This window comes from Aphelocoma coerulescens, chromosome 3 (genome assembly GCF_041296385.1).
Source record: "Aphelocoma coerulescens isolate FSJ_1873_10779 chromosome 3, UR_Acoe_1.0, whole genome shotgun sequence".
Lineage (NCBI taxonomy): Eukaryota > Metazoa > Chordata > Aves > Passeriformes > Corvidae > Aphelocoma > Aphelocoma coerulescens.
This window is the reverse complement of record NC_091016.1, coordinates 39,600,912-39,661,534: the sequence shown is the minus strand read 5'-3', so window position 1 is coordinate 39,661,534 and position 60,623 is coordinate 39,600,912. Positions and strand designations below refer to the sequence as shown.

The window sequence follows — 60,623 nt, the reverse complement described above, 5'->3', positions numbered from 1 at the left end:
AGGGACGGTGACTCCACCAGCTTCCTGCCATATTCCAATGTCTAAACACCCTTTCTTTGGAGAAATTCCTCCTACCATCCAACCTAAAGCCCCTGGCACAGCTTGAGGTTATACCCTCTTGTCCTGTCGCTGGGTGCCTGGGAGAAGAGGCCAATCCCCACCTGGCTCCAGCCTCCTTTGAGGGAGGTGTAGACAGTGACAAGGTCGGCCCTGAGCCTCCTCTTCTCCAGACTAAAGACCCCAGCTCCCTCAGCCACTCCTCATATGACTTGCGCTCCAGACCCTGCACCAGCTCCATTGCCCTTCTCCAGACATGCTTCAGCACCCCTTTTGGAGTGAGGGGCCCAGAACTGGACACAGGACTCGATGTGAGGCCGACAAGTGCAGAGGGACAATGACAGCCCTAGTCCTGATGGCCATGGTATTCTTGATTCCAACTAGAAGCCCTCAAAGCTGAGCCCTGACATCCCCCCATCCCTGCCCTGGCTCAGGGCAGCCTGCTCTGAGCTGCCAGCCCTGCCCTGGGCACAGACACAGCTGCTCCCTGGGGCCGATGCTGCTCGAGGGGTTCAGGGCAGGATAGCACCTACTTCAGCCCCAGTCCCAAATCCCCTATCCCAGCCCCAGGCATGGCTGCAGGGCCAGCTGGAGCTATCGCCACATAGCCACCCAGTAACGTTTTACAAACATCTTTTTAAAACAAATAGTTTTATTTTAAAATAACAAAACAAACAAAAAAGTGCAGATCACATGTTTCTGCCCTTCCCTTTGCTCCCAGCTACAGCCCTGGCTGCACCATCCCACACCACCCTGCAGCCTCTGTCATTCCTTCTTTGGGCAGCCTGGAAATGTCTCCTGTCCCTTGTAAAGGTGTCCTTGAAATAGCCCCATGGGTTTGCAGCAGGGTTGAGGCCCTGCCAGAAGGTGAGTGGCAAAGATTCAGAAGAAATAGAGCAATCCAGCCCAGGACTGCTGAGGAAACCAGGCAAGGTCCAGAGAGGCCTGGGGGTCCCTTATGCTGCTTTCCTGGCAGCATTCCCTTACAAGAACGGAGGAAGAAGACAAAAGCTCACTCCAGAGCATCCTGGTCAACTGCACCATCCAGTATTTGTCCCAAACAATAGCAGCTGCTCTGAGGCAACAAGTGGGGAATTTCCCTGGCTGAGATGGGGTAAGGCAGCTCTGTGCATCCATTCCCACAGCACCTTTGGCTGATTTCCTCATGCATCACATGTGCTCCTCTGGCTGGAGAAGTGGCAGGGAAGGGTGGTGAGCTGAACAACAGAAGGGATGGGAAGATAATGCTGCCACCTCCTCCCCTTTCAGCCTGGGAGAATCTAAAACCCAGGGAAGATCCATGCCCTAAGTTTTTTAACCCCCTTCCAAGCCAGGAGATGGGGCAGGATCTTTCTGTCCTCTGTGAAAGAGGAAGCCACAGCACAATAAAGCAGCAAGGTGTCAGGCACAACGGCAGAAGCAGGGATCCACAACCACGTCTTCAGCATCTCCTATGCTCTTTTGTCAGCCCTGAAGCCAGATGCTCGGCAAGACAGTATGGGAATAGGGCACCAGGCTGGGATCCCCCAGCCTTGGCCCTGAGCAGTAGAAAGGCTCTGCAAGTGAGGAAATCCCTGTGCTCCCACTCACCTTCTGCGGTGTGAAGGACCCAAGGGAGCGGGCAGACTGGGGAAACCCCTGTAGCCCTCACGTCCCCAAGCCCCCGCGGTGATGCGCAGCCTCCTGATGCTGTGGGTGGGTTAGATCACATGAGACCTCTGGTGCCCACAGCAACAACAAACATTTATTAGAGTGTTGACTCTCCTCACCCCACACTTAATTCTGATGGGGTGCCAGAGGATGCTCTGTCCGGCCTACAGTGTGAAAATGAGTCCTCTCCTGCTCCTTCCCTGTGTATGCTGGAGATCCCCACAAGTCAGACCCATGGCAGGGAGGGGAAATTCAGTCCTGCTGCAGTGCACAGATACGAAAAGAAAAGCCTCCCCTGTGTAGTGCTCATAATGCCACCTTCTTCCATCTGGGAAGGCAGCCTGAGGCAAACAAAACTTTTCCAAAGAGGGGAGGGGCAGTGGGGTAAGTCTCCCAAAGTGTCTCTGCTCCCACTGAACTGCAGGCAGGCGAGATCCTAGTGGGCAGCAGGGCAGCAGCACAGAGGAAGGAGGCAGCCTGACAGGCCAAAGGAGTCCACCTGCTCATTCAGAGCACACAACAGGCTTCCCTGAGATCTTCAGGTCATCGAAGGGCAGCAAGGCGAGGAGCTGCAAAGACCAAGGGTATGGACATGTAAGCATCCAGGGTTGATCCTTACTCCACCGAGCTGGGGTAAGGGCCCGAACCTTCCCCCCACCCAGTCCTGCAGCCTCCCACCTCCCCAGGGAAGTGGCAAGAAACCCTGTCTGGGCTTTTCCTAGGGCTTGAGGCAAAAGGCAGTTACCCCACACCTCACACAGCCAATGCCTACAACCTATAGGGAAGGATAGGAACAGCTAGAAACTCTTCTGGGGAGGTCCCCTCTAAGCATCCAACTCCTGCACCCCCTGACACGCTTGCAGAGCCACAGGCCTCCCCCCACAGAGACTCACATCGTCGTTGCCATCAGCCAGGTCCTGAGCTGTCTCATTCTCCATGTTCCTCAGCAGGGTGTCAGCCCCAGAGTGTGAGAGGATGGCGGCGATGGCAGCATCCTTGCGGCCCACGGCCAGGTGGAGTGGAGTGCACCCGTTGTACATCTGGGCATCCACGTACGCCCCATTGCGCAGCAGGAACTGGACAGCCCTGCGGTTGTGGCATTCCACAGCCAGGTGCAATGGGGTCTTCCCGCTCGTGCCCTCCTGCAATCCAGAGGTCACAAGGGTGTTGGTGGGGGGGTCCTCTCAGCTGGGCCCTGCAGCACCCACCCACACCCCTTCAACTGGGTGCAGAGGGCAGCCCCCACCCTGACTGCTGTCACAGCACCCAACAACCTCTCAAGGACCTTTACTCTTTGCTCCCTCAAAATTCAGTGCCCCCAAGCCTCACAGCAGTGTCTTCCCCAGGGCTGAAGGGAGTGCCCAAGGGAGAGACCCACCATCCCAGCCTTTATAAAACATCACACCATGCCCAGTCTTACCCGAACATCGATGTTGGCACCACTCTCCAGAAGCAGAGACATCATTGGGATGTTCCCTTTCAAGGTACTGATGTGCAGACAGGCCAAGCCTGTGATGGGGAGGCAGAAGAGAGAGCCACAGTCAGCTCAGACCACCCTGGGGCACACCAATCCCAGCCCCATTCCCCTTCTGTGTGCTCCTGGATCCCTCCATACACATCTCATGATCTCTGCCCTAATCTGGCCACCAGCTCGGCCACTGGGCTGCCCCCAGGTCTCACCTTGCCAGTTCTGGAGCTGCAGGTCCTGGTGGTGCCCATGGGGCTGAGTCGTGCCATCCGCTGTGGCTGTGCCCTCCAGCAGCTGCTGGGCACACTGCAGGTGCTGCTGCTCACAGGCCAAGTGCAGCGGGGTGTTGCCATTGCGGTCCTGCAGCCCAGGGTTCACTCCCTTCTGGATCAGTGCCTGGATCACGCTGGGCTGCTCCAGGTACACAGCGAGGTGGAGCGGGGTCTGGAGAGAAATTAGGAAAGGGGAGAATGTCCCATGGGAGACCAGGTGTGATGAGCCCCATCAGTGTCCAGGAGCTAGCCTGGCAGCATGGGCTGACTGCCACACAGGAGACCCCCATCCCTGTCCTGAGGTTACATGTGGCTGACACTGGTGGGGTCACATGGCTTGCTGTTCCCCTGCACCTCAGCTCAGGGATCACCCATGGAGACAGATCTCATTCTCCCAAGTTATCTACCCTGCCACACTCCAGCCATGCCTCTTTCATGGCTGTCTGCAATGTCCTGGGGCCTTGCAAAGGAACCCTTCACCCCATGGTGCTGGGAGCTATCACACTTCTCTGTCAGGCTATCTCCACCTCCCTTCTTCCCCTCCCTGCAAAGAGGCTGCTCACATGGGACCTTCACAACGCCCTGGGGGAAGCAGGTGTGGGGTCCTGGGGAAAGGGCAGATGGATTTGCCATCTATCCAGGAAACAGCTGCAGCATTTCTATTCCTCCCATCTTCTGCCTATCACAACAGCATACCTGGAAAAGATCATTTTGGATCTCCAGCACCTCCCTGGGTAGCTGAGCAATGCAGCAGAGTGCTACAGCTGGGACACAGTGGATAATGGCCAGATGAACCAACCTGCAGAGGGGATAATGGTGACAGGAAAGAAAAAAAAGAAAAGTAAGTCCTGAGTGCCATGCTCAGGAGCAGAGATCCTTTCCTGCTGCATGAAGGAATAATCTCCCTGCCTCCTCCAGTCTCCTCCCCTCCAGCTTGGAGCTCCTCCATCCTGCCCTCTCCCTGGGGAAGCTCAGCAGAAGGCCAAGGCAGGAACATGATCTGAGGCTCCACAGGGCAGTCCTTTACTCTGATCCCCATGGGGAACAGACCCTCCTGTCCCTGCTAAGCAACACAGGGTCCTCCCTGAGACCTCACAGCACATGTAGGGTTTCAATCTGCCACTGTCCAAAGCCAGACCTCCAACTGGTGTAGGTCCAAAGAGCCTGGGATGTGTTTTCCAGAGTCCAAGCACTGGGTTTGGTGGCTGCGGAGGGAGGTCTGGGCTCTGGCAGCTGCCTGGGGAATTCCAGTTCCCTGCTGCCAGCTGCACACTGTACTTCTGCTTTCCCCTCCACGAAGGCAGAGTCAAAGCTGCGCAGGAGCCCAGGGCTGGTCCAAGATCACCTGCATGGCACAGTCCCTATGCCAGCTGATCTGCCAGTCCACTTTGATTTCCTCTTCTCTCCCCCACATCCTTCCCTTTTAGCACTGTCACGGCAGGGCTGCACGCAGCCCATCAGCACAGAGGGACACCAGAGATGCAGCTGTCAGAGCTTGGTGGCCAGCAGGGAGCTCTGGTCCTCAGGACTGTGGTCCTCACAGCCATGGGGTGGCCAGGCACCCCAGAGCTCCCCAGCCCAAGGACAGGTTTTATTTCCAGACAGCCCCAGCACAGTCAGAAGAGGAGCGAGACCACAACAGAGGCAGAGCCAAGAGGGAATTTACAGTTCCCCCTGCCAACCTCTTGTCTCCCAGGCCCCTTGCACTGAAGGGCTATCCTCCCACCATAGGGCAGCACCCTCAGGCCAAACCTGGCCACTGTGGTCAGCAGCAAGGAGCAGGCAGCAGCTCCCACTCTGCACAGCATGGCAGGCATGAGCTGAGCCTCCTGCTCCCTCCTCACCACTGCACTGGGGACCTTGGGTCGCCTCTCTCTCTAGAAGGAATCAGCTCCAAAATGAAGGCTGGGCTCTGTCACCCATACTCTTTGATGGAGACTGACAGGGCCAAGATATGCAGGGTGAGAGCTGTGCCAGCCCTGACAAGACACTCTCCAGACAGCTTTGGGATGCCACCTGTGATGTGGGGGATAGAGAGCATCCCTCCACAGGCAGGAGGGGCAACACCTGGCCCTAAAGCTTTGCAGACAAGAAGTGGGGCTGGGACTGCCTTTTTGCCAGTTGCACATGAGTGTGCTGAGAAGCTCAGAGGCCAGTCCCCAAAAATGTCCTTTCTGGACCTCCTCCCAAGTGCTGTTTGAAGATCAAGCCAGCATCTGGGACCCCAGGCATCTTCAGTTGAAACCTGATTTTGAAGGCGAAACAAGGCCAGCTCCTCTCCACCCTGCTGCCGAGGTACAGGCTGTGCCCAACAGGAGACGCTTTGTCCCCAGGGAAGCCCCAGTCAGGGGAATTCCCCACTGGAAGGGGAGGCCACCCACATTTGCACAGCCACGGGGTGCCCCCTCACTGCCAGCACTCCCAGGGCAGGGGAGGGGGCTGCAAGCAGGGGCCATGCAGCCCCATGGGCAGAGTCTGGCCACCCTCAGTGGACCATGGGGCAAAGGCACAGCCAAGGTGCCCAGCCCAGGAACAAGGCAAACAGCTGCAAGAATACCCCTCCCCTCATCAGGCCTTTGCTGACCCTAGCCTGGGTATGATCTGAGCAGGGATATTCCCTGCTGGATTTTGCATCAGGCCCCAGTCCCTGTGGCAGCACCTCTGCTGCGGTGTACTTTGCACACTTGCAGGGACAGCCCCTGTTTCTCCAAACCTGCTCCCAGGCACCACGTGCGGGAAGAGGCTGCAGGATCTGCCTTTTTCAGGTACAGCAGAGTTAAGACTGCTCATATAGGGGACTTTCCACAGCAATTCAGCTTGAACTTTAAACCGCCGGTGCTTTCGCTTTCCAGAGCCACACTGGGCTCCCAGGGGAGAGAGCAGGGCTCAGGGTTGTGTTCCACGGCAGACAGCCCTCGTGCCCCAGGAATCCCCCGGGCCCCTCCGTCACTACCCACACCACACTGCACTGTCATGTGGGGACGAGTGGGGCAGTCACCCCGTGGAGGTGGAAACCCCCGAGCAGCCCTCTGCCACTGCCAGCACCTCACTTTCCTGGCTGGGCTGCCTTTGCAGCTCAACAAGACAGTGGAGCCGCTCGGGGCTGAGCTAATTTGAGCATCCATGCTGCAGAGGCAACGAGGGTAGCCATCATCCCCCTGGCCAGAGTTCAGGCTTTCACCTTGCAGCTGGGATGTGCCTGCTTTGAAGCATTGCTTCCCCCCCTTCCTTCTCCACCCGGTGCAGCCTCCTCCTGGGCTTTCATTTCTGCATTCGTTCCCGCCTTTCCTCATTGCCAACCCTCAACTTCCTGAAATGGCTGCAGGAACCTGAGCTACTTGGGGGAATCATGACAAGGCCAGCGGGCTGGGAGGAGCCCACCATGAGCACACGTGCACTGAGGCATTCTGTGCCACGGGCAGTGCTGCCAACCGGGAACTGGGATTCTCTCCTAGCCCAGGAAACCTCTTACACCCAGGAGACATAAGGCGCAGGCATCGTGCCAGTCTCCACTTTTTTCCACCGAGGCTATGAGCACACCTCTCTCTGTGCCACGGCAGCCACGTGGCCCAGCTGCTGATGGGCTGCTACATGCTGGCACATGATGTGCCAGAGCCAGGGCATGGCGATGGAGAGACACCTGCTCGCTGCCAGGCACTGCTCCTCGCCCAGCCACAGCAGTGTGCCCTTGCCAGAACAAGCCCTGCACCCTGCCATCAGATCCTTGCCCATCCCGGGCTCTCTGCACATCTCTCCTCTGCTTTCCTCTACTTGCCTGCTCCCTCCCTCCTCAGGCTCTTGCCTGCAATGCTCCTGGCTGCAGCCACAGGGGTGGGTGTTCAGCAGGAACTGTCAGAAAGGGCAACAGGGAATTTTGGAGAGGGCAAGGGATGGAGGAGCTGTGGACAGAGGAAACATGGCAGGAGTACAGACTGCCGGGTTCATTCTCAGCTTTTCCACTTGCTCACCAGCTCTGTCCTGGCATAAGGGGACTCAATGCTCTGAATCACAAAGGCACAGGACACCCCTGGCACAAAGTGATCTACCCATCATCACAGAGATAACAACCCTGGAGCAGAGAGGTTGGAACTATCCCTGGGGATGTCCCTGGGACTGAACATGCCATGCCCAAAGTGGTCCTAGCTTAAGCACAGGAGAGCATCCATTTCCACAGTGACACCCAGCTTTGACACACAAGCAGAACTGATGAAGCCCCACCAGTTCTCTGGCTATCCTTTTCCACCTCTGTAGAAAAGCAGCTGACCATGCAGATCCCCCCATCTGTAGAGGAAGACACCTTGTCCTCAAAGCAGCCTCTCCCTTCACCATCTCACCTCAGAAGCACCTAAATCAGGGGATCCAGCATGCAGTTGAATTTGCTCTGACAAGTTTTTCTCCCTCTTTAGACAAGGTCCCTGTCTGCAGCAGGAACAGCTCATTCCCAGCTCCTTGTTTTGGCTGAGTGGAACTGTAGGAAATCATGCAAACAATTCACACAAGAGAAACTTGTTCATGGGAGGAAATGGCCCCAGCAGCAATAGAAAGGAGAGCAAAGGAAGAGGAGAACAGGGGAATTCCACGCTTACCCTGCTCTCCTCTTCCAGCCCTGTAACCTGTGCTGCTAACCGCTTCCTCAGCCATCAGCATGAACCTCTGCCAGCGGGCTCAGCAAGCACAGCTCAGTCCTGCCCTGCAGCCCTGCCTGGCTCCCTTCCTTCCTCCCCACATACCAACACAATGCTGCCCTGCTCCATAAAGCTGTTCCAGCCGCCCTCTGGCAGCTCCAAGGGAGCAGTGGATCCCAGCTGCCTCATCCCATGTTCTGTGTTCCTGCCCTGCAGGTTTCTTCGCCCCTTCCCTGGGAAGGGCACAGCTTGAATTTGAGTGGAGGGGGGGTTGGGATGGGACTGGAGGGACATTGCAGCTAGAGGGATGCAAAGTCCTTTCAGCCATGCTGGGTTCAGCAGTCCTGATCTCCAGTCTGGGCAGCAGCTGCTTCCCAGCCTGCTGCTCCTGGGGCCCAAGTGAGGGGTGAGAACCGACAGGTGAGCAGAGGAGACAGTCCCACCTTTCCTGGGGTGCTCTGCAGAGGGTCTGGTCTGAGTGCTTGAGGATGAGGAGTGCTGGAGGCTGACTGGCAGGAAAGGCACTGCAGGAGGGCTGTGGGTGCCTCGTTTTTCAGTGAGGTGGGGACAAGAAGGTGCCCTGACCCTGGTCTCACACCCTCTAGACTGCACCCACACATTTGAGAATTTTGCTCCATTTCTGAGCAGATGATGGGCCTGGGACTGCAGAAGCACTAAACATCAGATGCACGTGGGCTGTTCCCTGCAAAACAAGGGGCCTGTCCTCTACTACCATCTATGCACAGATGGGCCAAGCCAGAAAACAGGTCAGCCCACCCTAGTAGGGGCCAGTCATCGTCAGAGAAGCATGATGAACAATTTCAATACAAGCAGCGAACATCCCAAGAAGTCCATTGACTGTAGTAAATCCATTTCAAACAGAACAAACTCATACCTCACTCCTTGGGAGGCAAATGCATTCTACAGTTTCTGCACACAAAGAGATATCTTGAGGTCAAAAGAGCCTCTAACAACAGGGAAGTGCCTGGACTTTGCCAGAGCCTGTACAACACATCCTAGCAATCATTTACAACCCCACAGGTATTCTCACTGTCCCAGGATTTTCTTTTAATGAGGCACAAGCCATGGGTCTAAGATACCTCAGGGGCTCCCTTCAGCCGCGTATCTGCCCCAGTCAGAGGGGCTTCCCAACGCTGTGACACAGAGAGCATCCCACGCAGCTCATTGAGAGGCATGCAGTAACCACTCTGACAGCTCAGATCCCACAGCCTCTTCCTACACAGGCATGTCTGACTCCTCATTTATTCTCATTATACTAAAAAAACCCAAACCCAAGCCAATAAAAAACGAAAATTTCTGTGTTAAATTAGCTGGGCCCAACCCTTTCCCAGCAGAAGTTGAGCCTGCCTGCAGAGTGCAAGAACCTGAAGCCCTCCCCACCTTAGCTGATCTGTTACAGCCAAGCTTCTGCATCCCAGGACATGGAAATTTCCACCCATTTTTTCCCTTCCTCTGTGCAGAAGTTCCCTGTGTTTCTCCCCTGGCCCGAGGCAAACCTAGGCAGGCGGAAAGTTTGAAGAAACTTCCTCCAGGCCAGGCTGAAGTCATCCAAACAAGGAAAAAAACCTCTCGCATGCACGATCTCAGAAGGCTGCCAGGACTTACCACTTTACACCAAGGCTGTATGTACGTGACCCCTGCAGCAGCCAGCAATTCCTGGGGCATCCCAAAGCAACTTGTGCAGAGCTGCCTGGCCTTGCTTGGAGGGACACCAAGCTCTCTCCTCTTTACCAAACTCCTGAGCACACACAGAGGACAAGCTGAGAGTTCAGGGACAGGGAGCTGGACATGGGAAAATCTCTTCTTCCTCCTGGCAGACCCATGTTAGGACTCACTTTCTCTAATGCCCCACAACTGGCAGCATGCTAGGGAATAACCTGGGATGGACTTGAATCCTGGCAATCAAGCAAGGAGGTTTCTGAAGACCCTTTGGTAAAACCAGGAGCATCCCCACTTCCCATTAACTATGGGCATCCCACTGCTGGGCAGCTGGCAACAGCCCAGCCCAGCAAAGCAGGGGGACTCCCAGACTGACCAGCAACAAGGTGTGCTCTCTGCATTAGACTTCTTTAATCCTTCTCCTAAAACTGAGTCTCCCCAGTACTCTGCTTCTTCCTTCTTTCCCTTTCTTTTATCTTCGCTGTCACACTCTGAGCACTCCCCTGGGCACACAGGGCACAGGGGTTCAGCAACACCCCTGTACAGCAGGGACAGCAGTGAGAAAACAGCCACACTGGAACAGACAGCCTGAATGGGGACAACCTCTATTCCCCTGCTCAGGGAAGATCTCCAGGCCAGGACTACATGACTTGGGAGGGTTATGACTGGCACACGCCAGTGAATGGTTATAAGTGGCTCTTGGCCCCTTCAAGATGAGCCTTCATGCTCAGCAACAACCCATGAGGGCAAGGGAGGCCCCTTCACTGCCATCATGTGGAGCAGAGTTCAGAACATCAGCCCCCATGGGGCCCTGATTTTACTCGATTAACTGTCCCCAAGCACTTGTTAAGGCATTTCAGCCCACAAGTCACTGGCACGTGATTTCTTATCAGCAGACGGGCACTACTTGTCTCTGGTGGAAGGAGGAAGTCAGGCTTCCTCTGCTCCCCTCCCTCCCTGAAACACACACCCAACCAAAACCACACAGTCCCATTTTCCATCTGAAGGAGGCCTAGGTCTCCCTCCTGTGATTAAGCTGGGGTCCCCTGACCTTTACTGCTGCAGAGCTGCTGCACTGCTTTGCATACGGGGCCCCATGCAGAAGACAGTCACTCTTCAGTAGAGGCATAGCCCCCAGCCTCTCCATCACTGCGGCATCAGGGACCAATGGTAGAAAGCGGTGTGTGGCCCAAGGACCAGCACGAGCAGAAAGGAAAACATGTTTTTAAGTTTAAGATAGATGATACAGTCCTAGAGAGAGGAAACTCTGCCTTAACTTCACACACTAATGAATCAACTCTGCCTCTCCAGAGATGGCAGAGGCTGACATCAGCCCAAGGAAATGGGAAGGTTTTCTCTTGTGCTGGAACAAACAGGTGATCCCTTCACACCCCATTTCACCTTGAAGGAGCTGGTCCCACACCCATCCTTTTTCCAGGATGCTGGAATTGTGCATCTGCCAGATGAGGCTGGGAGGGATGGGGTTTCCTCAGTGAATCCTAACCAAGATTGAGATGGTCTGGAGCACAACAATAAATCTGCCTGTAGTCTGCTCAGAGGTAGCCAGGCCTACAGCTGGAAAGCCCCTCTCTTTACTTCCACGCAGAGCAGTCCCATCAGGACCCAAGTCAGCAGAAAAGGAGCTTGTTTACATGGAAGAGACAGATATTTGGAGTTTTGGGTCACATAGAAAAGACAGCTGCTTGGAGGAGACCATTTGAGCTTGAGTGCACAGGGTTTGTTCTCTACCTGCCCACACAACAAGCAGGGTACAGATCACTGCTGGAGGTGCAGCCACCAACTTCCGCTTGCCACTCCACTCCTCATGCTTGACATCTTCTGCCCTCACAGCTGAGCCACTCTCTCAGGGACTAATGTGCCAGTGCCCGATTACTGCAGCTCTGACTTCCCTGAGGCAGAGGGGCTGCCAGTGGCACTAGGGAGCCATGGAGAGGGTGACATTTGGGCAAATAATTCTTGGAAGACAGCACCCACGCATTTCCACTGGCCATCACGCCCCCATCTTCCCTGCTAGCCAACTTCCTTCCTGCCAAAGTGAGACTCCTTCTAACTTGGAGCACAGGGAGAGACAGTTTTAGCCCCATTGCTTCATCCTGCCTGCTTTGACGCACCTCTCCTGTGGAGGCAGGCAGGGAGGTATCCAAGGAGGATCCTGCTGGCACTCCAGCCGTCCAAGCACCTCTCCCTCCACCTCCTGTTCTTACCCCACGAGTACCAGGCTGACAGACACAGGCACACCTTGAGATGGCACAGGTGGGTGAGCCTGAGGGAGCTATGGACAGTGAAGATTTTTGTCAGATGTAGAGCCAAGGCTTTTGCCGGCTCCCTTTGTGCAAGCCCAGTGCTCCTCTCAGCTCAGTAGCAGCCAGGGCATCTGGGCAAACAGGAACTACTTGGTCAAAACCTCTGCACTTTTTGTACGTTCAAAATTACAATTACAGGAAAGTGTAGTTGCCCAAGTCTTCTGCCCAATATAATGATAGCATGATTTTAACTCTCTGCCTGGAGCTGTTTTGTGGCACACATTCAAAAAAGGCACACAAGGAAATGTGCTGCTGACAGAGATGAAAAGAAGAAAAGAAGATGGGTTTGTCTGGCTGATGAAAGGGATGTAGCCTGTGGCCCTGTGATCCCATCTCTCTTGGGACCTTCTGTCACTGGATGAGCAATTGCACCATACACTTTAGCATTACTATCAGCCCTGACTCGTTTTCACATACAAAACCAGTGGCAGTTCAATGAGTCGCTGGGTGCTCACAGTCCCCATTTGCATCAACCTGAGTGGTGGATGTTCAGCACTTCTAAATATAAATGCCACCTACCTCTGCCGCAGGGTCAGGAGGAGAGACAAGAATAGCGGAGGCACAAATCCACAGCCTCACCACTCTAACCACAAGAATAGTTTCTTTTCCCAGCAGTGGGAGTAGATCCCAGGAAAGCTGTCGCCTGCGTGGACACGGCAAACCCAGAGCTGTACAACCAGCAGACCTATCACTCCCTCCCTCCCTCTTTACAGATTTCCTCTTCTGAACTGCACTGTGAGTGAGGGAAAACAGAAGAGCAAAGGCAACTGTTTGGGGAGCTCTCTGAGAGCCTCTCCTGCCTACAGTAACCAAGGCACCACTGATTAATGTTTTCCTAGCTAATGAGATGTTTGCGTAAGGTCTCTCCAAGCAAGTCTGACAGGCAAAGGGCTTCAACCACCAAACAAGACAGCCTCAAGCACTAAAAGCATCTCCAAGCAGCTGCATCTATGGGGCTCACTAATAAAGCAGTAAGCAAGGAGTCCTGGGCACACCATGACAGACAAGCCAGCAGGGAAATGTTACTTCCACAGCTCTGATTAAAAGATGCCTGGCTCCCTCCATGTACACCTTGGCTCTAGCATTACAGGCTGGGAAAAGTGGTGAAGCGCCTCCATTCTGAGGAGCGGCAGAATCAGCCTGTAGATAGGACAGGACTAGAAAGCCTGTCTGGGGAGTGTGGGAGGCTGGGTTTAGTCTAACTTTGCTTGCCATGAGCCTTCCAGCCAATCCTCAGAACAGATCCCACAGTCAGCATTAATGAACTAATTAGCAGATGCACAGACTCCTTCCTAACAGGGAAGTAAACACACAGGCTGTCTCCCAGCTCATCTTCAGCTTCAATCCAGATGTGTTCTGCCAGGCAAGGACAGAGCCTTCTTGCTGTTCCCGCTACTGAAGACATTTGCTTGCTCATGTCAGTGCCTCTTAGTTTCTCTTCCTCTTGCACCATTACTCAGTATTAAACTCCAGCCTGGGTTTGGGGCAAAGCTTTGCCCTCAGCTGTGAGAACGCTTCGCTCATGCTCTGCGTGTACACTCATGATGAAAACCTTCCATCGAGGGAATGTACAACAGGAAAAAACGCTGTGATTAGCTGAAGGTAATTACCAGAAGCCAAACCAAATAACTCTGGCATGATGCCTCTACCCTTGAGAGGGCATTTCGGATGTGGGAAGCCCCCCCCCTCATTAAGAGAAACACTTGTCTCCGTCACAGAACCTCAGGAGGGCAGCCCCACATCGGGGTGTGCGTCACAACTGTGCCAAACACTGCGGCTCTGCAGGCAAGTTGGCAAAGCAAGGCGATTCCCACCTGAGAACAAATAGTTCTTGGGTTGCTCGGTTGAGCAGCATCTAACACAGCCATTGCAAGGCCTTGCCCTGAATAGCCAATCTTGTTTCAGGACTTGCTTATGTGCCATCTCACACAGCCAAGCCTCCCCCCATTGTGGAGGAAACATTGCATTCTCTGAGGAAGAGACAGTGGGGGGGGGGGGGGGGGGAAGAGGGGGGCTTGATTTGCTCCCCCCTTTCTTCTAGTTGCTAGCAGCCCCCATGGCAAGCAGAAGCTGGCTTCCTATGGTGTGGGTCCATTCTGTGCCATATAGCCTGGGGTGCATCTCTTCCTGCTCACTCTGCTGGACCTGGCTCAGATACCCCTCAGCCGGGCGAGGAGGGTCATCCACCCAAAGCTACACCAGGATGCCAAGCATCCACGCACACCAAGGCAAGGCGGGAGGCTCTTAGGACAGGGGCCCGGGGACTCCTTCACAGCCCAGCTGAACGGATGCTCCTCGGGAGAGGGCTGGGGACCACTACAGCCTGGCTTATCTCTAGGCACCGGCTCCCGGCCGCTGGCCGGCTGCACGGGGAGCAGCCCGGGGCTGGGGGGCCGCGCTCGCAGCTCCCCGGGGGTCACTCACGTGTCTCCGTCCTCCGAAATGTAGGTGAGGGCCTGCAGCTGCTGCGGGCTGAGTCCCTCGGGCCGAGGCGGCGGCTCCTCGGGGCGGCCCCCCGGAGCCCCCGGCAGCGCCTCAGGCAGGGCGCCGGAGCCGTAGCTGGAATCCAGGCGCTCCTCGGCGGCGGCGGCCTCGGCGAGGGTCTCCTCGAGGGCCTCGGGGCGGCCCTCGGGCGCGGCGGGGGTCTCCCTGCCGCCCGGCAGCGAGCGCAGCGACTCGATGCCCGAGTCGCACTGCCCGTCCTCGCCCTCCCAGCCCGCCGCTTCCTTGCGGCACTCGCCGCCCGCCGCCCGCGACATGGCTCAGCGCCCGCCGTCCGCCGGCCCCGGCCCGGGTCCCGCTCCCGGCCCCGCTGCCGGGGGGCTCATGGCCGGAAAGCCGCAGCGCGGCGGCCGGTGCAGTCTTAAGGCGCCGCGGCTCCTCCTCCGGCCCCTGCCCGCACTGACTCAGCCGCGGCCGGCCCGCCTGCCCGGGATTCCCCCGCCACCGCCCCGCCCCGGCACTACCAGGGGCTGCCTCTCCCCGCCCTCTTTGTCTGGGGGAGCGCAGAAGCACCGAGAGGGAGGGAGATTACGGTGGCCACGGCAGCGTAGGCGGGGACCGGCAGCCGGCGTGCGCAGGGGAGGGAAGCGGCCGCGCTGCACTTCCCTACGCCGGGCAGCGCACGGCGGCGTGTCCCGAGCCTGCCTCCTCCCCTGTCCTGTTGGTTTGGGTTCTTTAAATAGCACGCAGGTTTGCCAGGGGAGGGAGGGACCTTGTCAAACCAGGCGGTGTGTGGGTGAGGATGCTGTTGCGTGCGCAGGTGCTGACTGAAGCCACAGGCTCTGTGGGAAACGATATGGTGGATGTCACTTGTGGCAGAGGTGCAAACAAGACGTCTGCTTTTCCCATGTGCACACATCAAACTGTTCCACCCGCTGAGACACCTTCTCATCTGTTCTGCCTTTACAAGAAAAGCCAGGAGGTAGTTGCCTGTACAAGCCTCTTGGTCCAGCCGCTTCCCACCACCTTTCTGTGTTGCAAATAGAAATCCTTTCAAAGCCTAGAGTGGCTGCCAGGGCTCACACAAGAGCAGCCAAGACATAGAGATCAAAGCTGAAAATAGAAGGTCAAATGAAGGCCCAGTTCACTGCCTGTGAATGATTGACCAGACTGCATTTCAGTGCTCTCCTCCCAATGCCAAAACTCCAGTGGTGTTTGTTCCTCATGGATCTGCATAGATGTCATGTAATTACTTGCCAGTGTCCCAAGCAATGGGCTTTCCTTAAAAGACAACCTAGATAGCTCTGAACACACCTGACACTTTAAAATCAGTTTCACTTTTTGCTTGAGGTGACTTTCTGTCTCTGCAGGGTCCCCATTCTTCCAGTTCATCTGAGCAGGAGGGGAACAATCTCCTGCAAGGAAGCTTACCTGGGAAGAGCTTGGTGATGGATACTGGATGGGCTCGCAGAAACCACATGCAGAGCAACAAATATATCCTTATCCCACACTGCAGCTGTCACTTTGGGTTTGTAGGAAGAAAGCTTTTGGGGTGTGAGGGCAGCAGCAGGGAGGCAGGTAAGTCTCTTTTGGCATCAATGACTTCCAGTCACAGGTTTTCCTCCCATGCTCAGGATCTGTTTCAGTGTCTCCAGTTGTGTCTCTGGCACCATGCAGCTGCAAGATTACAATTACTAAGGGAAAGGAGCGTCTCCCACATCTGTCAGCTCTGTCCAGTGCAGTCTGGGGATCTGGGCCATGTATCCATGTCACTCCCTCTCACATCCTGGTGGTGGCTGCATCCCAGCTCCACCTGTAGCTGTTGTTCCTGATCCCCACACAGAATTTTTATTCTTTCAGCTTTCCATACTCAACTGCTACTAGGTTACTTCCTAAATGCCTTTTTCTGTTTTCTCTGGTGACATACTAGCTGCAGCTCCATCACGGAATGGTTCCTTGTACACTTTCCTATGGATAAAATGGTCAAATCAGCACAAATCTATGTGGTGATACACAAAGATTTCATTTTTCTGTGAAGGAGTTGCAGCTTACCTTTTCATCAAGCAACAGTCACACCTTGATTTTATTGTGATGTACTCTTCCAGGTGGAGAATAGGTGTGGATCCTGATTCCAGGACTAGCACATGTCCAGGAGCAGTTCAGCCAAAGCACAGAACCTGGAGTAGTAAGCCCTGGACCAGCTCTGCAAAGAGGCAATTCAAGATCTACCACCGGGGACTTTACAGTCCGGTCCATTGCAAGCTGTCTACACCTCTGGCTATCAAGTAGCCCCTGGAAGTGGCCTTCCTCTGCTGCTGATGTGAAATTAGCTGGAGCTTGTGATCTTGCAGCTTCTTTAAGGTGAGCCTTGAACACTTTTGAGCTGGCTAGTGCTCTCCCAGGGCTGTGCTGCCGTGGTCGGCTGCAGCTGAGCAGGGGAGACCAGGCACTCACCGTTAACATCAGCTATGCCCCCAGGCATCCATGGCTAGCCACTCTCTGCTCTGACCTTTCAACTACACCCACTAACACCCAGCTCAGGCACCATCTCATGCCATCCCTCTTCCGACTGGCTGTGCTTCTATTAACCTTTCAGACAATTTCATTGGAAAGTCTGAAAGAGGAACTTGGCCGCTTTGCCCCATTATTTGCCTTCTATTACTCATTCTGCAAGGCTTGGGCTCCCTTTCATGCTGTCTTCCTAATAGAAAACTTTTCTGCCTGGCTGCACAAGTTTTGGACTTCCATTATTTTCAGAGGCTTTAAATACAGAGAGATATACACATGCATAAATATCTATATATAATATATTGAAGGAGTGGTAGAGGGATTAAAAATAATTAAATGTAATATAAGACAAGTCTTGATGTTCTGATTTGGTTTTGAGGGTTTTAAAAACGAAGCTCTGATTCTGGGCTCTCTCCAGTCTCCTTTAATATGTGTCACTTAAAATGGTTAAAACTGCAGGGAAAATCCAAAGAGAAAGGGATCTATTCCCACTAGAGGTCAGTGTCAACACACGCTGCTCAAGGCACCAGCGCTCTCCCTCCACACTGTGATGCCAGGAGCATCAGGACAGAGCTTGGACATGGGAAGGAGTCCCTAGGCTACCGGGACCCCCGGGTGTTGTCCCTGATAATGTCCTGTCCCCAAGCACAGCCCTCTGATTTACTAAACGAAACGAAGGCCTGGCCTGGCACCAGCATCTTCTCTGTTCTTTGAGCTGTTAACTGGGTAAAATAAGTGAAGTGCAGCTAAGAGATATGGAGAAAGGGAGATTATACTCAGTCTGTGTCTGGTCTGAGGAAAAATAATGGCCTTTCAATTACCAGCTGTGGTTCTGTAATTTTTAAGCAACATGGGTTACCTGACATTGTGATAAGCAGTTATTGCCGCAATAATTCACAGCAGGCAACGTGACTGGTGCTACCTTCCCCCCATGCAGACTGTCCACTGCACAGCTTTGGTCCCACATGAGCAGTGAGCTGCCCCATTCCCTGGGGATGCAGCCCTTTTCCCTCATCCCCAGAATCAGAAATGCTGAGTCCATAAGAAAGGTGCTAGGTCCCCATTTGAGGAAGCTCTCTCTGCATTCTCCCCACCAGAGACATTGCTGGGCACCCCAAGCAACAACTTGGACTTCTGTCTGGGGCTCCAGCTCCAGCTCAGAGAGCTCAGCCCTGTGAGGTGGGCATTCAAAGGAAGCAGAAGCCCTGGAAGAGCGATGAAAGTTGCAGGAAAGACAACAGACTCTCTGCTCTGATTGTGGTTCCATATATCTGACAGCAAATCCATTCTGTAGTGCACCAAACTGGGTCACTTCACTTTCTGCCCCAATAGAGGAAAGGAGAAACATGACTTTTCAAGATTCAGTTCCCAGAAGCAAGGCCAAGCTTTCCAACAGAGCAATGCAAAGCAGGTCCTCCTCAGGTACCCATTCTCTGGGGTAGTCAGCCCAGAAAGCACTGGCTGCTGTCTCCTGGTAAGTCTGGCTGAAGTCACAGGGTCACTTTGAATCTCTCCAGGGATGCTGCTCTGGGCATCTGCTTGCTTTTTCAATAAGGGATTATTTCCAGCCAGAATTTTTCTCCTTGCAGTCTGTGTTGGATGCCTCTCATCCTTCCATTGTACACTCCTGTTATGTATGGGAGCCATCATGCCAGTGTGGTGACACAACCCAGAGCAGATCAGGTTTGTCTGCATGTGGTAGGTGGTCGGCAAGTTGCCCAGCTAACGCCCTTCCTGAGAAGATTCCCACTGTTGCTCAGAGTCCCACAGTGAACAGGGAAGTTTCTACCTCCTCTGTTGTTCACTGTGTGTATGTGTGTGTATGATGTGTAGGAAGTTGGGCAAAAGGATTAGTTAATCCCTTGAATGGGGATCACACCTAACTCACTCTGCTCTCAGCCACAGCATTCTCTTCCATAAACAGAAAGTGTTTGGTACAAAGATGCACTAAAAATCCTCGAACTTATAAAGTGAATGAACAAACCCCCCAGATATTTTAAAAAACTTCATTCTAAATTATATCCCTCTTGTGTAATTCCTGTCAGCCTGGTGGCTGCAGCAGCAATGTTCTGTGCTTGCATCTGGGCAACTGCATGACTGAGAGGCCTTGCTATGTATTTATGTGTGTGTGTGCTCAGAGCTCTCCCTAAGGAGATGGCAGATGTGGTTATGAATGGGGAGGGGGTGGCAGATGGTCTTGGAGAACTGATAATAAACCCATGCTTAAATAGATGGTGAAACTGTGCCCTAGGTGAGAAATCTTGTCACCTGGGGCTCTCTTTACAGCTAGCAAAGAGACAGACTCACTTCCAGAGGGTGGCTCTGATAACCTCTGTCTGGCCACATCACTATAATGAAGAACGCTCCTCCCTCCCCATGGAATAGCTGTGGAAGACAGTGCTCCATCGCCAGGCTATCATTTATTCATGACTCTCTAAGTACAGTTCATCTGGCAGAGACTATCCAAGACAAAACAAAAACCTCAACCCACCCAAGCATCCCTCAGCTCACCTTGCCAGGGAGCACAGGACAGATGCTGCCAGTGCTGCGTCCTGGGCTTCAGCATTGCCACAATGGATCCGATGGCTGGTAGGAGGGAGGATGGGTTAACTCTCATTTTTGAGTTGATTCTGCTTGAGTTGCTTTTTCCGTCACCTCAGCCCCTCACCACAGCCCTGCACCCCCACTAGCCCAGTCCCTGTCTCCTACCAGTGTTCCAAGTGGTTAGGTATTACTCATGCAAGCTCGGCTCTGCTCTCAGGAGAGTTAAACCTCCCGGCTGCCAGACTGAATTAGAGCTTGTGTCTCTCCACACTTGCATCAGAGTGAGTTGGGAACTGGTCTGGTGGAGCCACATTACTGAAAGCAAGTGAGGAGCCCAAGCAGGGGCTGGGAGAGAGGAGTGAGTGGCGTGGCAGGGAGGGAGGTAGGGATGAGCGAGCTGTTTGAAGTATTCTGGTGCTAGCAGGAGCAGGTGGCTATCCATTTGGCCAGAGCAGCTCTGAGTCCTCAAAAAAAGTGATTACCAAGTCTGTGTTGCCCAGGTGATGGGGCACACAGAAAGTAGGATTGCAGCCATTCCCCAGGACCTTGGCCAGACTGACAGACCTGGCCTATACAATGACGCCTAAGTATTCAGGGGGTTTTAGCCCCTTCCCTAGAACAGCGACTTCCCTGCTGGCCAGGTCCATGGGGAGAGCTTGGTGGGGCAGGATGCTTCTCCAGATCAGGGTATGTCAGCTCCAACCCTTCAGTATGGGGAAGGCAAACTGCAACAGAAACCTATTTTCTGCTTTTAGGGAGGACCATAACTAGAGACAGACTAAGTTCTCTGAGCCATTGGTTTCTGTGGTTTATTCCTTTCTGGGGGTGATGGGCCAAAAATTTAAGTGAGAACAAAACATTTGCCAAGGGAAGATTTGGCTCAGTTTCCAGGCACTTGGGGCAGTTGCCACTGCTCTGGAGTTACATCCGACAAATGTCCTGAGGACTGTCAAACAGCATCTGGGCAGTGCTGAATCCGCTTTTCATTTCTAGGGGGGATGTGAGGGAGGGCCCTGGGTATCCTGCTGGGCTACTGCAGAGAGGAAAGTGATTTAACCTGACCCAGAAACCTCTGTGGAGCCTCACAGATAGCTGTGATGATGACAAAATAGACTCTCATGGGGCTGGATGGAAAACAAACAAACTGTATGCAGGCAGCCTGTTGGAAAAGAAAGGATCAGAGCGGGATCAAAGACTTTTCAATGACAGCAATTCTATTCTGTGAAATGTGCCCCAGAGCAGCAGCTACAAACCCACCTACTTTGTGAGGTTTAAGATTTTGGGTGTTTGGCGACCACAGTCGTGATGTGTACCCTGTTAGTGATGCTAGACAGAAACGAGCTCCCAGTCACAAATTCATGACCCCTGGGGGTTTCCTTCCCGCAATAAAAAAGGCACACCTGGATCTCCTCCCAGCAGACATGAAGTCTGAGTGTAGCAGATGAAAACATAACTAATGGCATGTATTTCCTTGAGGACAAAGCTTGCAGAGGTAGGTGGCACCCAGACAGTCAACACCACTGACCAGCAGTGGCAAAGGGATGCTGTTTAACTGGAGCAAGAGGCGCGTTCCTTCACCCACGCTCCCCTTGTTGCATTAATAAGGAATAATTTAATTGGAGTGACACATTCTGGAAGGCTCAGGCAGCCAGCACAAAGTATCCTTGAAATTTTTAAATTGAATAGGCATTAATTTCCGAGCGTAGAAAATCCTGCATCCTAACACGAGGGGATTCTCCGCGACACATCTTTTAAAGAGACAAAAAGCAGCACACTGCTAGGAATCATCAATTGCTTTGGAACAAAAGACTGAGTTTTGATCACACTTGGTCTATTTGAAAAAATAAAGCTAAACACAATGATATATGTATCTATATGATGCTGTAAAATCCATTTTTATATTTAGGCTACAAATACCAGCACAAGGATAGGTTATCTGTGGCCATCTGGTTTAAAATCCAGCCTCCGTCAACATTTTTGTAGAAATTAAACGCAAATTTGCTGCATGGGTGAGAACTAAAAATATTTAAGCAAGAACTAAAAGGGTATTTTCTGTAACTACCAGAGACAGAAGAGTGAGACCTTTTGCGGTTTGATGCATTATGGAAAGCAAACGAATCCTGCTAATATGATGTCATGCTTTATGCCTGCTTGGAACAGATATGAATGTCTCTGCAGGGTGGCAGATACAGGGTTTCTGGAGAACAAACCTATTGATATCCTGGTAAGGGCACCACCTCTACTTCTGTTGCTGTGTCTTCTTTAAAAGCCTCCCTGCTTCCTTCAACCATTTTGTCACATCAGAAAGGCCTCCATCCCAGAAATGTCCCACTCCAACATGATTTTCCAGTAGAGCATCCTGAAACCTACAGGAATAACTGGAGGGAAATCTCACATATTTTTGTCTCTTGCCGCCAAGAGAAGGAGGGTTGAGTGGATTGGGCAGTGTGTTGTAATTACAACTGCTGGGTTCTCCCTCTGATGATGACACAGAACACAATCTTGGATGCTGGCCATCTTACTTTTGTTTCTGAAAGGCCTAAGCATCACGTAGTCTTATTTCTCCCATTCCTGGGAATCCTGTGCCCTTTGTAACACATTTTCAGCCTTTGGGTTACGACCCAAGGGTCGAAGTCTGCCACATGCCTGTTTTCCCCAGAAAGTGGCTGAGAACTTAGACAACTTCAATTCAGACAAAGCAGAGCACATGACCTCTTTTGTGCCACCTCATCTCAAAAATAGCACAGCTGGTGATGTGTTTGGCAGTGTTGTCTTCAAGATATGCTGCCAGGACTGCTATCAAAGATGCCTGACACAAAAAACTCTTCCTCTGGTTCACCAGTAGCCAACGACTCCACCAGTGGAGGATAAATTGTACTGTGGGTAGCTCCATAGGGATGGCAGCAGCCTGCTTTCCCAAGGGTTAATCCTAGAGGATAAAAAGCCCAAAATGGGCACACCAAAGGAAGCTCCTTGAGTCTGTGGGTGTGCTGTGAAACTCCTTGCCACAGAATGCATGGAGCATCTACAAGTCCAAAAAAAAAAAAAAATTCAAAAGTGAATGGACAAATTCCTTGGAGAAAGACACCATGGGCTATTATATGCAGAGACATAAACTTGTATCACCTTCCCCCTCCCCCCTTCACCCTTCTGCTTTGCTCTTTTTGTGTGATATTCACATATTTGAGGTAAAACCAGTGCTGTTCCTGGAGGATGATTATCCCTCAGGCTCCTTTTGGTCTAGCTGAGGTCACATCCTATAAAAAGCAGAAATGCATATAGGAATGCAAATCATTTACAACTGTCTATTAGTGTGCATGGAACAGCGTGCAGAGCTGCTACAGGAATTCTGGCAGCTCTGGGCTTGTGCCTCTTTGCCTTGCTCTACCATGACACACATGCATCGGTGAGCTCTCCTTGGAGGCATGGGATCCATCACTTGAGGATGGGTCTGAAACCCTCAAGAGCCAAAGTCTGCCGGGATGATTGGGTAGGGGGTGTCTGAGTGGTAGGCAGCGAAATTCCAAGCAGGCTGCTCCTGCTTGCTGCTGTTCCCATGGAAACAGGGGAAAGGCGAGAGGAAACACATCCCCAGACTCTTTTGAAGATGAGCTCCTTCAGCAGCACCCCCGGCCATCACATCTATTCCCACAAGAAGCAGGGGTTGGCAATTCCCCTCGGATGCATCTCCTTGAGTGAGACCATCAGGCCTACACACTGTTTCTTCCTCATCCCAGGCAACAGTGAAAAAGGGCATGCCAATCATCCCATTGCCAAGGCTGAGCCTCAGAACTCAGGAAAAGTGAAGCAGTTTCCAGCAAATTCTGCTGCTTATGTTTCTCTCCAGTTTGGATCCAGGGAAGCACCTGCAGAGACACCTGATTTCCTGTCTGTCAAGGGAGCTGGGCCGTACCTGCAATATCTGGACCTCAGCAAATATGGACCCTTCCCAAACTTTGTGTGTGTCCCTCCTGTGAGTTTAGATTGAGGGTCTGAGAGAGACTTTTCCACTCATCCCTGTAACCAAGCAGGTTAGCTCTGTAGGTGAAATACACTGCAGCTGGCTCTACAATAGCTAGCTGAGAACCTTTGAGTCCGGTGGAGACCATAGCAGGGAAGATCCTGCCAGCCTCAGGTTTTCCCTGAGTGCCAGCATCAGCACTGACGGTCACCACTACCCCACTTCCCCCGACCAGCTGGGGTGCCCGCAGATTAGAAAAGCGGGACACATGCAAAGTGCTCCTGGTTCTCCGGCTTCATCCCGAGGGAAGGAAAACCCACGGGACCCCTCGCCTCTCCATCAGCTGTCCGGCTGGGACTGAAGCCAGCCTGACGACCCCTCGGCGCGGCTGGGAGCAGGAGCTTTCCCCGACGGCGCCGGGCGGCAGCTCCGCTCCCGGTGGGGCTCGGGAGGGGCGGCTACACCGGGCTCCCTCCCTCCCTGCCTGCCTCCCTTTCTGCTGCCGGCCGGCGCTTCAAGGTCACTCGCCGCTCCGCTCGGGCGGCCGCGGATCTCGCCGTGCCTCCATCCCCATCCCCATCCCCATCCCCATCCCCATCCCCATCCCCGTGCCGTTCCCCCCGCCTCCGCCGCGGCCCTCCCACCGCGGCTCTGCCCGCCCTCCGCCGCGTGTAGCGGCGCTGCGCTGCGGCGGGGCCGGGGCCGGGGCCGGCGGGCGGCCAGCGCTGCCGCCGAGCCGCGGCTGGGGGCGATGCCGCCGCGCCGCCCGCCCGCCGCGCCGCCCCGCCGCCCGCCCGGCGACCGGCGAGGCAGCGCCCGGCGGCGGGCGGGATAATGCGGCTGCCCAGCCCGCAGGCACCGCCAGCGGGGCGCCCCCGCCGCCATGTCCCCCCCGGCCTCGGCGGCCGCCGCCAGCGAGGGAGGCAGCAGCACGCCGGTGCCTCCGGAGGAGGAGGCGGAGGGGGCCCGAGAGGAGGTGAGGAGAGCGGCCGCACCCCCGCCCGGGGCTGCCCCCTACCACCCTCCCTCCCCGCCCGCTTTGCATGGTGCGTTCATTGACCGCCCCGCCGCGGGCCGGGCCGGGCTTTGCCCGCACAGGTACGGACCCGCTCGCTGGGAGCCCCTCTCGCCCCCCTCCGGCCCCGGGGATGCGGTGCGGGCCGGCGGGGCGGGGCGGGGGGGGGGCTTTGGCGGGCGAGGATACCCTCCCGTCGGTCTCCGCAGCCGATGGGCTACCCCGGCGCTTCTCCATCGCTCGCCCGTCACTTGGGGATCGCCGCGGAGCCTCCGGGGCTGGAAGGGAAGCAGCAGCCAGCGGCGTCCGGAGCGGGGGCCGGGGCCGGAGTGGCCGGGATGGAGGAGGAAGGGAGAAAATCACAAACGGGAAGCGCGGGGCACCGTTTGGGCTTACCGCCACGGGCAGAGCTTGTTATGCCGGGGAGAAGTGGACGTGGAGACCCCCTCCTTGCTGTGTGCTGGCTTCTGGGGGCATCCGGGATGTGGCACAGCTGCCTGGGTCACTGTGAGGGAAGACTCGGTGGGCAGCAGGGTAGAGGGCTTGGGGACATGGCAAAGTCAGGGGCTGTTGCTGGTGGCTGCTCCCAGCTGGAGGTTGTCTAGGGAAAGTGGAAGGTGCAGGCTGGGGCAGGCCAGGTACAGCACAGCCTGGCCTCCAGGTGTGCTGCAGTCTCCCTCACCAGATGACTTTTCTCGAGTCCAGGCATCAGATGCCATACAGGGTCAAGAGCGGGGTGTCCTGTGCCTCGGGAGCAGCACCGGGAGGCAGCTGTGCCAGCCCTTTTGTCTGCCTCTACAGATCCTGCTTGCAGCTTGGGCTTCCCAAGAAGAGAGCAACTGTACTGACTAGTGAGATTCACCTTATGCCATGGGGCTGCTGACCCATGGAGAGCAGCTAGGCAGTGTAGGAAGGGCAGCGTTCTCCTGGTGTGGTGGGCTGTCCTGTCTGGTGAGACCACAGCTCAAAGAGCAGCTTGGGGGGTACCCAGAAGCTGGTGCATCACTTCCCCTTCTGCTGTTGAGGAGCTGCAGTTTGCAAGTGCTGCATAATCCTGGTATTCTCTGCCTCCTTGGCTTGGGGAGAACATGCATGCCCATGCACAGTTATTCTATATATACAGATTTATATTTAGATATAAATAATTGCATGAGAGGAATGCTGAAGTTCAAGGACTGTCAAGCTGTACAAATACTGTATACTCTGCTCTGTGTCTGTTCCTCTCTTCCTGCTTCCTTTCAACAACTGCTGATGACCTGAGCCCAGCTCTTCAAACAGATCCTGATGAGGGCAGCTAAACTGTGAGGTGCTTTTTTAGCACGAGGATGTGCTTGTGCCATGCTGTGATGGGGTCTATTACTGCTGCTGCTCTGGCAGTGCTGGTGCTACTTTCAAGAGAGCGCAGACTTTTCAGGGTGCCAGAGCAAGAGCCAGTTTGGGTGAAAGAAGTGTAGCAGGGATAGTACCCAGATGAGTTTCCCTCACCTACAGTGCCCCATGGCTTGCAGGGATTATGAGATTGTCCAGGCTTTGGTTGGTGCGCGGTGGCCGCCCGCTATGGTGTCAGTGTAATACTCCATGGGAGCAGGCAGAAAGGCTGTAGTCCATGACCTGCTCTGTTGAGGCTAAGGGTATCCTTCCTGTGGCCAGAAGCTATTGCAGACTTGCATGTAGGAGCTGGTGGAGGAGAGGGAAGCTGCTGCCTCTCCTGACAGTGCCATGCTTGCTGGCATCTCATCTGATGCAATGAGGAGAGATTTTAGTGGCGAGCTCGGATTCATGGACTGACCTAGTGCAGTGCTCTTGTCTTCAGAACTGTCAGGAGGGGAGAATGTTCCTCCTCCCCTCTAGTTCCTATGTAATGCCATACAGGCTGTGCAATGTCCTCATTTCCATCAGAACCAACTGCTGGTGCCAGCACTGCTGAATGTCCCTGCAGTGTGGCTGAATCCCACGTGTCAGGGTCCATTGGCCAGGGTGAGTGGGAAGCCAGAAGAGATGTCTGGAAAATGGGAAATGTGCTCTGTCCTGTTTGAAGGTGCCTCATCTTGATATCTCAGCTTGCTGTGTCTAGGAGCCAGGAAGCCAGGCAGGGCTTCAGGTGCTCCTCAGCTTGTCCCAGCAAGACAAGTAGCAAGAGCTACTAGCCAGAGCTGACTGAGCCCTTGTTCCCTCTTGGCATCACATGCCTACACCTACACTTAGTGGTGGTGAACTGAATTTTATTCATCAATTCGTACTTGGAGGGTAGGAAATGTCAAGGGATAAGCTCTTCAGCCTGGGAACAAGCAAAAATATGTCGTTGTCCTGCTGCTCAGGTGGGATCTGGTAGAAGGAAGCAGTCCTCCTCCAAGCTGCTGTGTAAAATGGAGACCTTGGTACCACTGCAGGAGCTGACTGCTGGCAGGATTCCCTGGCTTGTATATGCTCAGCCTTCCTCTGTCCTCTGCAGTTGGCAACACTGCCAGCCTGGGACTGAGCCACTTCTTTCTTCTAGGCAGGTAGTTCCTGAACTGGGGCTGTAGGCATGGGATATGTGATGTGGGTATTTGCTGGGACCATCCTTGCCAGGAGTTGCCAGTGTTTGTCCAGAGCCTTGGAAGACAGTGGTAATTCCTAGAAATGACTGGATCCTCCCTACCTCCCTTATTCTGGGGATTTGAGGTCAAAGGGATCAGGGCTTACTCATTTCTTGTATGATGTAAGAGAATCCTAGGGAAGAGCCATGGAAACTGATGCTCAGGAGTCCCTCTGGAGTCCCCTGCAAGCTGCTGCCACCACCTGGCACTCGGGAGCTACCTGGGCCTTCGGGCTGCTGCTCTGGGGCTTTTTTGGTTGTTTTTTCAGCCCTCTAGAGGGCTGTCTCTAGGACACCTAACCCTCTGAACCCTAGGCCATCTCGGGAAATGAAGGATTAACATTCTGGGGGTGAATCGGAGATTTCGCAGAGGTCTCCGCAGGAAGAGGCGGGCAAGAGGCATGGGAGGTGATAGCATGGAAACACACGTTAAAAAAGGGGACAGTGGATGTGACCAGGGCCAGGCTGATACAGAGAGGAGCTTGAAGGACTTGAAGGGTTTCAGTATTCAAAGTTGCAGGGTCAAGGTTGCAGGGGTGATTAAGGGATTTTGACCCATTTGCTTGACCACTGGTGTGCTGGGCATGTTTGTCCCCTTGAGGCTGTTTTTTAAGAAGAGGATCCCCCAGATCTCAAAGGAGTTTAGCACAAGCAGTGATGGGGTCCCCTCTTCTACTGACTCTGCCCTGTGCATTGAGAGTGTCTCCTTTTGCTTCACAGCTGGTTGTGAGTTGTCCCTTCCACCCCCTCCATCCCTCCCCATGCATCCCAAGCAGCAACTGCAGGTGTGAGCCTCCATCTCCATTCTCCTCAGGGGCAATATCAGAGGCCAGTGCCAGGCAGGAGGGAGGGGAGGCCCTAGCAGCAGCCTACTTGCCTTTCCCGAGATGTGTCACAGTTAGCGCCTGCTAAGGGTTGCCCCGTGCGTTCTGTGTGGTGAGCTGAAGCACAGAGAAGGGAGCTGATTGGCATCCCACGACAGGTTCAGCCAAGCTATGGCCAGCTTTGCCCCCTAGCACTGCAGAGATGTTTCAGTGCACCTGCAGTAGCAGATTTGCTTACCACTCTCCACTGCTGGAGCCTGAGCAGTGAGGGAGGCTCCTGGTGATGGAGGGAAACCCTGTTTGCAGTGAAGTAGGACAAGTCTTTTGCCTCATTCCATCAGACTGCAGCAATGGCAAATGACGATGGCATTTATATCAGTGCCTGTTCTCCTCCTAGTGACACTGTTCTGAGACAGATTTCTCTTTCCCCAGCTTTTTCATCTGCTTGTTTGCTATGCTGGACTTATCCGAGGCTGGTTAAGAGCTCAAGGAGACAACCTTATTCAGCTGCTTCTGCGGGGGAATCTGTGGAGCTGGTTGTTTGCTCCTGTGAGCCCTATGCAGCCTGGGAGAGGAGCAGGGATGCTGCAGTTCCTATTGGGATTAGACTCTGCATCTGGCTCCTCCTCCGTCTCTGCTGTGGTTATATCCCGTCACTGGCACTTGATCAGCTTTTGGAAACCCCACCAGTGTCGCTGAGGTGTATGTTTCACCTCAAAAGCCTAGGACAAAACCGGGTTGTAAACAGTTTACAGCAGGGGTTAGTGTGACCCCGTAAAAGCACCGCAGTATCTAAATACTGCGTAGTCCTAGGAGGAGACTAATGCATGGACTAGAGCCCTGCTAACACAGTTCCTGGAACCAAGCCTGGGCTGCATCGTGCTCCCTGCCCTGGGTGGGTAACCGCAGTGGGGCTTGCCTACATCTCTGCAGGGTGACAGCCAGCATCTCCCTTCTCCTGCAACACAGGCAGTGCGGAATGTGAAGGGCTGGGGAGTGACTGTGAGGTGGAATTTGCTTTTCTGAGACAGACATGGCCAAAGACTTGTCATCCCGGTGCCCCTTCCTCAGCTGGAAAATGAATGAGCTGGATGCTTTGCTTTATTCCTTGTGCTCCGTTTGCAGAGCTGCCTCCTGAACAAGGTGCTGTTTCTCAGCATTTACACCCCACAGACACCCTGGGTTTGGTGTGTACCACTCCAAGGCCCCTGTTCAGACCCTCCCCACGCTCCTCCTTTGGCTGAGCAGCTCCTTTAGATCCTCACAGTCAGAGCTGTCGCTGCCAGGGAAAGCCTGCAACGCAGAAGGCAGCAGTGAGAGAGGAAACCTTTAGCTGCCTGGGTAGTGGTACAGTATTCCAGCATGGGAGAGCTGTGCTGCAACCAAGCCAAGACAGAGGGATCTGAGCTCGCTCCTGTAACTGCAGCATTGACCTCAGGAGGGAGAGCACAGCTCAGGTGGCTGGCTCTGTCTCCTGAAAGGCTCCCTCTTCTTCTCCTCACTCCTTTTTCTCTTAGCTGGGGTTCCCTTCTTGCCCCATGACTGTGAGGCTGCTGCAGTGGTCAGTTGCACTGGGAAGACTGGGCTGCACGTGTGTTCATTCCAGCACTGCCAGCAGAGCCACCCTGCACCTCTCTGAGTTGCCTGCAGACCAGCACAACCCCACGTGCCAGCCCTGGGCTCTGTCTGTCTCCAGCTCTTGCTCTCAGCTCGTGGCTTCAAAGAGGGGAACTCAGCTGATGCTTGGGACTGCCAGTGGGATGTACCACCGTTCCCCTTGCCAACAGTGGTTTCTCTGGATGTGCCACCTGCTCTTCCCATCACGGGCTGGCTGTTGGGTTGGGCAGGCAGGGGAGCTCCATGCTTCTAGGAGAGAAACCTCTGCTAGAGATTTGGGCTGGATCCAGCCCTGCTGAGTGCAGTGACAGAAGTCCCACTGGCAGGCTTTGACAAGGACAGGGAGGAAAGATTGGCCTGTGGGGCTCTAGAGCACCAAGCCAGGAATGAGGGGCTCTTCAGGAGAGCAAGATGCATTTCTTAAAGGAAAGAAGAGGCCCAGATCTGTCCCTAGACCTGCTGGTGGCCTTGTGATCTCTGGTTCTTGCTTTAATTTTCATTTTCATGCCAGAGTGAAAGTGCCCCTCCCACTTTCTAACAGTGTGAGCCCATTCAGTTGTTTGGGATTCCTGGATGAGAGACCTCTCCAGCCCAGCGTGCTCAGGAGTGGAGAATAATGGAGCCAGGCTTGGACTGCAGCACCTTGAGTGGTGTCATTACAGCTGGTGTTGGCCCCTGCCACGGTGGAGGTGATCTCAGGAGCTGCTGCTGCCCGCAGGTGCAGAGGGAGAGCAAAGCTCAAAGCCTCTGAATGAGTTTTGTGGCATCTGTGCAAGGCTGGGGTTCTTGACCCCCTCTCTCAGGTTGCACCTTTGGAGATTGCTGGATGAAATCTTTTGTGTAAGAAAGCAAATAGTTTCTTTGCTTCTTCTTTCTTTGGGTGAGATAATGTTATGTCTCACAGACAAAGCTGGGTCAATACTTGAGACTCAGAGTGTTGCAGAGAGACAGAGGTTTCCTTAACCAAGTTTTTTCGTGGATTTGTGTGAAACTCTGCACTGTTCCTATGGTAAAGGCACCAGTGCAATCCCTTTAAAAAGTCCTGTTGCTGAAGTTTTGCTTTTTCTTCACCATGAAAGACCTGAGAGCAGTTTTTTCAGAAGTGTGGGCTGTCACAGCTGAATCCCAGTGCAAGCAGGGATATTTGCCAGCAGCTGTGAGTGGCCTCTTGTCCTCCTTGCTGCTGCAGATTGGTATGATGCTCCTCTCTTCCAGCCTGAACACTTTTTAGGATGTTACTCCATATTTGCTTTCTCTCCTACCAGAGGTGACTGCATTTCAATCATGGAAAAGTACTTTCTCATTGGTGTGGTTTATGAAGCACTTGAGAAGCACTTCAGAGCTCCTTAGGCTGCCAAGTGTTGTAGTGGGAATTGTCATTACCAAACACAGACATTCCCAGCTGCAGAAGGTCTGTTTCTCCATCTTACAGGCACCCCAGGCAGCTTGTGCTGCCCTGGTGGGAGAAATTGGAATGTTGCTGTTGGTCATTACTGGGAAGCAGGGGGGAGACTCGTGCAGTGGGATGAGCTGTGGTGAGGGTTTAGGTGGGATGACATCAGTTAGAGCTGGAGCCTCTGACATTGCCCCTGAGGAGAATGGAAATGGAGGCTCACACCTGCAGTTGCTGCTTGGGATGCATGGGGAGGGATGGAGGGGACAACTCACAACCAGCTGTGAAGCAAAAGGAGACACTCTTAATGCACAGGGCAGAGGCAGTAGAAGAGGGGACCCCCATCACCCTGTGCTGGTGGGGTGGGTGCAAAAGCTGAGGAATGTGGAGGAGATCACCCAGGCTCTTATCTTGTGCTCCATTACCTCTCCCTGGGAAGTGGCGATGGTAGGGGCCACTCCCTGTTGAAGAAGGGGGATGCCCAGGGTGTGGCTGACAGAGCTGTCCTCTGCCACTCTCCCCCATGTCCAGCTGGGCTCTTTCTGTCTCCCAGGGAGGGGCAGAGCACCACAAAGGGAAGTGGGGGTGACAGTTGCCTGCACTGCATGACTGTCATCCTGTGAGAGATCTGGGCCTCTGCCCTGCCTGCTGAGGCCAGGAGCCCCACGGCATCTGCTGTTTGTTTGCAGAGCTATAGGTGCTACCTCAGCACCCTGCTGCCTGCTCCCCTTCCCCTGCCACTGCAGCCTACTGACTCCTCTCTTGTTTTCTCTCTCCTTCTCCCTGGTCCCCCGGAGCAGCAGCGGCCGGTGAAGCAGTCTCTCAGCAAGTCCCTGTGCCGAGAGTCCCACTGGAAATGCCTGCTGCTGTCCCTCCTCATGTATGGCTGCATGGGAGCCATGACCTGGTGCCACGTCACCAAGGTGACCCGGCTGACCTTTGACAGTGCTTACAAGGGCAAGTCCATGATGTACCACGACAGCCCCTGTTCCAATGGCTACGTCTACATCCCCTTGGCTTTCCTGGTGATGCTCTACGTGGTGTACCTGGTGGAGTGCTGGCACTGCTACACACGCAACGAGCTTCAGTACAAGGTGGACGTGGAGAGCGTGCACGAGCGTGTGCAGCGGATGCAGCAGGCAACCCCCTGCATCTGGTGGAAGGCCATCAGCTACCACTACGTGCGCAGAACCCGGCAGGTTACCCGCTACCGCAACGGGGATGCCTACACCACCACCCAAGTGTACCACGAGCGGGTCAACACCCATGTGGCAGAGGCTGAGTTTGATTATTCCAACTGTGGAGTTAAGGACATCTCCAAGGACCTCATTGACCTGGAGAGCTACCCAGCCACACGGCTCCGCTTCACCAAGTGTTTCAGCTTTGCCAATGTGGAGTCCGAGAACTCCTATCTGACCCAGCGGGCCCGCTTCTTCACAGAAAACGAGGGCCTAGACGACTACATGGAGGCCAGGGAGGGGATGCACCTCAAAAATGTGGACTTCAAGGAATACATGGTGGCCTTTTCCGACCCAGACAACCTGCCTTGGTACGTATCTCACTACGTCTTCTGGGTGGCAGCTCTGCTGACCCTATCCTGGCCCCTGCGGGTGCTAAATGAGTACCGCACTTCCTATGTCCATTACCACGTGGAAAAACTCTTTGGGTTCGACTACGTGGCAGTGACACCGGCCGAGGAGCGCTCCTTCTGCCGGAGGATGCCCCGTGTCAACACGGTGGACAGCACCGAGCTGGAGTGGCACATACGATCCAACCAGCAGCTGGTGCCCAGCTACTCGGAAGCAGTCCTGATGGACTTGGTGGGGCTCTCCAGCTGCACCAGCTACTCTGCTTGCCGCTACGGGGGCTACCGGCAGAACTGCGAGCGGTGCCACAGGACTATAAGCAGCTCCTCCATCTTCTCCCGCAGTGCTCTGAGCATCTGCAATGGCAGTCCCAGGATTCCCTTCAGCAGCAGCCGCTTCTCCCTGGGCCGCCTGTACGGCTCGCGCCGCAGCTGCCTCTGGCAGAGCCGGAGTGGCAGCCTGAACGAGCAGAGCTGCCCCACCGAGCAGACACGCCTCTCCAGCCAGGTGACTGTGGAGGAGGAAGACCCCCCTCCTTATCAGGATGCCCTCTACTTCCCTGTCCTCATTGTACACCGCAACGAAGGCTGCCTGAACCACGACCACCGTCACCTCCATCGCAATGGGTCCTGCGTGGAGACCTCACTGTGAAAGCAGAAGGCGGTGAGATCTCATTGTCCATTGCCTGGCCTGAGCCAGCGCAGGATTTGGGGAGCAGAGCACAAGGGGGGTAGCCTAGGAAGACATCAGGATGGAGTGGACATGGCATCCTGCTCCAGCAGCCAGCAAAAGCTTCTCCTGCTGTGGCTCTGACCTCCCAGAGGGCTGGATGCTGATGCTCCCCCTGACACGGCACAGAACTCTAGACCGATCACCACATGCAAAAAAAAAAAAAAAATTCAACCAAACCGACCGCAGAACCGTAATTCATGGTATCAAGACCCAAAGGGGGGAATAAAATGACAGGCCCGATGCAGGGAGGGGGTGGCTTTGGCTCCCAGCCCTGGCTCCAGGCTGGCTCGTGCTCCAAGGAACCAGCAGCCACCAAAAAGCGCCCCGCTGCACCTCTGCCCACCCTGCTTCCCACACTGGAGCAAGACCTCTCAGGGGGGAGGAGAACGGGTCCCTGGGAGCAGGGTGTTGCTGCCTGTGACGGAAGGTCAGGGGTACCCAGGCACATGGAGCTGAGCAGCAGGTTAGGGCAAAGGCTGAAAGCCACAAATCCAGCTCTTCCCCTTCCCCCCTGACCATTCCCCACCCTCCCCACTTTTTTTTTTAGACCATGCTCCGACTGTTACTTTGTTCTCACTGCTGGGAATGGCATTGCCTCCAGAGGATCCCAGGCTCAGCTCCTTAGGAAGCTTCGGCGTGCCAGCTGTGAGTCAGCATCCCCTTGGTAAAGGGTTTTCTGTTTGGGCATGCAGCACCGGGGAAGGGATGAATGTGCAAATCCAGATGGAGCAAAGATCTGCAGTGCTACTGGTGTGTTTGCTGGAGAAGGGCTCAGCTGGAAAGAGAAAACGGGAGGCCCCTGGTGAGCTGGGGAAGGGGAAGAGGATGGCACTGGGACAGACATCGTGGTATCAGGTGGCACATCAAGTGGCTGGGGACCCTTCCTGGCTTTGAAGTGAGTCCTAATTGGTTCAGCCAAGCATCAAGGAAGTCTCTGGTAGGTTCAGCTGCAGTTCACCTATTGATAATGGAGCAGCAGGTTGGTGCATGTCTGCACGAGGGAATTTTGCATGAGATCCAGCTGGGCTGTGGCTGGGGTCTCTGAGCTGTAGGCTCCTGGAAGCCTCATTTTGGCAGAGAGCTCTGAGGGGGTAGGAGGGACAAATGCAAAAGCATGCTGGAGCATTGGGAACCTGGGCTTGGGAAAGGAGGAGCACAAGGATTCCCTTTCTGTGGGACCCCACTATTGGTGCAGGACCTGTGCAGGAGGCATCTGCCAAGAGGGCTGCTCTGCAGAACAGAGGCCAGGGATACATTAGAGGAGAACCTGATTAAAACTCAACGATTTGCATGACAGAGGTTTTTGCAGGGAGGTGTCAGGCTGTGAGAAGTGAGGTGACTTCTCTGTAGCTCATTAGCTACTGGGTTCTTCTGCCTTGCTCTTGTCAGGGCAGGTTGCTCTGAGCTTTGTGCTGCCCCTTCCACCCTGCTGGAAAGGATCTCAGTGACATTGGGCAAAGAGCCCTTGTGTCACTGAAGCTGCATCAGTGTCTGCAGCATGCAGACACCCAGCTTTTCCTCCTTCAGCAACACATCCCCAGGTCTCGTGTCCTTGTTCTCAGAAAAGCTGTCTCCTTTTCAGTCAGCTCTTTGGGGGAGTGCATGCCAAATCAGGCAGTGATTTCTCCAGACAGCACTACTCCTCAGCCTCACCCCGCTTCCCTCATCAGCTGGGGTGAACAACAGCGAAGAGCAGCAGGTCTTGGGTGACAAGGGCAAGTCCATTGGCACCTGGGCATTTGAGCTTGGTGTCTGCCTCCCCATCTGTCGCAGAAGGGCAAACAGTGAGGCACTGTATTTTGTCCAGCCATCTTCCTCCTGGCAGCTATTAATGAGGAGTCTGTCTCTCTCATGGTGCTGCTGTACTGCTTTGCCTCCCAGGTCCTGAGGAGGCTGCAAATGCACCCATGTACCACATTGGTCGTCTTCTGAAAGTCATCTCTTGCTGGCAAGCCTGGAGTAATCAGCACCTGTGGGCATTGTAGGGCTCCACTTGTCTTTTCCCCAGAGCAGTCTGTTCTGCTCTTCATGCCCTGCATATCCTGGTTAGTGTCTCTTGCCCTCCGAGTCACCTTGTCCTCCTGGATCTCAGGTGCTGAACTACAAACAGCGGTGGTTTGAAGTTCCTTAAAATCTCACTGTGTTTATGATTCTGTCTTAGCATCTGCCTGTACTTTCACTACCAGAGCTAGATGCTGGCTTAAAGAAGAGGGTCCCTTGGAGGACAGAGAAGCATAAGGTCTCCGGTGTAGGCACATCTCTCTCTGCGTTTTGTTCTCATTATTTTTGGCACAGATTCAGACTGGGCGAAAGCAGCCCTGGGATTTCCTTGCTTAGTAATGACATTTGGCTTGCTGTGCACTCATGCTTCTCTCTCCAAGGGCCTAATGTAAGCCAAGGCCAATGCTCAGTGTTCTCGTGAGTCTGGGGAGATAATGGCGTGTGCTTGTATGTCCCAGTGAATTGAGACAGTGGAGCTGCAACGGGTCATTAGTGAGGAATGAGATCCCCGCATGTCCTTCCTGACGTGTTCTCTTTGAAGTCTCCTGCACATTGCTTAAATTAGGCTGTAATGGCTCATCTTTCTATCTCCAGCCTCCAAGGTGCCGTGGACAGATGGATTTATCTAAGTTTTGGCAGGCCTTTTAGTTCCCTGGGGCAGACAGTCTTCACAATAGGGACAGATTAGCAGGGTCTCTGTGCCCCCTGGCTTTTAGCACCTGCAGCAGAGTTTCGCACAGTGTCCTTGGCTGTTTCTGGGGCTTTCCATGGGAATACCTCACCTTGCTCCTCTGGCCCCATTTTCACCTATGAAATCTTATTCTGGAGGTGGTCTGTCCAGGTGGATCTTTGAGGCACAGCTGCTGCTCTGACCTGCAGGATTCATACAGTCTTCCTGTTGCTGAACACCTTCCCCATGTACATGGTGCCAGCTACAGCCAGGTCCCAGCTGTGGTCCCAGCTGTAGTCCCAGTGCTGCTGTCTGTGGCTGTTCCAGACCCACAGTACCCTGAGAAGTGGGACCTCTCTAGCCAGTGTTCCCCACTGCATGCCAGGATTTCTCAGAGATCCCCTCCCTCATATTCTTGGCCCTGCTACCCCAATGCACCTGGTAGAGCTGCCCCCCTGGTCTATCCAATTCCATTCTCTCAAGGGGGAAAGACATTTGTGCCCTGCATCAGGCTCAGGAAAGGGGGAGGTGTACTTGGACACGGTAGGGGAGCAGGACTGGGCAACAGGGACAGGAGCTGCCTGGTGGCTTGACACAGAAGTGGTGGAGCTGAAGAGGAGAGACTGAAACTAGGGTTCATCCCGGCACGTCTAGTCAGGCAGGAAAGTTCAGAGCAGAAAACTGGGCTCTCCCTTCTGTCTCCTGGCATGGGACACTGCTGGCAAAGAGGGTTTCCTCCTAAGGGTTGGTGAGAGACCATAGTACCCTGGGCCAAGGGCAGCTGCTATAATTCTCCTTATGGCTCAGGCTATGAGCACAGATACCCAGAGATGGCCTGTCCCTGTTCTGGCACACAGCCTCTCCATGGTGGAGTGGTCCCATCTCCTGGCACATACACATCACCCAGCACAGCTCTGGGCTGTGCAGCAGTCAGGTGTCTGCTCTTCCTGAGACTTGTGTCTGCTCTCTGCTGTACCCGTGTTGGTGATGATGATTCCTTTGGCAGGTCATTGGATGGCCCAATCTGCTCCTCTCAGGATAGCCTTCTCCCTTATATCTAACCTGAGTTCTCCCTGCTGTATCTTAATCCCATTACTTCTCCTCCTTTGACTGGTGAGTCTTAATTTGCTCTGTTCTTTTTTTCTCATGGCCTTCCTGACACAAGCAGGCCTATTATCTGTAGCCTTCTCTTCACCAATCCCAGAGTCTTGATCTCACTCGCCAGACCCTGGCTTGAGTGGCGATGCAGAAGTTTTCACTGTGTAGTGAGTATGTCACTCCTGCTCTGAGCCTGGCCCAGGCAAGGGGAGAGGGCCAAAGGTGCAAGCAATGCCTTGGTCTGTCAGGGTGGCTGTGTCCTCATTTCTGGTGCAGAAGATCTCTCAAAGTGAGTGGAGTATACAGAGCTGCTGGCCTCTTACACAAGGAAAGCAGGGCAGCACACAACACCCTCTGGGAAGGTCAAAGCTGGATGCTTGTCAGTATGATGGGGGCAATAACTGGGAGGATCTCTGCAGTCAGATGGCTTTGGTTTTTTCCATACATCATTCAAACATTGCAGCTTTCAATGGGCTGAGAGTCAGGCTCAGCACTGCACTCAGCAGCAGGCTTTCCTCACATACCAGAAGGGAGGCAGGAATGCTACCAGCTCCTCTTCGTGGCCCTTCACGGTGCTAATGCAACCCAGAAGAGGGCTGAGTCCTTACTGCTGCAAGGCTGGACAATTAGTGTGGGCTATTTGGTGTTTCCAGTTGCTGTCGGTATACTTGTCAGGTACTTGAAAGCTCTCCAGCTTTTCTGAACTAGAGAAAAAGAGAGAGAAAGAGAGGGAGGAGTGTGTGAGAAGCTCTGGATTAGGTGATCATCAAGACACATCACCACCCATTTATCTACCTTTCAGCACCATGGAAGCTTCCCAGATAGTGCCTAGCACTTTGCTTGTGCAGAACCTGTCAATGACACCAACCAGCCAAGTGGTACTTCTTTGAGCCCACTGTGTGTCATGTCTCACTCCACACCAAGGAGGGAGGTTTCAGAGAGGCCTGTCAGGGTGAGCAGCTGTAGGGGCATTTGTTAGGGTGGGGAGAGGGGATCTGAGCCTATGGCCAAGGCCAGGCCTTCCAGGCAAATACGCAGTATTAGGGCTGGGGAAGCTGCTGTTCATCTGTCGTCAAACAAGTGCACCCCCCTTCCTTTCTACTCCCTATAAAATGCACATTAGAGATCCAGCTGGTCTCTTTGTTGTCCGTTCACTCAAGAGGCTGCAGAGATGTTTAATAACTGATGGATGCCCATGGGGAGAGAACTGCAGGAAAAGGCTTATTAAGTGGAAGTTTAAGAAAGTTATGTAGCATCCGATGCCAGTAAAACAGCACCTGCTGATTAGCAGGTGGGATGAATAATGCCTTTTAAGCTCTCCTTCCAGCCTGTCCAACCACAGCTTCAGTACTGCTGTCTAATGTCACCAGGGTGCTGCCTCTAGCAGGGTACAGATTGCTGCAATGTGCTCCTACTCTGCTGCAGTCGCTGTAGGGACTGGGTCTGAAATGCTACACCACCACCAAGATGTTGTGTTGCCAAAGAGCTGTAAGTCTCAAGTTGGGATGTGTCCTTCTGATCATGTTTCATTTCTATTCAGTGGTTAGAATAAAGTCTGTAGGAATGTGATCTGCATCCAGGTAATGTCAGAAATGAGACGCAGTTTAAGTGATAGCTCTGTCTGGTGCTGCTGCCTCCTGTGATGCACTTGGGCCTACACTCTTCACTGAGCCAGGTATGCATGGGACCAAAGGTTCATAGGACCTGAGACTCCAGTGGGGACTTGGGGCTGAGCCTGCCTAGGGTTGTTTTCCCTGTGGGCATTCTGGAAAAAGTGGAAAGAGGGCATAGTCACACTTCAGGTAGAAATTAATGGGCTATGTTCATTGCTAGTGTAATTTTACTGAAGCCAGTGGTACTATACTAATGTGAGGCTGGCTTAGCAGCTCCTCCGAGGGGTCCATCCTTGAGTCCAGAAAAATTGATCTGTCACAGTGTTGCTTTGATGCATAGAGTTTGTGTTGGGACTTAGCCAACACGAATGAATGTTGAATATCTGTAGTTTCTACAAGCAGTGGGTTGAATTGTTCTGCTCTACTGCCTCCATCACAGCTGCTCCACCAAGGGGAACGTTATGCCTATGGATGTGATCTCATCGACTCCCTCAAAAGCAAGCTAACAAGCAAATTGACCTCCACAGCAGCTCCACAGCACTGGGAGAGGAGCCTTCTCCCACAGGACCGTAGCCTTTCCATCTCTGAGGGAAAAGAGGTCCCAAGGACAGAACTGAACCTGCAAGACCCATGGCCTCGTGGCTTGCCCTTCCTCCTTCCCTCCTTACCTCATGTCTGTCTTGGGGGAGGGACAGTTTCCCTGTGGAGTTCAACAAGCTCCTCTTCCTGCGGCTCGTAAACAGGCTCTACTAAAAGGTATATCATCCACCTATGCAACTCTTCCAGAAGCTGCCAGATTTTCAGGAGCCCATTACAATGTGCAGCATGGCCATCCAGCACTGAGAATAAGCACAGTGGCTGCTGGAAAGCTAAGTGGGTTTTATTCCTCCCCCATTCCCCAGGAAGACTCTTTTTGTTGGGCCATTTTGTTCGTTCATTTGTTTGGTTTTTGTAAACTTCATTTGGGGGAAATGAAGCTTGTGAGAAATTGGTGCCCATCCTGAACCCTCCCCAGTCCTTCGAACTCTGTGAATGGATGGATCACCTACTGTGATTATAATTTAGTGGATTTTGTAGAACAAAACAACTTCACATAGAGACACATGAGGTTCTTTCACTCTCCATCAGCACAAGCTGCTTCTGCGATCTTAGCTACTCACATTAGTGAAAGAAAAAGCCTAGCTAGAATGTGGTGAGATGATGTAGTACTTTGTATCAGTCCCATGGTCCCAACGTCCATTAGCAGCACCGTCAGCTGCCGTGACATGAATTCAGACTTTGGATGGCAGCCCATGAACCAGTCAGGGTGAAAGTTTGGGAAATCCCAAGCCTGAGACTATGCACATTTCCAGAAGCAGATGCAGAGGGAGGATCAGCTGAAAGCAGGCATCACCTGCTGCTCAGCCCCGGCAGAAGCTGGTGGGCTCTGTTTGTGCTGCACCTGCCCCCAGGAAGAGCCTGTCCCCAGGGGCTGAGCACAGGGGAGTGAAAGTAGCAGTGTGTCTGATGGAGCAGCACTGCTCAGCTGACTGGGCAAACAGTGGTGACAACTAGACCCCAAAATAACAGGATTTCACTTTGGAAATGCCAACAGCTTTTTCAAACTGAAATGCAACTAGAAGGCCTTAACAGCTGTGAGAAGAGATTCACATTGCTGTTCCTTGCTTGAAAAAGAAAAAGGGTTTTTGGTGATAATGTGGGTTTAAACTCTCCACTCCTTCCATCGCTGTTAGTAATGTGCTGTGCTGGTAGAGAAGGAATGCTCAAGGCAGATCAGGATGGTGGCCCTTAGGCTTTGCAGTGGGGTAGGTTGGTCAGAAACAGAGGCCGGAATTTAAAATCTTTCTCTGCCCCTGGAGCTGTGACATGGCCATCCACCCACATGTGGCAGGGTGGGGTTCTGCGTTCCTGCACAGCTGGGATCTGTGGCCCTGCAGAGGGGTGATAGTTTGTGGCATTGGTGTGGTGACACCCACCCAGCCTTGGGGCAAGGGCTTTTCAGGGTGACAGAGCATTGCTTGTTCCTCGTGAGAGGAAACTCCCGACCTGGTTTCTGTGAAGAGATGGTGTGAAGTGTCACATTTGCTGCAGCGAGTGGCAGGGAGCAGGGATAAAAGCATGGAGCAAGCTGTGTTTGAGAACAAGCTGATCCATTGCTGGCTGCCTGAAACTGGAGAGCTGCCGGATCTGCTCCCTGGACAATGCTTTCCAGCTCTTCTCACTCTCCCCAAACCCGATGTGCAAACTATCATTCCTCTGTGCTAGCCAAAGCACTCCCCTCGCCTGAACTCCTCTGAGGCCGTGCATTCACATCATTTTGGTCCCCTCCCTGCTGGTTGCCATGGGCCAGCCATGAAATGCCAGCAGATGCATGATGACCACAGGCATGCTGGTGGCCAGACCTCACCATACCCTGCCTGTTCACAGCCTTCCAGCAGTGCTCCCTGCCCTGGCATGCCCACTGCTTGCTTGGTGCAGAGCAACCACAGCACATCCTGGCATCACTTTGGCATCACTTTTGCTTTCCCAGAGAATTTCACGGCACTTGTCTGAAGTGAGAAAACAGAAGGTCTTGATGTTTTGGTGGTCCTGGTCTCCAGACCAGGGAGGAGAGACAGGACAGCTATTGTGGCAGTGCAGGACAGGGGAGAGCATCGTGGTGAAAGCAGCATGTCTACTGGAGAAGTCTCCAGACATGGGCTCTGTGCTTCTCTGCTGGGGCCGAGGGCAGCTGACAGAGGGCAGAATAGCATGTGAATGCTTGGCAAAACACGGGAAGAAGAGGGCTGGTTGAGAACAGCTGTAAAAGGCTTTGCAAAGGCAGTGGCTTTTATAGGAGACGGCAAAATGGGGCAGGAGGATGCGGTGCTGGAACAACGGTGCTGCAAGGAGAGAGGGTGGGGGGGAAATGGAGCAGGGCTTTTAATGGAGAAGCTCAGAACAGAGTGGGCTTTCAAAGCAGTCCGTGCAGGCTCTGGCTGAGGAGACAGGCAGGAGGTATTCCTAAGCTGAAGTGCCCAGGCCATGTCTCGCTGCACTGTTGGAGCAGCAATGTCGCCTCCAAGCCCAGCACTGACAGCTCGAGCACGTGTCACCAACCACGATGGTAATGCAGCCACAAGGTGTAAATGTCACTAATGAATAAATTGCCTTGTGCCTTGGAGAGGCTAATCCATCACAGCCAGAGACAGGGATCTGACAAGCCTGGCTATTTTAGGCATACCCTGTAGGGAGGAGGAGCGCTTCATTTCTGAGCCGTCCCCTCCACCTAGGGAAGCCGATGCAGGGCTTGGCTCTGCGCCACTTCCTGTCTTCCCAGCCACATGAGCTCAGGCTTCATCCTTCTTCACTGTAACTGAAGAAGCACAAAAGGATCTAGGTTAGCCAAAAGTGCCCTGTCAGCAGGGTGGTACATGGGGCTAGCTGGTGATTCAGTTTGGAGGGAAGCTGCTGTGCACAGGGCACGAGTGCTGTAGGGCTGGTGAATACAGTGCTGGGTCCCCAGCGATCGGGAGAGCTTGTGTCACTTGTCTGGGCATGTTTCAGGCCAGGAGTGATTGGTACTGTGTTTTAGAGGCGTGCTGTTTCCTCCTCACCCCGTTATGCTGTTCCAGAGGCAGTGCACAGGACCCCCATTTTCCCCTGTGCTGTGGAACCCCATCCACCAGCACCTTGGCTGACTGTGCAGAGGACCAGCTGGTACCAAACAGGCCGGGACAGCTCAGCCTGGACAAATCCAGCTCCATGCGAGCAAAGGGAGGCTGAACACAGCAACCATTTCTGTGCACAGCCTCTGCTCATCGTTATGGCAGCCCGCTCCTCCTCCCCCAGTCGGTGCTCGAAATCAACCTGCCATCCTGTTTGTGACATATGCCAGTGTGACACCTTGCGAATCGATGCCTGGGTCTCTGTGAGCAGAAACCGCCAGGCTTGGGAAGCTGGCCACTGTCTCCTGCTGCCGTGTGCGCTCTGCTCAGAGCAGCAGAAGGCGGCCTCACCATCTGCTGCGGGAGGGAACCAGCCGGGTGCCCCTGCTCCAGCCCAGTGGGACACCCTCCGGCACAGCCCGAGTGCAAGCCCTTGTGTCATTCCCCCTTCTTTACCTTCCAGCCACCCCGTCTCTCACGGTCTCTCTGGCACAGACCCATGGATGTGGGGATGCTCCCAGCTTGACTGGGGTCCCTCTTCTGAGTGCTGCTCATGCTGCATTGGTGGGTGGTGGCAGTGCCCAAGCTCATTACCTCCTCTAGACGGAGGCCCACAAATGACCCCCCCTCCTCAAAGCCTGCCAGTGGACCTTGGACATAAAGCTCATGGGAGAGCTAAGGAATCCATTCTGGCCCTGTACTCAGCACAGAGTTACCCGTTGCCCACCCTGTGGTAACTGGACCTGGAGCTGACAAGTGATGCACCAACAGCAGGAATGTTCACACTCCAACAATCTGTTGTTGCTGTCTGGCCAGAGTGTGTGGTGTTTGAAATGGTTTCAACCCTTGCAGACTGGCAGATAGTTGACTGTTGCTCTTGGGTGTGAGCAAGTGGTGCAGGCTGCTTGGTTTGGACTTTGCTTTTTGGCCAAGAGATTGATGGGAGAGAGGGCAAAGAGTTCTCCGGGCAACAGCTATCTGTCCAGGCATTCCTGCGTGTGGCAGCCCAGGAGTGGGTTTGAAGGGTGCTTAAGTGGTGTTAACAGTCTCAGCTGTTTGCAGGAAAAGGAGCAGTGAATATCCTGGAAAGCAAGTCAGCAGTTTATCTGGTGATGACATGTTTTCCCAAGCTGTTTTCTTTCCTTCCCTTGTCCTGACTGGCTTTGGTGGCCAATTCCTCCTCATGTGTCTGCTAGCATGGCTGCAGGATCTCATTGCTGCCCTCCAAGCATGAGCTTTCATTGCACAACTGGCTGACCAGCTGCAGCCCTGTCCTTGGAGCTACAGGCAGGCTTGCCTAGGACCAGGCCACCCCCATTAAACCCCCACCCTCGCTGCTGGAGCTGTTGCTTCATCAGCCTGATGCTGATCTGGGTCGTTTCTGCTGTTTCTGAACATGAGTTCTCATTTCATTGAGGTGTGTCATCCAGTGAAAATATTTTGTAAATGCAAATAAAAATAAATAAGTATATTCAATACCTCGGTCTCGAGGATGGGAAACAAGTAGTGGGAGATGCCCAGGTAGGGAGGTTTCACAGCTGCTACTGCTGGTTAGGAATTCTTCTGGATGTAGCCCCTGGAGCATCCATCAATAGTTGGGAAGGGAGCTACACAAACCTGTGAGGGCTTGGGGCTGAGCCCTGTCAGCACCCCTTGTGTGGCCCTTGCTGTCAGGGCAGCCTCGCACTCCATCCTTTCTGATCTATATGGGCGTGAATCGGTGCAGGTAAAGGTCCTGTTGGCCAGGGGCCAGTGGCACCGTCGGTGTCTGTATCCATCAGGCAAGGCAAGGCAGAAGCGGGTACGTGGTGAATAAATTCTTTTGTGAACACTGGGAAACAGTTTTTACTTTTCAACTCTGTCAATATGATCTAGCTCTGTCTGTCTCTCTATATATGTACAAACAGTATATCACAATGTTGCCTTTTTTGTTGGAAATATCAAAGTACAAAGATTGTAAACCAAATCGGTGTAATAAAAGTTTCAGATGATTCACTGAGGTGGTTGCCAGCAGTGGGTCTGTGAGCACTGGTGTTGGGCAGGGCTGGGAGGCATGGGAAGCTCCTGCATTGCTCAGAGGGCAGGAGGGGATGGCAGTCAACCCACTTGCTTAATTCCCTGTTATCTCCTGAGCAGGGTGGTCAAAGGACCGACTCAGTCAAGCATGTGCCTTGTCCCATTCTCAGGTGACCACAGCCTGTAGAGCAAAAGGAAGCTGCTTGGTTTTGCTCCAAGCCCAAGGAAGCTGCACTGTTTCAAACTTGTGAGCTATGTGGGCCAGCAGTCCTGAAAGGACCCCTCTAGCTTGAAGTTACGCAGAACAGAGATTGTTTTGGACAGGTTTGCACAGAGCACTACTAGGTAAGGTAAGCATCTGATTGTAAAGAATTCACCTGTTGCAAAGCAGGCTAGCACCGATCAAAAGCAGAGCAACCCAAAGCAGGAAACCATGGTGGTGAGACCTCTTGATTTATTGAATTTATTTCTATTTACTGTTCACCACCCATATCAGACTCCAGACAGATTTTACTATAAATACAAATAGACTATTGAGCAGAGCAATAGCCAGAAAAAGCTGCTGAGGAACTAGAAACAACATTCTCTCAATCCTCTGTGCCTCTCACATCCTCCTCAGCAAAACCTTAAAGTTAGGTCTGGACTAGACCATTTAGGTGGCAGAGACTTCATCTTAGCTGCTTTACGGGTGGAACAATATTCAGTTGCCTGAAGTAAGCTTGCTGCTGGAGCATATAAAAGCATCACAGGAGGTGAGATTTAGGGTGCAGTGAGAGAGAGGGCTTAAGGGGCAGATTGCTCTGTGGTGCCACTATAGTGTCTTGAGATCTAATGTCTGTCTCCAATTAAGTCCCAGGTTGGATGATGGGGGTCTGGGGAAGGCTGCTGTGGCAGCCACAAGTTAAGTGTTTCTCAGAAAAACAAATAAAACCAAGACCCTGAAGTAAAGTGTTTCCAAGACTGCACACCCAAAGTTCATTGCTCCCTGGAGCATTTTATTCCGAGGGGTTCAGCAGTAGGGTGCTGCAGAGATCCCAGCCTCGCTGCTTCCCGATTGGCCCACACAATTTGGTGAATGAGGAAACCAGTCTCCTGTTCCACCTCTGTGTGGCGGAGATCAAGCTTGGTCAAAGTCTTGTTGTTTGCGAGCCCTTCAAGCAGCTGCTTCCCACCATCCTGCAAAAGGATGAGAGGGGATGGTTAAAGGAGGACATCCAAAAAAGAAGTGTATTGCTCCTTTTCCCTCCTCCTCGGGACAACTTCTGCTGCTGTCAGTTGGAAGTGCATGAGATGGTGCCAAAAGGGATAAAGGCCTTCACCCACGTCCAAAATGTTGCTCACAGAAGTGCAGAGGAGGAGTGTAACCTTATGTAGCTCTCTGTGATATGACACATGCTAATGACTCCCTCTGGGTATGATGTCAGGAGTTCTCAGGCTCAGGCTGGTTAATAGCACGTCTGGCAATGATAACCTGAGAGGAGTCTGCTCCCCCAGCTTACTGCTGGCTGGGGACAAATGGATTAGAGGGCTGCTCCTCATCGTGGCAGTGGTGAGAGGCCCAGTACTGGCAGTTTTCTGCCTGGATGCCATTTCCCAGGCTGGATTGGCTTTCCTGAGGGGAATATCTCATGTAACTTAAGACCAGCCTGCATGGGACAGAAAATGTGATGTAGCCTTAGGGAGGCAACTCGCTCTGAGGCATATCCCCCCCCTTCCATGAAGCACTGTATTTAGGGATGTGACAATTTTAACTTTTTTCCACTGTTGCTATTCTCTTTCAGGTACCAAATACATCTCCTGCCCCATCTCCTCCATCCAGATGGTTCCCTCATCCCAACACCCTGCCTCTTAGCCCTTTTGCCAAAAAGGGCAGAGCAAAAAGGACTGGGAAGAGGTCTCTTTTTAATGGAGTATGGAGGTCAGAATTGAATGCATCTCTAGCAAAATCTCCAATTTTCCTGAAGATAATACTACCAGCCAGCTTTTGGGCTGCCATGAAACTTCACAAATGAGTAACAGGAGAGCTTATCAGAAGGAAGATGCTAAGCACAGAGATTATTATTTACTAAACAAAAGTCTTTCTATCCTTTCCAACCTTTGCCCCCTTGTATCATTAAACTCAAATGGTTTTCCACATCCAGGACCATAAAACTCAGAGCTCACAAAAGGTTTTCTGCCATCAAATCCTTTTAAAACCCTTGTCAAACACATTGATGCCAATCTTCCTGCCAGCAGGGACAGCTGGTCTTGCTGTCTCTTTATTTGACAGTGAGAATAATTGAGGCAGCGCAGAAAGTTTAAAAGCCAGCATGATTGCTTTTGGCTGTCTAGTTTCAGATTTCTAAAGCTCTTTTTAATCAGCAGAAGAGAAGCGGTCTGGTTTGTGGGCATATTGCATACTGCAGCTCTTAGGGATGTAGTAAGATCTGTGGATGCTCTTCTGTCTAGAAAATGTAAGCCTGTGTTTTAGGAGCCACTTACAAGCACACAGACACGACACCCCTGACCCACCGCACCGCTCCAGGGCCTCAGGGTGAGTTAGAGAAGCTCAACAACCAAGCCAATTTTCTAACAGTCTCCTCTGAGTGTGTGATGGACAGGAGAAATTCTGGGAAGGGTGACACTATCTGTGTGCTGCTGAGTGACAGATGGCACAGCAGATCCAAAGCACAGAGGATATGCATGAGACCCTTATCTCATGCCGCCTATCATTAGCTACGCTCACATGTGCGAAGCGTCTGTGATTCTTCCCAGACATGCTTCCTGGTTTTCAGTTTCCTGGGGGGAAAACCCCTCTCTGCCCAAAAGCCCAAAGCCTAAAGACAGATTCAGCCCTATGAACAGAGCTAGATGTAACAAGTGAGGTAAATGCATGTTCATGCACAGAAGATGTCTCTCCTTCCTCACATCTGCTAGTCTCTTCCCTGCTCACAACTGATTGTTATCCTAGCAAGAATGCAAAGTGAGGGATGCATTTGCCTCTGTGGCTTTGAGACAGGCTCAGCATCTGCTTTGCAAGGCCACCACGCAGGCTCACAGAGGGAGGGAGAAGAGGCTTCTCTTACCAGCCCCAGGTGGTTGCATGAGAAGTTGATGCTTGTCAGAGTGGTGTTCTGAGCCAGGACCTGGGAGAACACTGCAGTGGTTGGCTCTGACAGGTTATTACTTCCCAGATGGAGGGACTTCAGGCTGGTGTTGGTCAGCAGGGCACGGCCAATCGCCTCCCCGCCTCTGTCCTCCACGAAATTGAGACGCAGATTCAGGGAGGTCAGGGAGGAGCTCTCAGCCAGGCCTTGAGCAAGACCCTGAGCCCCCAGGTGACAGATCTGGTTGTTACACAGATTGAGGGTTTCTAATCTGCTGTGGCTGATCAGCTTGCCAAGAGCTTGTGCCCCGTTGTCCCTGATGAGATTGTGGGACAAGTCCAGCTCCAACAGGCAAGGATGATCCAGCAAGTTACGGGCCAGGAGCTTGATCTTGTCATCATCCACTTTGCTTTGTGTCAGCTTGAAAACCTGTGGGCATAAAACCCAGGGTCACTAAAGCACTTGCTTTGGACTGAGCTTTGTACAAGACCCTCAGGGAGCTAAACCTATGGTCCACCAGACAGGATTCATCTCCCTTCACTTCAGACACCTTTAGCTAGCAGGCTCAAGTAGTTGCTTTCCTAGTAGGCAGCTACTTCCAGCAAGCAGGGCATGCCACTGATGTCCCATGCCTATTCTAGGAAAAAAGGATTTATCTCCTGGAAATGCCTGTTCCCCTCCTCTGACTGCACAAGATATCTAACTGGGGACTAAATTAAAGCAAGATAAAGCTGTCTAAATGCCTGCAGCAACTAGCAGCAGAACCCACTCCAGTTCACAGTCAAACCTGTCTGAATGAACATGTGCACCAGTGGTAACCACAGTGCAATGTCCTGTGTGGCCAGGGCATCTTAATAGTCACAAGAGAGGTAATTTCTCTTCTGGAAGCCGTGAAGACATATATCCCAAAGCCTGCTGATCTGTGGGGAGTACATGCAGCTCACTCTGGCTCCACTCTGGATAGCAATGCCCGTTGCTGTTTTGGAGGGGCTGAGTATCTGCACTGCAGTTCCCACAGAGCTGAAGATATTGTTAGTGCTTAGGAGGAAAATCCCTCATTGCTCTAAGGTAAGTGTAAGTGTTTCCCCATGCTCTTCTTGGGGGTCTTTCCTTCTCTGGGAGAGGCTGACATGTATTTACTGAGCAAAACTACCAAAAACTCCTTATGAAAGGCTCCCTCTGGACTTTTCCTCTCCTCCCTCCCAGAACTACATGAGGAGTTAGCGCAGTGGAGTGCTGCTGTCCCTTACACTACAAGCAACAAGTTTTGTGGGAGTAAGTATTTTTCTCACTGATCCTCTGACAACCTGTTCTAACAAGGACATGGCAGAACAAGATACTCAGCACCAGGCCAGCAGGTTGACATCTCTGCACTCTGACAGACTCTGTAACTTGCAAAAGGAAGGGTGTTACCAGCGAGCAAAACTGGTCCCTGTATTTCTATGCACAGGCAATTTGAAGATCTAGCTGAGGGAGTTAGGTTCAGTTTGGAGTATATTACTTTCAAGTTATGGCACATCTTCACGGCAGCAGCCAAGCTGAAGCAGTCCTGCTCAGTGAAGTTAAAGAGGCTCCACTCAAAGTTCATGCCACAGCTCTTCACACCATAAGTGAGATGAAGCTCTTCAAGGTGAGGGAGAGCAGTAATGAGATCTTTCAGGTCGTAGTGATGCGTGTAGGCCTCATTAAAGTTAGCATCCTCCTCTGTGTCAGCGAGGTCATTGCTCTCCTCCTTTTCATCCACCCACACAGGTGGCAGGAACTGATCAACCTCCAGTTTCCGCACATAGCCTTTGCAGAGCGGGACGAGCTCTAGGACCTTTTTGGGGTCCGTGGTGCTGGGGATGAAAAACTTCAGAATGTTCTCCAGGTGACGTTCAAAGAACATCCGTTTCCAGCTGTCTCCATAGTTGGAGACGTCACACACTTGCCAGCGCTCGATACAGCACCTCTTCCAGTAGTCTTCATGGCTTACTATGTTGGCAGTCACAGTGAGTGGAAGGCTGGTGGAGAGCCTGTCCACCACCTTCCTTTGGTGCTCAGGCAGAAGATAGTTCAAAATAGGGTTCTCTGGAAGGGATAAAAAGAATGAGAGGTTAGTCTGGGCGTAGGAACAATTGCTGGCACTGTGGTTCTGCCCAGGCCCCCAGCTGTGTGCCCATGCCCTCCCCTCTGTTGATACTGGCTCTCTTCTCGGCTGCCAGAGGCTGGAGCACAGAGCTAAGCTGGCAGAAGACATGTAGGATTCATTTGTTCATCTCCGTATACGATTTCTAACTTTTACAATGAAACATCAGCGTAATTGGGTTTACTCTCATAATATTTGGGAACTGCGCCAGAAACTGCGCTCCCTATTTAAACTTAGTTTGAATGCAGTTTGTATTCAGAGCAGGAATTCTGCTCCCAAGAGAACTAATTCAGCCTTACAGAGATGGGAGAGCTTGGCCTGCCATTTGCTGAACTTTCTCCCTTTTGATTTCTAAGCATATTGAAGAACAGTATTTGAAAACAACTGTGTGCTTTGCATGCAGGTCCTTGTGCCTATTTATCTTAACTAAAGCATTGGTCTCAACTCAAATTGATTCCTGTTCCTTTTTGCTGAGGCATACTCCTAGCTTTTAGGTCCCCCTTGTTTAAATAAAAGTTCTGTTTTCCCAGGTACTCTTTCCCCTGAGTCTCTTTCCCAGTGCTTGCCCTAAATCTCAGATGTCTTTTCTGGTGGAAGTTCTTTGTAACAAGAAATGCCAGAGAAAAGCCACTTGTACTCACACCATGAATATCTGGTTACGTATACGCAGTTGTGTTGAGTAACAGAAATCATCAGTGGAGAGACCTGTCTGTGCACGGGAAACCAGACTATGAAACACAAAGTGGGGTTAGCTTTATATTTCCTCTGTTTCTGTGGCATTCCCTTCCTAAGAACACTGACAGTTTTACCACAGCCTCTTCCTGGAGTCTATTTTTCAGTGTCCTACAGCTGACACTGCAGTGACCTTCTCTGCTGAGTCCCACGACACAAGCCGAGGTGGGACACATATGGGCAGGGCTGGGCTAGCTTCACTCGGGCTCCCTCAGGCCACACTGTGGGCAAGGTGCAGCCTCACAGCTCAGGTAACAGCACGAGGGTCCCCATGACAATGGGCACACTGCTTTTATGCGTGCACAATGCAGGTCCCATGCATTTGGCATCAAACTGAATGATCAGGCTGATAGGGCTGCAAGGGTGTCCCAGCTCAGACCTGTTGCTTCCAAGGAGACCAGGGGATGGGCAACCCGATGTGCCACGACCTTCCTAGAAAGAGTGTCCTGCAAGGAACAACTCTTCCAGGAGTGGTGGCAGGCCTCCCTGGGCAGCAGGTGATTTCAGCAAGTGTAGCAATTTCTCAGCTACAAGTGATTCCAGCTCTTGTGATTCAGCTCTTTGTGAAGTGAACTTGGGGACAGAGAGACAGGAGCCTTTTACAGCAGTTCCCCAGAGGTAGCCTTTATTGTCCAGCAGTCTCTGTGAAGGGGTGGCTAGGGACAAGGCTCCCCACATCAGGGCTAGGGGGCAGCGGTTATATGGGGTAGGCAGGGGGCGGGGTAGAAACCAACTAATCAACTGGGTTCAGGCTATCACCATATAGAAACAAGGCATGCTGGGGATGGTTCACTTTCTTGCCATGACCCAGAGGAAGGTTGCTTATCTCTGGGGAAGATCATCTTGCCCTCAGACCTCTCTTCTCCAAGGGAGAGCAGAGGGCTCTTGTGCCAAGGGCTCCCAGCCCTCCACACAGACCCTCAAGTACCATCAGCTCCTGGCATAAGGCAGCACTGAGCTCCTCTGTACTGTCTTACAGTCCCAGTGTGGACATTGCCTTAAAACTAACTTTGGTCTTTGCTGTCACTTCACTGAGTCAGCCAAAAAGACAGGTAGGCCCTTTTTCCCCCCTCCCAGTCAGTTCTCAGATGAGATATGCTTCTTTTGTTTTGCTGTGTTTCATCAGTCCACCTGCTTCAAAAGCACATTCCCTGCCTGAGGATATAACTTGTCACATCACCACCAAAAGCCATGGAGGAGGGCTGAGCCTGTGAGTACAATACTGAGATGATAGCTCCTCTGGGCAGGGAGCAATTCTCCATCTCTTTGTACAGCACTCAGTACAGGGCTCCATCCTCGAGCACTGCCTTAATGTATATATGAGTCAAGAGCAGGAAACAGCAACTCCACAGCCCCAGTCATGGTTGAGGTGAGTCCAAAAGAGCATGGATGGAAGAAGATGTGATAGAACAAGGTCAGGACAGAGTCCCATCCTGGACAGCAGCCCAGAGGACTACAGCCATCGCTGGAATGTACAAGTACATACTTAGCAACTAAACAGTTTGTTTAACTGGCTGCCCAAGGGGATATTTCTCCCCATCTGTTCCTTTGGCAGGGTTGGGTGCCACACTCTGCCTTTCAGATGCATCTGCCTGCCTTGTTGACCCTCTGCTCTCTGGGACTGACCCTCTCTCTCCATGTGTCCTAGAGTAAATGTGCTCCCACTTACTTTCGAAATTGTGAACAATGTGCTGGATGCAGAGCTCAGTGAGGTGGGGGACAGTGACCAGGGACCAGCTGGGATCCTCAGTGATGCAGCGGCGTGTGTAGAATGAGCCATCAGCGAGGTTGGCCTGAGGTGGACATGATGGGGGAATGGCTGTGCTCTTGTCACCAGCTGCTGGCTGCTGCATCCTGCTCAGGACGTAGTTGTCCTTCAGGAGAAGCGAGGGGAAAATTCCTTGAGAGAGTCACCACCACGTGTCTGCCTGCAAAAGAAAAAGACAGCTTTAGAAAGAAGCCAGCAATAAGAATGGTCAGCTCACACTGCTGTCCTGTAACGCACTTGACCTTTGCCTGCCTCCTGCTTTGGGCTGGAAGCACTGCAGCCAAACAACTATTACTCAGCCTCATCTTTATACCCTGCCCTGTGCAAAGAGGTCTCTAGGCACCACATGCAATAAGGAGATAATAACGTGGTGCTAATTCAGAGTGCTGTTGAAGATGATGGACGGGAATTGATTGTTTACTGTCTTTCCAATAAAAGTAATAGGGGAAGATGGCAGGAGCTGGGTGTAAAGCAAAGGGTTCTTCATACAGGCTGCAGCTGAACTGGGGAATTCCTTGCCACAGGATGTTGTGGATGCTAGGAGTCTGTGCAGACTCTAGGAAAAGTCCATGCAAGAGAAACCCTTTGAGAAGGATGAAATGCACCAACGTCATGTGGCTCAGAGTGAGCAGCTGAACACAGCTGGAGGTGGGGAGAGTGCTGGAGGAAAGAACACACACTTGCATTGCTTTTCTACTCTTCTCTAGGTGTCTGTTTCTAGCCATTGTCAGACATGGGTGTTTGGGCCAGCTATCCCCTGCTTTGATCCAGTATGCCTGTTCTGATGACTCTCTAAAGACAGATGCTTTACAGGTGAATACATTATAAGTGTATTCTTTTCCTGCTTTCTTCATTATTCTCCAGCTGAACTCCTTCCAAATATCCATTAACTGATGAGATGGGTCAGACTTGTTCAGACCACACTGATCCTAAGCAGATATGAGCTAAAAGCCCGGAGCAGAAGGAAGGATGCCTGGTCCTATTAACTTTGCAGAGCTTTCCCAGACCAAAGTTTTCCATTTGCTGTTTCCTATTACAGCCTCAAGGCCTGCACTCTCAGACATCAGAATCCCACATGTGTGGTTATTGCCTGGAAGTCCTAATGGTTCTCTAACCAGCCAGTCTGAAAGAGGCAGAAAAGACACCAGGAAGGAATCATCCACGTGAGTTCTGGGTTCCACAAGAGCATTTAGGTCTGGTGAGCATCCCCCAGGGCATACAGACCCACGCTGATCCTTACTGGGGCTAACTGGATTTAACAGGGCTGCAGCACAGGGCTGGGCAGTTACAGCCTGTAGGAGACCTAAAAGAATCATGAGATAGAGGTGGATGGCAATGTCAGAGGTGAGAATACCTTCCTGAAAGACCAAGAGGATTCCTCAGGGCAGTGGTGGCCTTGCACCACCATAGGGTCAAAGGATCCTGTGGAAGGATAACTGCCATGTAGTATCTTTGGCCACCATATCCCTCAACCTTCCTGAAGTGTGGTTTGATCCCAACCAGCTCCTTTGTGAGGGATGTGACCCACAGAGTGGTCCCTAGATGAACCATCTTAGTCCTTCCTTCCCCTGCACAAGGTTGCTCCCTTCACCTCTGCCTTCCCAGCTTCTGTCAGCCCTGCCCTCTCTCACCCTGAAAGCTTTGGAGCTGGCTTTGCTAGTGTTACTCCCTCTGCTCCTTCCCCCTCCAAAAGGCATCTGAGGAAGGGCCTGCAAAAGAGGGAAGAGAGATCTGTGAAATGCTGAGGTCTAGAGGAGAGGAGCAAATGATTCATGCTGCAAATATGGCAGCAAAGGCTTCTTCAAATGCACTTGAGGCAGGCCTGAGAGTGACAATCAGGAAGGGGTGGAGATGGCAGTGGCAGGGCATTCTCTGGCCTAGAGCAGGAGGAGGAAGGGTGCCAAGGGCAGGGAAGCTGTATTTCCTGGGAGGCAGTGGTGTACAGATGACAAAGGTAAAGGCTGTAGAAAAAGGGAGGCTGATCTGAAGAAGGGTGGATGTGGAAGGAGAAGGAATGAGTGATAGGCAGCTGTGAGGATAGACTGGGAGTCATTTCCCTGCAAAGCTACTCATGCCCTAAGGAAGGTACTATGATGATGGGCCACCTTTCAGGGGGAAGAGAAGAGGCCTGATTCTCCACAGCACATTAACAGAGCTGAAAACCAGCTCCTGGTGCTTGATGGACTTCAGTGGAAGGGCAAAGCACAGCTAGAAGGCAGTGAGGTGGCATTAATAGAAGTGACTGGGAAAATTGTTTTCTCCTTGCTCAGTCCTCTGTCCTATTCAAAAAGCATCTGTATCATTTTGTCCCCCAGGCCAATCACAGCTAATTGGAGCTTCTGATGGCTTTCCTGACCTTTTGGAAACAATCACTAAAGGCCAGCTGTTGGGGAGAGCCAGTGCAGCATTGGTGGCCTAGGATTATTCCCTGTCTGTTCCAGCAGATGATCTGATTGCCTGTTTACTGAAGGCAGGTTGATTTTCAGAGGGTAGGTAACCCATGGCACATGCAGGGCTGCTGAATGGGCTCCAAGAGTCAAGGCAGGAGACACAGCTGCCCTGAGGCAGAGCTGTCCAGGCTGCTGAGAAGCTTTCCCTTGATCTGAACCCCAGAACAAGCCAGCTCAGCTGACTCCACCATCCCTACTTGTCATTCACTATAAGGCCAACAGGAACAAGGCTGCAAAGCATCCAGATCAACCCCATGCCTGTGGTGCCAGGTCTGACACTGAGCCACTGCTCCCAGTACATCCATTCCCACCACGCCAGCATGGTGAACACACCTGCCAGGTGCCCTCACCACCAGTGGAAGGGCCTCCTTCACTGCACACCCTCTCTGCCTTGGCTGCAGGAGTCTCCCCCACCCAGAGTTGACAAACCAAGCCAGTTTCCAGAGCCAGGTTTGCTAAGCACGTATTTAAACACCGGGAAGCACTGTAATTCACTATCAATAAACCAAGCCAACAGCGTTAATGCACGCTCCTTCCCACCCACTCTATCAGTCACCTATCCTAAAAAGGCTTTATTAGATGATATACAATGAATGGAACCATGTAGTAAATTCCCAGGTTTTGTCATTTAACACCCAGATCAGACTGAAAAGTAAATAATGCTAGAACTTCTTAAAAAAATAAAGGAAATCACACTTCCTTTCCCCAGGAGGAACTGACAGAAACCTACTGACACAATCAAATTATGCTGCTACTAACATGCCTAACAAACCTTCTTCAGCTGAACCTGTTTTGATCTGAAACTGAAAGATTTTTGCTCTTTTCATTCACACCAAATCCCAGAGAGACCAAAAAAGAAGAGCTGCATGGAAACTGGTGACCTTTGGCTGATGCTCCTACCAGCATTACAGAGATCCAATAAATGGAACAACTGTAAACACTGTGTTTACTGGAGAGTTTGTAAGAGCAGGATAAATTATTTCTGAGGGTGGTTATGCCCCAGCCAAGATTGCATTTGCACTGAAGCTCCATCTGCCCATTAATTGAGGAAGCTCTTATGCCACTGCAGCAGCACCCTGAAAAGGCCAGTTGTTCTGCAGGTGTGCTGACCTTTGTGCTGTTACCTGTAGTCCAGGCAAGCCAGCCTGAGTCTGGCTAACACCACTGATCCCACTGACACCTGTGGGGACTTGCCATGCTCTGTGGCACTTCCAAAGCCTAATGCTAAGTGTGCATTAGGACACCATGTTGCAGGCTAATCCAGGGGTTGAGACACTGCAATGAGCTTTAAGTGAGTTAAAAAAAAAAAAAAAAAAAAAAAAAGTACCAAATGAGGAATCTATTTACCTTCAGATATAATGAAATTTGTCTGTAATGGGAGACTGGGCAGAGTGAGGCCAGCTGGCCATTTGGGAATTTGGTTAATGTCACTGCTGTGATCCAGGCAGTGTGAAGGGCCAAAACTGGTCCTGGATCAATCTCTGTCAGCATGATCTGGGAAGAGCCACTGCCCCAGTGGGATGTCAGAAAAACGAAAGCCCTTTCGGACCTGAGCCCTGCCCACCGCCCCGGCCGCGGAGAACGCCTGGATGCTGCTGAACGCCGCGGGCCCCGCCAGCCCCCCAGCCCAGCTCCATGGGATGCGGGCCCTGCGCTCCCCCCTGCCAGCCAAGCTCTTCCCCAGAGACTCCGAGAGGGAAGAAAACCCCTTAGCGCGGCCGCTTCGTTACGAATCAGACCTGCGAACTGCCGGGGGAAGAGCCCGGCCACCGGCACTGGGTGCCCCCAGCCCCGGCAACACGGCGAGAGCACCGGGGCGTCAAACGCGAGGGTCCCTCCCGACCCCTGGGCCTGGGGACTCGGCTGCCGGCTCTGTCCTGCTGCTGCGGGGCAGGGAACGGGACCAGGGCCAGCCCGGCCTCCGCGCTCGCCACCGCCGCTGTCTCCACGGACGCGGCCGTTGCCGGGGCGGGGCTCCGCGGGGTGCGACCCCCGGCCGGGCTCGTGGCGAGCGGGGCCCGCTCCGGGCTCGCGGTCGGGTCCGGGCCAAGCCCGCACAGAGCGCGGTGCTCCGCGACCGCCGCCACACGGCCTGCCCGTCGCCACACGGCCTGCCCAGTGCCAGGGCTTGCGGGGCGGCAAGAACCAGCAGGAAGGCAGAGGGACGGGATTTGGGATGGCGCAGCCCGTCCCCACGCCCCGCTGCAGCTGCTGAGAGTTAGTGCCGTGGTGAGTAGGGGCTCCCTCTTCCAGCACGGAGGAGATGTGTGAGCTCACCACCACGCTCCACGAGTGCTGGGCGGGGTGGGGGGCACTTGCCGACGTCCCGGACGCTCCTGGAGCAACAGCAGCTTCTGTGGCACCATGGCATCATGGAAAGAATGGGGCAAGGTATGCATTGTGAATGGCTCGGTACTAGGCAGTGTTCAAAGGGTGAATACATTGCTGTCCTCGAGATACCTGTTTCCTTGCATGTGTGTATTGCTAAAGGTATGCTGTCTGTGCCTGAAATGGGCTTGCTTCAAGGCCTCATATTTTGTGGCAGAATGACATCATAGGCAGGTCTGTGGGGGAGGAAAGCAAATCTGAGAACTCCACTGATGGCAAGAAGATCTTGGTCCATCTGCTGCATGTTTGTCTCTTCTCCTTGACCTATTCTTTTTTTTCATTCTGCCATTGAGCATCCTCTACAGAGGTGGGGAATGACCAGAACCTTCATCAAGGTACATAGTGTGCTGTGGAATATAAAGAGTAAACAAAGGGATGAAAACATGCATCTCCTCTTTCCCATATCTAAACATTGCAGTATTTGCCAGCCTGAAACGTGTCTTTCTTTTACTTTGGAATGCTGATGCACTCAGCGGGCACAAGAGGAGTGCAGCCAGCCTGTGCCCTGTGGGAGCATACATAACACTGGTGCCAGCTCTCATGATAGTCCTGCAAGTCCCATAATAGCTGGCAGTTTTAGGAAGCTGTGCTGACTTTCATATAAAATTTACCTCCTGGTCATGAAGAAGATGTTAAAAACATGATCCCAGATCACCCAAAAGGCTCAGCAACAAAACAGTAAATGCAAAGAGGCACAGATTGAAAACAAAAAGGATCAAGACTCTGAGGCTTCCTTTGTGAGTTTCAAAGATGGGAAGTTAGACCTTGGCAGCAATGTACTTCTTTTTCTAGGTGTGGCCTGATTCTGTCACTCAGTTCCCCAGAAGACAGTGACACCACCTGTGAGTCAAGCTGGTGTTGAACACAGTGGGGGTGTCAGAAGCCTTGTAAAACCCTTCACAAATGCTGGCCTCACACTGGCCATGTTACTCCTGGAAACACATCTCCAGGGCTTTTGAGACCTTGAAAAGCAGAAATGAGAACAACATAAAACCAGAGATATTTTCTCTTGCAGTGATTTCCATGTACACATTTGGCCAGACTCCTGAACTGCAAAGGAGATAGCCAAGCCAGATCCAGAGAAATAGCCCCCCTGAGTTGCCTGCATAACAATGATCAATTTCTGAGCTGAGCCTTCAGCAAACCATCAACACTGAGGTTTTTAGCCCACCTCACAGCTAATATAATGCAAATGGCATGTTTTGGAGACTTCATGGTCCCATGGAGTCTGCCCAGTCATTGATTCCCAGAGACAACAGTGCCCAATCTTATAGTCTGTTGTCAAAAGGAGTGTAGACATCAGTGCTGTTCCCAGTAGGGTGTGCAGTGGCAGGTGCTCCTTAAATGCTGTGGAGTAGGGATGCAGTGTAAAACACTGCATCCATTCCCATCCCCACTGCTGACATCTGAGAGTGGGGATGAGGGAAGGTGCTGCTTCCTGGCCCTAGTGACTAAAGCAATGTCCTACCAGCAGACCCCAGGTGCCCTCTGTATCCCTCCAGCTGCCAGGTCTCACATTTCCCCCAGAGAGCACCTGTGATGGTGTTGTGCATTATCAGCTCTGCCAGCTTTGCCTGGAGTCGGAGGACAGTGTAACAACAGTCAAACCTCATATCACAACAAATAAATTGGACAGAAGCCAGGTCTTGCAGTGCCTTGTGTGGGAGGAACATATCCCACAGGGCATCTTCTGCTGCTAATGTGAAGATTCAGGTGCTGTTCTGGAAACAGAGCTACGGCTGTAGGGTGACAACCTTTTTTAGTGTCTCAGCATGATGGGCTAGAAATGTTACCCTCCCTGGCTTTGCCCAGCTACCAACACACCCTGCAGCCAAGCATTTCTCCCTCTCCCTCTCCCTCTCCCTCTCCCTCTCCCTCTCCCTCTCCCTCTCCCTCTCCCTCTCCCTCTCCCTCTCCCTCTTTTCTTCTCTCCAGTGGTACCAGCACCAGCTGTCTCCTCAAGGACTGCAGGAACATGTCTGGTGAGCTTTCTGCCCACAGCAAGTAGCAGGTTGTTTGTTTGCAGTGGCAGCTGGAGGTAGAAGGAGTGGAAAAAAACCCTCTCTCTGCACATGTCCTCCTGGTCAGCTCTGCTAGAGCATCTCCTGCAGCCCCCTGTGTCCTCACATCACACCATGATGGCCAGAAGTCACCAAACCAGTCCAGGATATAATTTCATTTGAGTCCTGTACTCCATGTGGGGCAGCCTCTCTAGCTGATGCCCCTAGCAAGGTAACCTCCATGTGTCAGATGTGGTTCATCTCTCCGTGGGGAAGAACCACGGGCACAGCTGAAGGTCAGGTTTGAGAGGAGCCCATTGGTGTTTGATGTCTGCCTGATACCAAAGGGATTCATTAGGGTAGGAGCCAGCAAGGTTTGTCCTTGGCACTGGTGGAGTCCTCTTTCATGAATGGCTTCTACCCTTTCAATGAAGAGCGCAGAAAATTGCCAAAACTGGGCGCGACTCAGAAAATTGAGCATGCTGAGGAGCAGGAACTGGCTCCAAAGCTCTATTTCCAGGCCCTCCTCTGGCTGGCTCCCTGCAGCTCTTGCTGAAAAACACTGCTTACAAGCAGCTAGCAGTTCCTGGAATCCTGGGGGAAGCAGCAAAACAAATGACATCCTGGAAGGAGGAAAACTGCCCCTGTACAGCCAGTGCTGAAGGATGGGTGAGAAGGATGCTCTCTGTGCTGCTGCTCTCCCAAAGCTTGCTGCTCTCCCAAAGCTTTCTGCTCTCCCTGGGTCCCAGCAGGAACCATGCAGCTGCTGACAGCTATAAATAGATGGGGAGAACGTGGGCTCTTTTTCCTACTGCTTCCTGGGATGAATGGTAATTACCCTTAATGAGACTGGATTTGGTTCTACCTCCTACCTTCCAGCCCCCTTGCCTGTGCTGGCAGGGAGAGACCAGCCCATCTGCTGCCTGCACTGGTTCTGTGGGGAGCGAAGATTGACAGCAGGAGTGGAGGATCATCTCCCCAGGACATCCCACCGGCCTTGCTTGTGGATGCTGGGCACAGGGCAGGAGGCAGAGCCCACCAGCTGACAGGCTGCAGCAGCTCCCCTCAGCCTGGCCTTTCCAGTGGCACACAGGAGCCCCATGGGGGGTGAGATAAAGGATCCCACCCCAGGCTGAGGGTGCGGGTGGCTTGGATGCTCTCTCTTTGAGATTAATTAAAGAAACAAAATGGGGGAATAATCAGGGGATTTGACCTGTGCTATGGTTGGCATCCCCATCATTATGCATCACCCCAAGGTTTGTGAAAAGGGGTATCCTTCCTTCCTTGCTGGTGTAAAACCAGTCCCAGAATATTCCTGGACTTGGCCCCCATCTCCCACAGGGCACAGTCTAGCTGCCATAGGGTCAATCTGCATGAGGGGGGTGGTTTTGTTCTTCTCACACCACTGCACCTCTGGCCTGAACTCTAAAAGTGGAAGGTTTCCTCCATTCAGGTTACTTCAAAAACATTGCGTAAATAGTGCAGGAGGTCTTCTCCATCTACTGGGAGACTGTGCCTCCTAGGAATCACCTCCAAGTAGATGGAAGCAAATGTAGATGGCTGTTAAATCTTGTACATCCCAGGCTCTGGCTCTGGGGCAGGACATCCTCTGCATTAGTGTTTGCCCAAGATGCGTGATAAGGCTGCACTTCACTCTGTGCTGTCCTGCCCTCCTGAACAGCCACAGTGCCTCAGTGTATCCATACTGCTCCCTGAAAACTTAGATTTTTCCTCACTTGGTTCAGCTTAG

At 52.9% G+C, this 60,623-nt stretch overlaps 3 protein-coding genes across 8 annotated transcripts; 1 reads left to right on the top strand and 2 right to left on the bottom strand.

The window, feature by feature from the left end:
• Nucleotides 1–1,779: 1,779 nt before the first annotated feature.
• NFKBIE (NFKB inhibitor epsilon) lies at nucleotides 1,780–15,204 on the bottom strand. The gene is made up of 6 exons (XM_069009855.1): nucleotides 14,501–15,204; nucleotides 4,144–4,246; nucleotides 3,388–3,619; nucleotides 3,128–3,216; nucleotides 2,601–2,849; nucleotides 1,780–2,276 (listed from the first exon to the last, which is right to left on the bottom strand). The coding sequence occupies exons 1-6, from the start codon at nucleotides 14,833–14,835 to the stop codon at nucleotides 2,211–2,213; spliced, it is 1,074 nt and encodes a 357-aa protein (XP_068865956.1). The 5' UTR covers nucleotides 14,836–15,204; the 3' UTR covers nucleotides 1,780–2,210.
• A 9,210-nt stretch (nucleotides 15,205–24,414) lies between these two features.
• On the top strand, nucleotides 24,415–53,142 carry TMEM151B (transmembrane protein 151B). Of its 5 annotated transcripts, none has more exons than XR_011149791.1 (4): nucleotides 24,415–24,507; nucleotides 31,759–33,207; nucleotides 33,824–33,921; nucleotides 53,075–53,142. XR_011149791.1 is itself a non-coding variant. In XM_069009849.1 (3 exons), the coding sequence occupies exons 1-2, from the start codon at nucleotides 24,415–24,417 to the stop codon at nucleotides 33,193–33,195; spliced, it is 1,530 nt and encodes a 509-aa protein (XP_068865950.1). In that variant the 3' UTR covers nucleotides 33,196–33,207; nucleotides 39,098–44,286. The 5 variants fall into 5 exon arrangements, 1 of the variants encoding a protein (XP_068865950.1); XR_011149788.1 differs by lacking the exon at nucleotides 53,075–53,142 and adding an exon at nucleotides 39,098–44,286; XR_011149790.1 differs by lacking the exon at nucleotides 53,075–53,142 and adding an exon at nucleotides 39,098–44,286 and having other exon boundaries at nucleotides 33,824–34,026.
• TCTE1 (t-complex-associated-testis-expressed 1) lies at nucleotides 44,812–56,340 on the bottom strand. 2 transcript variants are annotated; one of them, XM_069009851.1, is made up of 5 exons: nucleotides 56,225–56,340; nucleotides 51,937–52,195; nucleotides 48,909–49,477; nucleotides 47,387–47,836; nucleotides 44,812–45,497 (listed from the first exon to the last, which is right to left on the bottom strand). In XM_069009851.1, exons 2-5 carry the CDS (start codon nucleotides 52,118–52,120, stop codon nucleotides 45,297–45,299), a joined length of 1,404 nt encoding a protein of 467 aa, XP_068865952.1. In that variant the 5' UTR covers nucleotides 52,121–52,195; nucleotides 56,225–56,340; the 3' UTR covers nucleotides 44,812–45,296. The 2 variants fall into 2 exon arrangements, with proteins under 2 accessions (XP_068865952.1, XP_068865953.1); XM_069009852.1 differs by lacking the exon at nucleotides 44,812–45,497 and adding an exon at nucleotides 46,247–46,765.
• Between the last annotated feature and the right edge of the window lie 4,283 nt (nucleotides 56,341–60,623).

Excerpts from the sequence above, each read along its gene's own strand:
- NFKBIE (XM_069009855.1), bottom strand. The coding sequence starts at position 14,835 with ATGTCGCGGGCGGCGGGCGGCGAGTGCCGCAAGGAAGCGGCGGGCTGG. Across the intron at positions 3,217-3,387 it reads GCAGCTCCAGAACTGGCAAG|GCTTGGCCTGTCTGCACATC; the intron begins GTGAGACCTGGG and ends TCCCCATCACAG. Across the intron at positions 2,277-2,600 it reads TGGCTGATGGCAACGACGAT|CTCCTCGCCTTGCTGCCCTT; the intron begins GTGAGTCTCTGT and ends TGGTCTTTGCAG.
- TCTE1 (XM_069009851.1), bottom strand. The coding sequence starts at position 52,120 with ATGCAGCAGCCAGCAGCTGGTGACAAGAGCACAGCCATTCCCCCATCA. Across the intron at positions 49,478-51,936 it reads CATTGTTCACAATTTCGAAA|AGAACCCTATTTTGAACTAT; the intron begins GTAAGTGGGAGC and ends TATCCCTTCCAG. Across the intron at positions 47,837-48,908 it reads AGATGTGCCATAACTTGAAA|GTTTTCAAGCTGACACAAAG; the intron begins GTAATATACTCC and ends TTATGCCCACAG.
- TMEM151B (XM_069009849.1), top strand. The coding sequence starts at position 24,415 with ATGTCCCCCCCGGCCTCGGCGGCCGCCGCCAGCGAGGGAGGCAGCAGC. Across the intron at positions 24,508-31,758 it reads CGGAGGGGGCCCGAGAGGAG|CAGCGGCCGGTGAAGCAGTC; the intron begins GTGAGGAGAGCG and ends CCCCCGGAGCAG.